The sequence below is a fragment of the Gossypium hirsutum genome, chromosome D09 (assembly GCF_007990345.1).
Source record: "Gossypium hirsutum isolate 1008001.06 chromosome D09, Gossypium_hirsutum_v2.1, whole genome shotgun sequence".
Taxonomy (NCBI): Eukaryota; Viridiplantae; Streptophyta; class Magnoliopsida; order Malvales; family Malvaceae; genus Gossypium; species Gossypium hirsutum.
Window position 1 is genome coordinate 45,007,021 of NC_053445.1, and position 71,035 is coordinate 45,078,055.

Sequence of the window (71,035 nt, forward strand, 5' to 3'; positions counted from 1 at the left end):
GAAGAAGATGATAGAAAAAGATGATATGTCAATGTAATTAATTATCATCTTTTAATTTCCCCAAATTCCAATTTAGTCCTTTTCTTTTTCTCAAATTCCATAGATGATTCATCCATAAAAATTGACCATCTTTTGATTGATAGTCTATTTACCATATAGGGACCTCTAGTTTTGAATTTCATAACTATTTAACCCTTCTAGCTTCTAGAATTCAATTTCTACATTTTATACAAATAGGTCCTTTCCTTAATTAATCACTAAATCGATAAAATTTTCATATCAGTATTTTCATGCAACCTTCCTATCATAATGCAACCCATGTCATAATTTTAAAATAAATTTTTCCTCGTCGGATTTGTGGTCCCGAAACTACTGTTCCGACTAGACCCAAAAATTGGGCTGTTACACAGATGATTTTATGGAGCAAGAAAAGCTACGCATGATGATTCAATTGGATCACTTTCAAATTGATGCTCATCAAAACATAGAGTTGCAGAAAGCTTCTACAATTGCCAAATTGTGTCAAGTGCTAGCTAAGACAATTAAGTCAAGTATTTATCATTTTCTTAATAAAATTATTCGTCTTGTGCTATCTCTTTTCGTGTCTACTACAATAACCGAATGAGTATTTTCAGCCATGATTTTGTGAAGATAAGGCTTCGCAATAGAATGGAGGTTGATTTTCTTTCAACTTACTTAGTGGTATACATCGAAAAAGAGAGAGCTTGAGAATTTTCAACATATGCTATCATTGATGAGTTCGATCTTATGAAAAAACAGATGGTGCAATTTAAAATGCCTGGGATTGAGAAATAGGACTAAGACCAAGATTTTTAAATTTAATTTTTGGAATTATAATGATATTTATGAAATTTTAGTATAGTATTAGTTTTTTTTTGCATATGGGAAAGAAATATTTAATTTTATATAGTGTGATTTTTTTATTTTAATTTTTTTACAATTAAATCGTTCATGCTTTCTAAAAAAACATTAAATTGATTTGTTTGATAAGAAGAAGAAAAAAATATCCAAGAAGAATTGACTCTTTTTTACGTTAAAAAAAGTCATTCGGATTTAGAAGTTTCGCCCCATTTAGAGTAAAATCCTGAACCCGTCCCTGTTTCCAAGTAAATTCAAAACAGCAACACCAAGTAGGACCAAGTCAAAGGCTTTAGGGGTAAAGATAGAGTTTGTTTTCAATCAGCCACTTCTCTTCCTTCTGCCATTTGAAAACAAATCCTTCAGCAAAAAAAATACCATTAATTTTAGTTTGATGTAGAGGTTATTTGCTGATAGAAAACAAACCAATGATAAACAAATCAGAAATGTCAATAAAACTCACTGTACTTTAACTATCCTAACTTATTGTTCTTGGAGAAGTTTCAACATGACATGTAATAGAGAAGTTATTACATAGGCCTTTCTTACCACATAAAATATGATCCCTTCCAATAATATCGTGCCACACAAGCTTCTTCTTCTTTTTTTCACACTACCCCTTCTTGAAAAGCGATCTGCTTGTCAAAACATGCGCCTCTTTTGCCACCATTCCTCTCCTTCCTCCGCTTCTTTTGATTCTGATTTAGATTAGAGGGTTTAATCAAAATGCTGGAACGACACAATACTCAGGTTAATCTTATTGGACTAAAAAGTCTTGATTATACAATTCAAGCACTACACCAAAACAAGCTTTTAGCGGCGTTTTTAGCGGCGCTTAATGGAAAGCGCCGCTGAAAATAAGCATTAGCGGCATTTTCCAGAAAGCGCCGCAAAAAACCTAAGCCCAACGACGCCGTTTTCTGAGCTTTCAGTGATTTAGCGGCGTTTTTAAGAAAGCGCCGCTAATGCTCAGGTCTTTAGCGGCGTTTTTGGGGAAGCGCCGCAAAAAAATCTAGGCCCAACGCCGCCGCTTTCTGAGCTTTCGGGGATTTAGCGGCGTTTTTGGGAAGCGCCGCCAAAAAACCTAAGCCCAACGATGCCGTTTTCTGAGCTTTCGGGGATCTAGCGGCGTTTTTAAGAAAGCGCCGCTAATGTTCAGGTCTTTGGCGGCGTTTTTGGGAAAGCGCCGCAAAAAAACCTAAGCCCAACGACGCCGTTTTTTTAGCTTTCGGTGATTTAGCGGCGTTTTTTAAGAAGCGCCGCAAAAAAACCTAAACCCAACGATGCCGTTTTTGAGCTTTCGGGGATTTAGCGGCGTTTTTAAGAAAGCGCCGCTAATGCTCAGGTCTTTAGCGACGTTTTTGGGAAAGCGCCGCTAATACTCAGGGATTTTAAATAATTTAAAATATTTGTTAAAAATGGAAAAATTAAAATACTATTATTTAAAATAATTTTAAATTTTTTTGGATACATTACTGATTTTTTTAGTTTATATATTAAATAATTTCTTATATAATCGTAAAAAAGATAGTATTTATTTTAAAATATTGAATTAATTATCACTATAGTTTAGGGTATATGGTTTAGAGTTTAAAGTTTAGGTGTTACCATTTTAAGGTTTATGGATTATAGGTTTAGGGGTTATGATTTATGGTTTAAAGGCTGGGGTTTAAGGTTTAAAGGTTATGTGTTAAGGGTTTATGGGTTTAGGTTTTAAGTTCATGGTTTAAGGTTTAGATTAACTACTATTTTCTAATCTATATATTAACTAATTTCTTATATAATTGTAAAAGATATAATATTAATTTGGTTCTTCAAAATCGTGTTAGGGTTTTAGGGATTATGGTTAATATAAGGGTCGGGATTTAAGGTTTAGGGGTTAGTAGTTAGGGGTTAAGGATTAAGAGTTAGTGATTTAGGGGTTAGGATTTAGGGATTCAAGGGTCAAGTTAGGGTTTAGTTTAATTAGTTTTTTAATTTTTATATTAAATATGTTTTTATATAATTGTAAAAGAGATAATAATAATTTTAATATATTAAAATTATGAGTATAGTTTATATTATTTAAGAGATATATAATAGATAGACTTTATGTATATTGAATCGCTAATTTAGGGTTTAAGGTTTATTTAATTTAGATAATTTTAACTTAATAATTAATTACAGTCATTTTATCATTTGTTTTCTTATTAAAATGTTATTTTGTTCAAAATAAAATAATTTTTTGCGGCGTTTTTATAAAAAACGCCACAAAAAATAAATTTACTTTAAAAAATAGCGAGATTTTTAGTATAGCAAAACAGTGTCGTTTTATTCCAAATGAAATAATTTTTTGCGGTGTTTTATATAAAAATGCCTCAAAAGTGAGCAATAGCGGCGTTTTTATAAAAAACGCCACAAAAAAATAATTTTAGTTTAAAAAATTAGCGCCATTTTATATAGGAAAACAGTATCGTTTTATTCCAAATAAAATAATTTTTTGTGGCGTTTTTAACAATTTTACTTTAAAAAATGGTGCCATTTTTAGCAAAGCAAAACGGCGTCGTATTGATCAAAATGAAATAATATTTTGTGGCGTTTTTCAGAAAAACGTCGCAAAAGGTAAGCGGCGCGGTTTTATCCCTAAATTTTCCCCTGAAACCCCTAATTTTTTCCCCTAAAAATATCCCTCCTTCCTTTCTCATTTTCCTCTGATCCAAACAAGAAACAACGAACTCGCCTTCAACCTTCTTCTTCAAACCAGCTCCCCTCTCGTTCAATCCCTTGTCGTAATCTCCTCCTCTCCTCTCCTTACCCTTTCTAAATCAGGGTTTATTAAAACCCCTCAATCAGATCTATAAATAATTGCCAAAACCTAAAACCTTTTACCAACCTTATATTTTTTTTATTTATTCTCCTCGTTAAGGGTTTCCGGCGTTCTCAGTTTCTTTTCAAATGTAATGTAATTTCCTTTTACCAATCTGGACTTTTCTAGACTCAAGCTACTTTCATGTGTAGAATTTTTAGGTTTGAATTTCTTCATCGACATTGGATTTCTGGTTTAGATTATCATATTTTTTTTATTTATTTGAAGTTTTCTGAATTTGGACTTTTCTAAACTCAAGGTGCTTTAACATTTAGAATTTAATCTGGAAATGCGAGATTATAATATTTTTTTTTTCAATTTAATCTATTGAGTTTAGTTGAAAATTTGTGGAATTATGTATTACTTGCTTTATTTTTTTAATAGCTTATCCTGTTAGTGAATTAGATAGATTTACTCCCTGTTATACCTATATCTAAGTTGAAATTATATATGCCTTTGCATTCCAAATATGAAAAATTGGAAATTAGGCATAGCCTATTGAAATTGGTGTTTTGATATGAATGTGTTATGCTTCTATTTGTGCAAATCTGTATCGTACCATGGTAGGATATTCAACATTTGAGTTTGTGTTGAACAAATATGCAATGGAAGTCCTTTGTAGGATTATCAAAGGAATTCTCACCAATAAGGTTTGTTTTACATGATTTTTTTATGTGCAATTGTTTTTACTATCAAATTCATGCTCATATTTTAGTTTAATAGCTTTTCATTTTTGAGATGGTTATAATGGGGGTTTTATTCTACCAATCAGTTGGTGGGTCTTTTTTTTGGTCCTTTTTCATTTTCTGTTTTTTTTTTCTGGTTTTGTAATGGTGAATGCAGTATGAATGATGGTTTTGCAGGGGAAGTTCTATTAATAGGTATTTACAATGGAAGAGTGGTAAGGTTTGGAGCAAGTCATTTTCTGCTGGGGATGATTCTTGTAATTCTTGTTCTAAATTGGAGGTAATTTGCAATAGCTAATTTTATTATGTTCCTTAAAATTTCCAAAATCCAAAGTATTATGAGGGGAAATTGTTAGTTTTACTAAGAGAGCAAGGGTTTTTATTATGAATTTATGATATATTTGTTTAGATTTGTTGAAAAGAGTTTTAGATTCTGAAATCATGTTGTTATACCAGGATGGTAAGTCCCAGGAAAGGAGTGGACAAGAGACAAATCAACAGATGTGTAATTATAAATACCAGCTTGAGCAAGAAGTAAGAGCATTCTAATTCTATTTCATTATTTGTTTTTGCGTATTTGTTCGAAAATCGGTTTCTCTAGAAAAATTTCCCTTTCTTATGTTTTTGTCCCCCCAAAACGATGGAGATTGCAAGAAGTAAGGATTTTTGAACTCGTTTTTAGTCTTCGAATTTACATCACTCTCGCTCCTCGTCTTTATAAATCTTAAGCTTATCGAGGGTTGATTTGATGTATTCTATTAGGAAGCAAAGAAGCATCAGCATAACAATAGACTTTTAAGGGGAGACATATGAAAACATGAAACACATTGTTTACTCGTTAAGAATTAACGGTTTTGCTAATGAATGACATGTTGTTATCATGATATACATGTTTTGATTTTCTTTTTTTTCTTATCGGTAACAGCCAGCTTTGTGCAAGATTTATATCTCATTCTCATGAAACATGCTACCACTTGGGTGATACAGGTTAAAAAGTTGCAGCAGCAGTTGCAGGAAGAGACCGATTTGCACTTAGCTCTAGTAAGTGTTGTTGAACATTTTGGTTCACCTTCTTCTAGTTCTCCAGGCAAGCTTCCAGATAAGGTCAGTCTCCTTCCGTGGGATTTTTGTTCCTTTTTTATGTTCTTTTCTCAATTTCTGAAACTTGGATTTCAGGCCCAGGAGCTTTTATATAGCATAGCTATTCTCGAGATTACCGTAGCAAAGTTAGAGCAGGAATTTTTTTTATAAAATTTCCCCTCAAACATACCTTATTGAGGCACTTAAAATTTTTATAGATTTCTGAAGAAATGTTCCTTATTTTTGGGTTTTTACTTGCTTTTTATTTGTTTACATCAGGCATTACACCAGGGACTGTGTTGATTTTGTTGGCTGGAAGGTTTATGGGGAAGAGAGTTGTTTTCTTGAAGCAACATACTTCTGGGCTCCTTTTGGTCACCAGTGGGCATTACATATTTTACTGCTATCCTTGTCTCGTCATTGATTTGCTTACTGCTTGAAAATATTGGATGTATGATATATGTTATTCAATTGCGAGCTGGATATATGAACATGTTTGTTAAAACCCTTGTTATTGATTTATTTTAATTTTGATTCTAAATTTTTATTTTTACTTTAATATTTACGACAACTTGAGTTTTAACTTTTGGATTTTTATTGTGTTATTAATTTATTATTTTAAATTCTAAAACTAAATTCATTAATTTTTATATTTAGTTTTAAAGTTAAAATTTCCATAGAAAATTTAATTTAAATAATATTTTTATTTATTCTTAAAAGTATATTTAAAGTTTAAATTTAAAAAATAAAACATAATATAATATTTATCATAAAAATAAATATTATTTGATTAAAATATATTTTTTTAAATGTTATGTTTTTAGTGGCGTTTTTGTGAGAAGCGCGCTAAAGGTTTGTTCTATAGCGGTGTTTGTGGAAAAAGCGCCGCTAAAGGTCTTAACTTATAGCGGCGTTTTTGGAAAAAGCGTCGCTAAAGGTCTTGATCTATAGCGGCGTTGACAATAGCGGCATTTTTGGCGGCGCTTTCAAAAACGCCGCAAATACTTTTAGCAGCGCTAAAAAGCGCCGCTAAAAACCTGTTTTGGTGTAGTGAAGATATACAAAATAGAACACGCGAAGAGGAATCATACACCACATAAACTAGACAAAATGGATTTGAAACCAAGTAGGGAGAAGATATGAGTAGAGCATTCTTCTTTTGAATTGAATGAAATTTTAACATCTAGTTGTATTAATTATAATAACTTATTGGTTTGAACTTATTTCAAAAATAAAAATAATTTATTTCTGCTTACTATTAATTTTGAGATTAGTTTTATAGGAAAATATTATTATTAATGAAGTTTTTAAAATTCACAAATAAAATTAAAAAAATGATAAATATGTTATAAAAATATAATAAAATATTTTAAAAAATACACGTGATAATTTTTAAAATTATTTATGAGATAAAAAAACACATTATCAACTTACTAAATATTAGGAGAAGATGAAGTGATGGGATTGCAAAAGTGAAGAAGAATTTGTTTGTACGTTGATTTGATTTTCTTTTAATGCGCAAGAAAGATTGAACTCCTTTTTCCTTCTCTAATCAAATCTAATTATTTTCAGCTTTATTTGATTTTCTTTTATTTTTGTAAATTCAAATTTTTACGACTGCAAAAATGATTAATAAAAGTTCAGATGATGATTGATGCGAAAGGAAGCAGGTTCACGGGTATGTGAAATTTTTAATGAGAATGGCAAAGGTTGTTTAGAATATAAATGAGGAAGTTAATGTGTAAAAAAAAGAAATTTTTTTTATATTAATTAATTTCAACATTCCAATTTAAATATTAATAATCTTAAATTTCAGAAAAGACACTAATAAAATGGAATAGAGAAATAACTGTAACAAACACGTATATCAAATCATATCAGGGTGAGTTTGGATGGGTAGTGCGTTTACCTGCAGTTAGTGTAAAAATAGCGGTGGCGGTGAGATTAGATACTGTAGCGATTACCTGCAGTTAGTGTAAAAATAGCGGTGGCGGTGAGATTAGATACTGTAGCGATACTATAGCGTGAGATAAAAAGTAAGCTAAATGCACCATACCGAATCGCGCATCCAAATCCACCCTCAAATTTCAAATGTAAATAATAATGGCAAAGAGAGCAAATCATATCCATATAAATGTAGATCATGCGTAAAAGGCGTACCTTTAATAACCCCACGTACTTATAAATTTGTAAATTCAATATATAAATTTTTATTTAGTACGATTTAAATTTTGATCCTATTTTAAAAAATAAATAAAAGATATTCATTTATTTTTATATTAGATAAATATAATTATTTATATATAATATATAAATATAAAATAATATTATATTAATAGTTTTATTAATAATTTGTGATAAATGAATTAAATCAAATTTTAATATATAAATTTACATATTAGAATAAAATTTCGTGTATAATTTTAAAATTTATGGCTAATGAGAAGTTGGATATTTTGAGATTTTACCGTGTACTTGTATAGTTATAAGTTATAACATAAAAATTGAAAATGTTGTAAATTCATTGTTAGACTTGCGTCTGCAATTTCCGTGGAAGAAAGGATCAGTTTTTCAGAGGTAAAAGAGTAGAGTCCTCATCAGATCCTGCTAGGTAACCCCCCGCCCCAACAAGCTAAAATTATATTTGGGACAACTAACAATCAGTGTTGTTGGAAAAGATAAAACCTATCACCAACCATTATTCATTTGTTAAACGTCTTTGCATTCCTCTTTTTTCCTTTCAAAACAGTAGTGCCTTTGTTGTTTGTGATTGATTCCCTTCTTTTCTTTTCTTTTTACTTTTTCATTGAGTGATACCCACACGTGCATCTCCACGTGAAAAGTCATGAAAGGAACAACTCATAAACAACATGGTTGAATGCCGCTGTTATGGTGAGCCAGGCAGGCTTTGCCTCTTACCACTGCCACTGCCACTGCCACTGCCACTGCCACTGCCACTGCCACTGCCAGAGATATATTGATTCCATTGAATTCGCTCTAAAGTTGTTGTAAGTAATGGTAAACCCTCCCAAGCCCAATGGGCAAGTAATGAACTCACACATACACACAAAAATAAAGACAAAATTCAACGAAACCATCCTCCCCCTATATTTCAACGTTGTCAGAATGCACGTGTTGGCTCTGCTCATTAATGGGTCCCCTCCCCTTTCTTTTCCACATTTTGGTGCCCCATCCAAATCCCATCTTTAAAAACTTTGGTCCTTTTTTGCTGCAGTTAGCTATATCTCTATGCACAACTTTTGAATGCATCAATTGCTACTTCATGATATTTCCCTTTCCATCTGGATTTTTCTTCTTTGTTTCACATTAATGCGGCGGGCATTGATTGAATCAACACTGCCAGTAATATTCAGTAACATAAACAACACATTGCTTTCATTCATCTATAATACCAAAGAAGCAACAATGAGTGTATTTGAAAACCTTTTGGGAAAGGAGATGAAAACGTTCATATGATTGTGTCCATGAAATTGAGATGCTACTCCTCAATGGTTAGGTGTGTTTCTCACTGCTTTGACAAAGAGTTTGGTAAATAAAAGAAAACAAATGCAACCTAATAGCTATAAGCGGCAGGGTAAGTGGGACCAAAGCCACGTAAAGCAAAGCAATATATATATTCTTGAAGAAAGGAAAACAATAGTTAATGAGGACCGCACGAGATATAATTATTAATATCTTAAATCCAATTATCACTTGAATTTATTTATTTCCTTGCTGTCGGCTGACAAAATCTATTGACCCACCCGTCCCCTTCTGTTGATGTTTCGCCTTTAATTATACTTAGTTGCTAAGACGAAGCTCTGGATGCAACCTAATAGCTCTTAGTAAGCAATAGTCGTACCCAGCAAGAATAATCAATTTGTACCGAAATTGTTCTACCTGCTTACTTCCAAGACAAGGTATATTCTACTAACCCAACGTTTTTCTTTAAGCATGACAACTATAAAACCAATGAAAATAAATAAATAAAATTAACTAGCTTGCTAATAATTAAAATCATACTGAAATCACTTCATTGGTATCAAATCAACTTGATTAGGATAAACTGTGTGTTTGAATTAAAGGAACAATCCACTTGACAAGACTGCATGAACAAGACAATTAGAGAAAAGCATGATTTATCTGTAATACAGGACCCTGTTCTTTCTCCGGAAGCAGTATACCAAACCTATATGTATTGATATTGGATATTGGTGTCCCCATGTGATATTTGCTTGCCGGTCGGTATTCTATTTAAATCATATTCTATAACTTTATTTTGATTTAGTCTAAATACATTTCATTTGGGAAAAGGTTAACTCAGAGTCGGTGAATTTCTTTTTTACTCGCAGACAAATCTTCACCCTTCATTTTTCAAATATTCTTTTGTATAAATATTTTTAAGATATGAGTAAATTATTTAGGGTTTTAAGATTTAAAATTTTAGGAGTAGAATTTAAGATTTTGATTTATAAAAAGTTGAATTACATTTTAAATTTATTTTAATGATAAAATATGTAAATTATAATAATAATAAAAATACCATCATTTTAAATAATAATAATAATAAGAAATATTTATTTATCAGTATAATCACCGCAATTGATATTTTGGATTTTCTCTGGATTAATTTCCGAATATAATTAAGAATAAAGATTTTATGCTGGATATAGTTAAAATTTTACATGCACGCTACGGATTCAAAGCTTTATGTGTGATTTTGATTGAGTTCGGTGAAGATGATGCAGAAGTTTTTTTGGTTTTATTGATTCATTTTTCTTTATTTTCTAAATTGTATATAATAATTCGATTTAATTTATTTTTTAATTTTTATATTAATTTTGGATTTTGAGTTTTTAAATTTATTTTAATAAATGAGTTTTTTTATGATTTTTAAATACTATTTAATAAATTTTCAAAATCTATTTTTATAAATGTTTTTTTAAATTATTCTCAAGTAAATAAAAATATGATCACCAGTGACTTATATGGTATTTCGTTGAAAAATAAATTGTATATAGAAACTTTAGTTATTTTAATTATTTTAAAGATAAAATATTTTTTTTGCATAGTATAATTATAAATTAAATCATATTAAATTAAATTTTAATTCAATTCAATTTATTATGATTATTTAATTTATATTCCAAAAATATTTCAAACACCTTTATCCATATCAATTTTTTTTTCTTTTAACCATGTATAGTTAGGTTAAATGATTCCGACATTAATATTAATAGGAAAAACTACTTTCATTAGATAAAAATAAATTTCAATTAAGTATTAGCTTGATTGATATCGATATTATTACAAGTGCGGGAGGACGTGGGTTTGAGTGCGTTGAAGCGCATTATCCTCCTATTTAAGAGTTAAAAAGGGGATATGAATAGTTCTAATTATTGTATCAAAAGAAGTAGATATGATAAAAACCTATAATGATATTAATATTAAAAAATAAATGGATAAATCTAAAAGAAAAATAAGAGAGAAAAAAGTCATAAATTAATGGGTTAAATCATTATTTGAGGCTTGAACTTAGTGACTTTTTTTTATATTGGGGTCTGAACATTTTTTAATCCAAGTTAAGTCCTAAACTTAGCAATTGTTCCCATATGGAACCTGAACTTGACAACTTTCTCACATCGGGGCCTAAACTTTTTTTTGTCCAAATTAGTGCCTGAACTTGACAATTGTTCCCATATTAAGGCCTGAGTTTTAGGGTTTTCAAGGACTAGCTTTGATAAAAAAAAAGTTGAAGTCCCAACATAGAAATATTTGCCAAATTCAAGGCTTAACTTGGACAAAAAAAAAAGTTTAAGGCTTAATATAAAAATATTTATTAAGTTTAAGACCTAATTTAGACCAAAAAGTAATATAAACCCCAGTATGTGAAAAATTATCAAGTTAAAGTCTGAAAATGAGATTTAACCCTATATTAATTAAAATGTATAAGGTGGTCAAGAATTCATTTATTAGTCAACTTAGCTATTTCCGTGAAATAGAAAACCTTTTCTGAATAGGCTTTGCCTGTTCTATTTGTCACCTTCCTTTAGCGTCTACATGAGAACGAGTGGGTGATGATTACCCATATATATTGCAAATACTTAAATCTCCTTTATTATGTTTTCCAAAAATTCCAAAACTAGAAACAAAAAACACTGTATAATATAGTGCATATATTTTGGCATATTGAAGGCCACTTTGCAACTTGAAATATAAGTTGAATAAAAATATTATTTTGATAATTACATGAAAAATAAATCAATATATCACACTCCTCGTGTCCCTTCATATTTGAAAAAAAAATCTCATAATTTCTTTGAGATCTATTTATTAAGAAAATAAAAAATGACATCATTATTGTTTATCAATTATCTATTTTTATTTATTTTATTTATTTCTCCATTTTAATTACAAGATAATAAAAAATTAGTTGCACATTAAAGCACTATAAAATTAAATATATTCTACATCTTTCACAAAAAAAAAAAAAGAGTATTTGACTTTGCTTGAAAATTGACATTCAGTATATTTATAGGTAATTTAAGTATTGAACTTCACATGAATTCATTAAATTGATGTAAAACTATTTAGTTACTAATATTTATAAGCTTTTAATAAAAAAGAAATTAATTAAAATATAAAAATAAATAAAGAGAAAAAAGTTTATATACATAATTTAAATATTTAACCTGCATTTGTAAAAAAAAAAATTTAAAAGAACAAAAAGTATAAGAGAAGACAAGGACAGAATATATTTATGATGATAATGGGTTTTAAAAGTAAATTTATAGCCGTGAGGTATTAGCTTAATGACAAAATTAAGGCTTTAGAAACTTCGATGTCTTAACTTTGAGTTGTAATTTGTGTAAATAGTGTATAAGTTTCGGTTCATAAATTTATTCTAGTTTAGGTATTACGGTGATTAGTCTTATTATGTTATATAATGACTAATTTTGATTATCGTTACTTAAATGCTTTCTGATTGCAATTACATTATATTTTTAACTTCAAAAGAGTCAATTACATCAAACATCCCCAAATTATGACATTATCTTAAATTAGTCCTCAAACTTTAAAATATTTTTAATTACATCTCTAAACTATCGATATTATATCAATTAGGCCCTTTTGTTATTGAAATTTTTGAATGATACGTCAAATCTTATGTAGCTAAATTTAAAATAAAAATTAAAAACAATAGAAACATTGGCACATAATTTTGTTAAAACTTTAGTAAAAGTTTTGAAAACCTTGAAACTGAAATTCTTAAAATATCCATTTTTACAATATTATTTTTCTTAAAGTTTTTATTTTAAATTATATCACATAAGATCTGATGTTTCATTTAATGGTTAAATTAATGATTTTAGTAACAAAAAGGCCTAAATGATGTAAACTCAATAGTTTAAAGATGTAATTAGAATATTTTGAAGTTTAAAGGTCAATTTAGAATAAAAGTCATCGTTTAGAGATGCATGGTGAATTTAACTAAAAAAATAATCTTAGTGAAAAATACATTCTGTTTTTATAAAATTTTATTATATTTAATTAAAAATGGTTGAATATAAAGATTAGAGATAATAAAAATAAATAGATAAGAAGTAATTAATAAAAAGTAAGCATTTTAATTAATGTATTTCATCAGACGATAAATGAATATTTTTAAATTTTGGGTTAAAATATTTTCCCTAAACATGATTTTTTGATAATTACAAGTAACACTAACAAAGGAAAAGGGAAAGGGAAATGGGTTAGTTTAGTTTAATGATCGATACGATTGACAGTGAAAAAAAAGAGAGCAAGATTCGAAATCCGGGAAAGTAGAATTTAACTGTCCTCTTTATACTTTTCTCTCTAACCAATGATGATTTCAAGTGAGGAAGTGGAGAGAAAAATTATAAGCAAAAACAGAACGAAGACTCTGCATTTCTATATGTATATATATATATATCTAACACCAAGTTTTTACGAAATGAATGAAAACATCAGATCAGCAAAAGTCCATGAACAAGTTTTCTTTTTTGAAAAATATGATTAATCGAGCTTAAATAGAAGATAGAATCTTTTTTATTAAAAATTTCTTTACGAGATTTGAACGCGAAATATTTCTGACCCAAATCCCCGACGCAAGTTTCAGCTAGCTAATCAGCATTTTGAATGCAGAGCCAATATATAAATCAAAGAAATCCTGCTCTAATTCACAAATTTCCTTCTAAGAAAAGAAAAAATGGAAAGCATGAAGAAATTATATAACCGAAAATATCAGTAGGAAACTGCTAATTAAGCAGAAAAGTAAAGAAAAAAACTTCATTCTTCCACCAATGAGAAATGAATATGATATTGCAAAACTGAACTGCCCCCATATATGTCATGTCCAGAGAATTCTGGTGAAAACCCAGATTTTCGGTTGAATATTTTTGGCAGCTAAAGCAAGTTTGTAGCACAGATTACAGGAAAATCAAAAGAATGAATACCCAAAACTCGAAACAGATCCACACATTTATTATGCAGAGCTCTGGATAAAAAAACCTAATGTAACACTATATAAATTTCCTTATCCATGAAAACTGATATGAGCTACAGCTGCACTAAAAATTAATCTAAAAGTACATGTTTCTTTTAATTACACTAGTACTCCTATACAAGTAGCTCCAGACTATGAAATGAAACTGAAACTGAAACCAAGGTGGCCGGTTTTCTTTTTAGGGCTCGCCTCGGTCACGCCAGCACACGAGCATTGCTATGCAACGTCGGAGGATGTAGAATTTGGCTCGCTGCTTCTTAACCAAGTGACTGCATTTTTGACCAAAAGATCTGCATGGTTCGCAGCTAGCGTCCTTGTTTCTAGGAGACCTTGTCTCGTTTTCTTTGCCTGCCATGTGAACAACTAAGCTCTTTCTTTCTCTCTTTTTTACTTTGTTTCTTGCTTGAGATGATGTAGCGTTGTTGTTGATCGGCACTGCTAGTACAAAATAGCAGTAAATATGAAAGGATGAAGGGTTGAATGACCAGTTGGTGTTATTTATATAGAAAAAGGAGAGATTTTTTTGAATCAGATATGTTTTAATTTGGTTCTGGGTTGGGCTCCCCCGCACGGAACCAAACTAAAATAGGATTTATATATATTTTGTTCCCTCACTTTGTTTATTTGTATCTGCTTAGTACATTTTGTTTTCTTTTGGACCACGTCAAGGTACTTGAACTAAAAGTAGGAATAAAATATATTTTTTAAGATTTTTTAAATATATTTTATAATTTTTAGAATTAGAACTAAAATAAAAAATTGTTTGAACTTTTTAGATTTAAGATCTAATTGATAAAATTAATAAGCATCGTTAGACTTCCATTACTAAATTAATTGCAATAGCAACTAAAATATTTAATTTCAATACGTTAATAACTAAACAAAAAATAATAATACTTTTGTAACCAAAATATAACAAATTAGATAATTAAGTGATTATTTTTGTACTTTTTCCCAAAATTTGAAGAGGACAACAAAATTAGAGGGCCAAACCAACCCCCAACTATCAACATAGCTCCGCAAGGAGGATACGACAGAGCAGCATACAAAAGAGAAGAAAAAAACAGGTTATTGTATATGGCGGATTATATTATTGGTATAGATTGTTATTAAGACTTGTTAGTGACCCTTTCTGGGTTGATGTCCTCTGATTCTAATGCTATGGTGGAAACTTATGAATATTCTGAAATTTTATGTGCTAACTCTTGAGTGAGTTTAGGGTTATTTGAATGCTGAAAGATGAATCCACATGATCATGATTCATGAACAATAATAGAAAGCTAAACAGTATAAACAGTAGTGGCGTGGGCGAGGTGCCTTCAGATTCTATTTCAGCTGAGCAATGGGGCATCATTCTCCCTAAGAACCGGGGGAAAGTGGCACAACAAAGTGGTCTTTTCTTTTTGTGGTATAATGCGATGATAACCAAACATGCTTCAATATATAACAGTAGAGAAGATGTCTTCTTCTTGTAATTATTGGTTGTCCTTCAATGGCTGAAATATATCTGAAACCCCATTTATTAGCTTGTCAGCTTAATTTAACTTAGTCATACGGTAAAAAAGGGTTTCTGGTATTAATCCATGTATTCTACAAAAATTATAAATTTAGTCTTTACACTTTTATTTGATCAATTTTAGTCTTTGTATTTTTCAAGTTGGTTAGTTTTAGTTCTTATACTATTTAGATAGTTGTAGATTTAGTCTATTTTCTCCGATTGGGTCATTCTAAGTCCCTATACTTTTTGAATTTTAAAATTTTAGTCTTAATGCAAATGATAGCCATTAATCTATTAACTAGATTTTTAATAAGTAATATGTGAAAATAATCAATTGGCATGACATTACACATATTACACATATGAAAATATGTTTGGTGCATCGGACTTTTGAAATAACACAACTTTACTGAATGAGTTTAACAATTATTGTTCGGTGGAGATTGAAAATTTAAAATTTGCAAATACAGGGATTAAAAATACCAAATAAAAGTATAAGGATTAAATCCATAACATTTTCTAAATACAGGGACTAACAGCAAAATTTAACCTTAAAAAATGATAATGAGGAGAGGCCAAAGGAGCCTTATTGAGGCAACGCAGAAAAGGGGTACCGATCGTGCTGGGTGTTTTGTACAAACGGAAACAAAAAGAAAGTCAAAGAGTAAAAGATCCTGTGTGTATGGGGCCTCCCACCCATGTGCTAACCCAGTTCCATTTCATCTCTTTGGATCTTCAGAGAAAAAAAAAATTCTAATAGATTTCCCACTGAAATGTTATCATCATCATTGCTGTGTTTTCTTTTTATTCTCTTCACCTTTTCTACTACAAGACCATTCAGCTTGTAAAATGAGGGGTACAGTTTCCATTTCCCACAACTCTTTCTTTGGTCTCGAAGTAAGTCCCTGCACTTTCTTTTTTTCTTTTCTTTTCCCATTTAGTCTTTATACATTGCATTTTGTCAATCCAAAATTTATGATAAAAATACATTATCTAACTTTTTCTTAATTTTGATATTGAGTAAATTAATCATTTTTTAAAAAAATTAGAGCAATTTAACTCATAATATTAATATTCTCCTTGAATTGTACATAATTTTAATTGATATACTAATAAATTTAATCATTAATGTTTATATATAATTAACCAATTTACTAAATATGATTTTTGGCATATACACTTAGATTTAGATCACAACACCAAATCAACAAATACAAGTGGATTATGACAAAAAAATGACATTTTTTTTATCCTTTTAATTATTGCTCAATCTCAGTCAGGTGAGAGGACAATAACAATTTTCTTATTAACAGGATGGATTCAGGCCCAATAACAAAGAAGAAGTCCTGCTGCATTTATTTGTTTTTATAGACTTATGTAACAAGCTTCCATTAATATAAAACACTTTGCACCATGAAACTCATAAGCTGGAAATGGATAATATTATAGACAAAGTTCAAGTTTAAACCTTGTAGGTATCAACAAAATGAATATCTATACATCTTCTGTAGTTGAAGTTTGAGGTGTTGCTGCAGAACCAACCCTTTGACCTCTCTCAGACTTGCTATTCTCAGCAAACTTGAGACTTCCATGGTGCAACCCTTTCTCTTTTTCCTCCGCATTCCACTCAGCTCCATAGTAGTACTCTTCACTGCATTTCTCCCCATGCTTTGAAGCAGGGAGCAACATGCTCCCCCATTGTGGAAAATGAACTAGCGTTACAGGCAATGTGCATGCCACAATCATGATCCCCATGTAGAAAATTCCTGTCTCAGTTGAGTAGTTCGAGCTTGTAAAGAACAGCAGTTGAGTTAAACCAGACCCGAAATTCCCACCGGCTCCAGTTAGGCCCGAGATGACACCCAGCGATCTACGAGAAATAAAGGGGATGATCCCGAAGGTAGCTCCGCAAGCGGCTTGTGCGCCGATGGAGAAGAGGATCATAGAGGTGATGGAAAGGTCGAGAGAGTTTGCTCTTCCAAGACAAATGCAAAAGATGCCTCCTAGAGTTTGAAGGATGTACAAGTTCCAGAGCCGGCCGCGCATGCCGAACCGACGTGCAGCTAGATCGGACAAGAACCCTCCCATGGGGCGTGCGAAAATGTTTGCCATGCCAAAAGTGGCAGCTATGGTGCCGGCTGTACGGAGCTTGAGGTTAAACCTATATATATATAGGTCACAAAGACCGATGTTAATTGTCACTTGCTGTTTTTTATTTTGTAAAGTTATAATGAGAAGATTGAACCTGTCAAAGAAATACTCTGCAATGACATTATCAGTGGTTAGTTCAACACCTAAAGACATTCCATAGAGAAGAACGAAGATCCATGTCCTGTAGTTTGTGATGGCATACCAGAGGACCTAATCAAACAGTGGATGGCATAGGTTAATTAATTCCCTAAATTGCAAAGAAAAACAAAAGCATGTAAATGAAAATCATGGCATATGCTTGCCTTAGAGAACTTATCCTTTGGGACATCTCCTTTCTTCTGCAAAGTACTAAGGTTCCCATCAGGCAAATCTTGGCCTAATGTCAACACCAAAATCCCCATAATCACATGTAACCATCCTGGTATGAAAAATGCAATCCTCCAAGCAGTAAATGGAGTTGCACCAGCTTGCTTGATTAACTCAAAAATGAGCGGCATAATAAGCTGAGTGGCTCCACCCCCCATGTTTCCCCAACCGGCTGCCGTCCCATTGACAAGCCCAATGATGTTTCCATTGAACATAGTACTCATCCAATATTGGCATGACACAAATGTTGCAAGGGAGAAACCAATCATGAATCTCACAGCTATATATCCTCCTGCAGATGAAACGAATGACATGCAAAACACTGTTGGGGCTGACAACATAATAAGAAAAGCGCAACCGTAACGGGGTCCTAGTAGGTCACATACTGCTCCCATTACAAGCCTAGAGAAAATGCTACCGGAAACGGAAGCTATACCGGCATTGCCGATATCGCCTTTTTTGAGGTTCAAGTTGTCTCGGATGATGGGGACAAGAGGAGCTGCTGCAAAAGTGGAGATGAAGCAAGTGAAAAAAGAGAGCCAAGAGAGATGAAAGGTGACCATGTGGGGTTTGGCAAATGACAAAAGGTTGAAGACTTTGGCTTTGTGCTCAGAATCTACGGGTAGGGCGAATTTTGCAGTGGGGTCTGTTGGGATTTTTGGGGAAGCGACTGAGAAAGCAAAGGCTCGTTCTTTTGCTGAAACTCCATGCATGGAGCTTCCTGGTTCGTTCTCAGTTTCACCCATAATTAACTTCAATATTCCTTACGGTAATGATTTGATGATTATGCAGGATTAACTCGTAGTGTTTTTGGCTAGCATTGGTGTTTATATAGGAATTGTTGGAGGTTTCAATGGGTGATGTTTGTGGGTCTCTATGCATATACCAAATAAAGCTAGTGTGACAAAGGCATTAGTTTAGCTTTTTTTTATTACAAGAATATGATGAAGTATCAACCATTACATAGGAACAAAAACAATAATCTGGCTTAAACCAATTACAGACTCGAGGGTACTTTTCACACCACGCCCTTTTCTGTCTTATTTACTGATCGCTGCTGCTACCTAGTCAAGACATGCATATATATGTATATAAGATCTCTCTTTCTCTATATGTCTTTGCATGCCTGGCTGACACAGACAAGAACTCATTTTATAAGAATTAAACATGCCCTTTCGCATGATTGAAGAGGTTTCTTCAAAAGGGTTTGTTTACAATTCCTAGCAACTTGGAAGGAAATATCGAGAGAGCAGTATATTGTTTCCCTGTGTTGCGTAAGCCTGATGTTTGTACTCTTTTATCCTTTTTTGTTTTTTCTCTTTGGGATAAACAACGTGTCGCCCCTTCCCCAACACCTTATTCGATCGGCCATTATTGCATCCCAAACTCCAAATGGGACAATTAGAAAGAGATGATGAGACAGATGAGTGACTCGAACTCTCCTTCCATTTGTTCGTTTTATATCCGTATGTCCATTCAAATGATAAGCACCTTTATTAATTAAAAGTTAAAAACCAATCCCTTCAAAACTCCAAATTCGCCCTCTTTTTATCATTACTTACATCCAGTGTTAATATCATTTTCCTCTAAATTATTTGTATTTTATACACTATTTGTACCGTGAATTAAATATATTGAATCTTATTTAAGAACATATAGCTTGTTGTATTAAATTAGACACCATAAATGCTTCAAATAAAACTTGAAACTTTTTTAATGACATAACATCATCTGATTTATCCGAACCAGATAACTATAATAATATTTGATGATACCTCTAAGATTCATACACATCCAATGTTAGAACTGCATGCGTTGCTAGACTTCTTTGGTCCAACTAAAACAATATAAATCAAATTGGGCCAAGAAAAAAAAACCTTTCATTGGGCCACAGTATAGTCCTGGAGTAAAGCTTTCCTTCAATTGAACATTAGCCATTCTGAAGACTGACCTGAGAACATGTAAGTGGCTGGAAGCATAGAAAAGGACTTTTGGTTGAAATGCATGTATGTACACTAAAATTTCCAGGGCAATTTTTCAAAAGACCTATGGAGAGAGTTTAACAATGTCATTTTTAGCAACAAAGCAAATTATAGCAAGTTCATAAGCATGCCTTTTGAAAGCTTAAACATTTCCTGAAGGCTGAAACTGATATATAGAACCTATTCACCAAAGTCTGCATACCAGCCTCAACAAGCTTAGCAGCTTCTTCTATAATGGATCTGCAGTCAGCAGAGCTTGGCCATCATAACAGGTGGCAGTACAAACATATCATAAACAAGGCCTCCACTGCAGTTTTTGAGGAAGATAGCAGGATCTTCAACCCTGGATCGGATATAAGAATCTTAAGCTTCACTGGCTGTAATGAGAGGGTTGAATTGAAGAGGCTATAAAAGGTGCAACCACAAATAGGAATAAATTCATCAACAGTTTTGACTATTGAACCGTCTACACCATAATTAGTAACCAATAAGAGGGTGAATCATGTTTAGGGGTAGGCATATTACGACCTTGAGAGATCCATAATAAAATTTGTAGTTCCTGTTTCCCTCGGATCCTCCACGTCCTCTGAACTAACTTCTTTCAGTATGCAACTACTCTTCTGGAGCAGATTTCACAGATAGAAACATGCCTGCATGGATTTAGAATCCATATAATTCGATTGCCCACCGTTAACATGTCTAACCTTCCCAGATGCAGTACCAACCGTAGATTGATGCAATAAACAAACATCTCAATGAAGCCTGCAGCAAAAACGAACACTCACAACACAAGCCACCCTCTGAACAAGCATTTAACATCAAAATCAGACATTGCATTGTTTTGAAGGAGCCCAAGTTCAGCCACGTTTTCTTTCACAGGCATTTCACCAACAAGAATGTTCTTTGGTTAAAGTTCTATAGCATAAAGTGATGTTCTTTGGTTAAAGTCCTATAGCATAAAGTGATGATATTTGCATCATCCTGAAGATAGGTTGAGGTTTTGTTAGCATCTAGCTGCATATCACGAAGTCTAAACTAAGTACCACAAAAAAGGGAAAGCAAGGTAAAGGACCATCCGACTATTGGCCCTAGGTTGTATGAAGGCTACCGACAAGTGAGCTATAAACTCTTTGATCAGGCACATGGCCCAAACTGATCATTTCCTTGTAAAGTCTAAAAGCTTCATCGGATCTCCCTTTCTTAGACAACCCAGAAATTATAGCCGTATAGGTGACTACATTTGGAACTAGACCCTTTTGACGCATTTCATTAAATAGTTTCATTGCTTCATCTATATTCCCAAAACTACATTCACCATGCACAAGTGATGTGTACGTGTATACATCAGGAATTCTTCCTTTGGCTTCCATCTCATCCCTTAGCTTATATGCGTCTTTCATTTCCCCTTTCTTGCTATATCCATCGATGAGAGCATTATATGTAACAGTATTAGGACTCTCCCCCTTTCCCTGCAATTGTCGAAACAGCCGCTTTGCCTCAACAATGTTTCCTTCTTTGCAGTGAATATCAATCAAAGTAGTGAAGTTGATAGCATTAGGCGTCAATTGGTTTTCTACCATCATGAACAACCATCTCTTCGCTTCCTCATATCGTTTCAATCTACACATCCCGCTAGCCATAATGTTGTAAGTAAATACATCAGGCTTAAAGCCTTTCTTCTCCATAACAGCCACTAACCTCAAAGCATCATCCATCATCCCCTTCCTGCAATACCCATGCAGGAGTGTATTAATTATCACCTGATTTACCACAATTTTTTGACTTTGCATATCTTTTAGCAATAGCTGAGCTGCCTCCATCTGCCCAGTCTTGCAGAGACCGTCAATTAAGGCCCCATAAACACGTGCATTCGGAACAAGGCCTCTCTCAGTCAACTCATCAAACAAAGAAACAGCTTTCTTAATACTCCCTCTTCTACAGTGCCAGTGTATCATCGAAGTATAAAGATGAACATCCATTTCCACCTTTCTCTCACGCATTTCATCAAACAGCTTCTCAACTTCGTCATGCTTGCCAATATTTCCAAAATGCTCAATCAAAACAGTATAAGTAGCAGCATTATACTCCACTTCCTCCCTCTCCATCAACATCAAAACCTCAGAAACAACCCCAAAATCCTTCCTTTTAACGTAAGCGTTTAAAATTGTATTATAAGTAACAACATTAGCTTTAACCCCTTTACTAGCCATTTCATTCATCAATTCTCTACCTTTCTCAACTTCCCCTCTTCTACATAACCCATCAATCACAATTGTCATAGAATAAGCACCAATTTCTACGCCAGACTTAACCATTCTTCTAAAAAACACAAAAAATGAATCTCCTTTATCACTCTTCTTCAATGCAACCAAATACAAAATACAAGACCTTTCATCAATATTAAAACCCATTTTCTTCATATAATCAAAAACCAGATTTGCCTCTTCAAACCTTTTGTTATCTACACAAACTCTAAAAAGCAAGTCGGACAACTTGTTAAGGAAATATGAGTTATCAAACTCAAAATCAAAGAGAGAAAGAATTTCCTCAACTGGGTATCTAAGATTATCGTCGGAGAGAATAAACTTCAATACTTGTTTAATTTCTTCAAAATTTCCAGCTTTGTGCAATCTGCGAATGAAAGATAAATGGGTTTCAAGATTGGGTTTTTGGGGAGTAAGAGAAAGATTCGTTCTTAAAAAGTTGAAGAAGAGGATACAGGAATGAATAGGGAGATTTGGGTTTGAAAGAACGAGGTCGGTTGTGTTTGAGTCGAGATCAGAGATCAAAGACGGATTGGTTTTGAAGGGTTTAAGGCCTGATTTTATGAGGATTTCAGCAATTTCTTCTGCAGTTTTTTTCTTTGCTGGTGAACTGGGGTATCTGGGAAGGGATTTTTCGAATATTTTTACGAGGTTTTTAGTTGACATTGCTGCTATAGTTACTACGATTTAACAGCAAGCTTGCTTTTAAGCCTCATTCCTGGGTGGTTTTTAGTCCTCAAAGCGACATCGTTTTCTCTGCATTGTCCTGTTTCTTTATTCCCTTTTTTTTTTTAATTAATGCTGATTCTGTTTTGTTGAATTGGGTTGATTTTTTTTTTTAGAATTTTCCAACTGTAAAATACATTAATTTAGATTTAGAGGTGTACATGGGTCGGGCCGGGTTTGGGCCGGGTCCAGAAAAAACTTTGGCCCACCTCCTAGGCCCGGGCCCAGCCTGGCTCAAAATATGGGCTTGAGATTTTGTCCAGGTTCATCCCGGGAAAAAATATGGGACCCGAGCTCGACTCGTTTTTAATTAAAATTAAAATTATTTTTTTAATAAAATTAAAACTAATTGTTAGTAAAATTATCAAATTATTAATTGTTAATTGTATTAATTGTTGTAACAAAATCTAACATTTGATTAGTAAAATTATCAAATTATTAATTGTATTAATTGTTAATTGAATTAATTGTATTAATTGTTGTAACAAAATCTAACATTTGATTAGTAAAATAAACTTGATGTTTTATTATTATTTTGTATTAATTGTTGTAACAAAATCTAACATTTGATTAGTAAAATAAACTTGATGTTTTATTATTATTATTTTATTATTATTATTTTGTAACTTGTAACAAAATTGATTGTATTAATTGTTAGTAAGCTGAGTGGGTCTCTTTCTTTTAACCGGAGTTATGTATTATTAAACTCATACAATACATAAATTTATTTATTCCATTTCTATTTCTATTTCTTATTTATACATAAATTAGTTGGACAAATAAAAAAACTTAAAATAAAAAACTATTATAATTTAAAAATAAGGAAATGAAAGTAAATGAAACTTAAAATAAAAAACTATTAGTTGGATAAATTAGTTGGCCAATAAGGAAATGAAAGTAAATGAAACTTAAAAAAAAGCTATTATATTTAAAATATATATTTAATATATTTTCAGGCCGGGCTCGGGCCAAAAAAATTTTGCCCGAGGCCTGGCCCGTTTTCTAAACAGGCCTCAATTTTTGTCCAAGCCCATATTTTGGGCCTATACTTTTACCCGAAGCGGGCCATCGGGCCGGGCCGAGCCGCCCAGCCTATGGACAAGTCTAGTTTAGATGTGTGGTATATTTATATTCAGTGCAGCTAAAATAGTAGTGGCGGTGAGATTAATTGATGTAGTGATGAGATTGGATGCTATAGCAGTGAGATTAAAAGTAATGAGATTGAATGCTATATCGCTGAGATTAAAAATAGCTGAGAGAGTAGAATGTGTTTAAATTCAAATGCAACTGTAACCTTAAAGTGATAATAAAAAATGACATTAAATTAAACATGATATATAATAAAAAATATAAATTATTTAACATTTACAAATAATAAATAACTAAAATTATTACAAGTAAATTTATCTTTGATAATAATTTAATTAAAAAGTAATTAAAATTTAAGAAAGAAATCAAGCATTTATTATTTTATTTAATATTTCAGAGCTAATTATATATTCAATTATAATTGTTCAATTTAGTATTACTTTATTTCTATAGTTATATATTTTATTTTAGGTTTATATTTAACTTACTTATAATTATTTAATTTTATATTATAAATTTTATTATGATTTCTTTATTTTTCTTTAAGCGTTTTATTGGATTCATCAGGATGGACAAAAAGGTTAAATATGCTACAAGCGTAGTTTTAAAATTTTAACCGGGTAAAATAGACCGGTGAGATTTTTAGGGTGTGGTGTGATTACATCTCTTTCACCGCACCGTAGGCTTGTCATTCAAAGGTAATATTGTGCTGCGATTGCATAATTTTCAATATAAGTCTCATTGTCTTGGAGCTAAACGAAGATCCAAAAGAACCCATAGTTTGATTCTCAATTTTCGATTTGATTCTCAGTTTTTCATACAAGGTTTATTTTTTATTTTATTTTTACAAAATTAGTAGATTTTAAATATTATTTAATGATGTTTTAAAATCATTTATATAATTATTTCTAAAAATTAATAATTTTTCAAGTAAATAAAAAATAATTAATAACTCTTAAATAATATATTTTGAAAAATAATTTTTATACAATATTTTAATTTATTTTTACTATTTTAAATATTAAATAATTATTTTTATGTCATAAAATTTTAAGTTGTAAAATTAAATAAATATAAAGTAAAATTTTATTTGATTTAATTCGATTTGATTCGATTTGTAATATGAAAAAAAAATCATCCAAATACCACATTTAAGTCAACTTTTCGTTGGTATTTTTTTTAAAGTAATATGGTTTAGCTTAAAAAAAGAGTAAATTTTAATTTCTATTTAGTGTGTCTTTCATCCTAATAGTTTCAAACTTGCAATGTAATAAGTTAATTTTAATATTTTAATATATATATATGAAAGGAAATGTAACACCCTTAATCCTTCTCTGTTACCAGAATAAGGTTATAGAGTATTACCAAACTTTACGAATTAAATACGGACATTTCCCAACTTTTGTTACACATATTAAGAATCAATCATATAACACTCATATTGTCCCTTAGATGGACCTTCGATGCCTAATATTCACTTTAGAAGTGAATCGGGACTAAACTGGGTACTTAGGAAATTTTTCCCAAAATTTCAAAAATTTTCTTAGAAGCAAGGGACACATGCCCGTGTCTCTGCCCATGTGGACGAAAATAGGTCATTTTAAGGCCACTTTTCTAACCCATTTTGACATTAACCTGCACTCAACATTCACATACACAAATATATCCCAACCAAGCAATCAATACAAGCTAAAACATGTTCTCAACATGACATAACATCACAAATCTTTCATTTACTTATACCTACCTATTTAACTCATTTCATTGATTTATCAAATTCTACTACTAATTACATGCATATAAACATTTAATATTCACAACTACAATTCAAACTATTTCATTGCCAAACCAACCCTATACATGCCATATAAACCAAAATTTACATTGCAAAAACTACCAGAATAAACCGGATAGTGTAGCTTGATGTGTTGATCCGATCTTTCGACTACACGTTAATCTACAAGAACATTAAACAACACGAGTAAGCTTAATAAAGCTTAGTAAGTTCAATAGGTTAAACATTGATTTTACCGAACTTAATATAATATAATAAATTAAATTGTAAATAAATCATATATTTTTCCCTGTCAAATACAACGTATTCAATAAACACGCTTCCTTCATATCAATATCAATAATAATTTATAAATCTTTCAATTCAATCACATAAGTCTCTTACTATTTCTTACTGAATCGAAGAACGGTTTACGGATATGAGTACTTCGTTCTTTTTGTGCCATAGTCCAACTATGGTTTTACACATGCATTGCCATAGCCCTGCCATGGTCTTACATTTGTAGTGCCATAACCCAGTTATGGTCTTATCATCAGAATGACATAGCCCAGCTATGGTCTTACACATGTATCTATACTGCCATAGTCTAACCACGGTCTTACATTCAAGGTGCCATAACCCAGTTACGGTCTTTTCATTAAAATTCCATAACCCAACTATGGTCTTACATTTAAACATTGCCATGGTCCAACCATGATCTTATCTGTCAATTCATTCATTGCCACGGAACGGTCCTACTCAATCCTGCTTTATGCTCGTTTTAAACATTCAATTCAATTTTCATACTTTTACAATAATCTTAATTTCAACAAAAAAATATGAATAAATATATTATATCATTTCTAAATTAACAAATAATCATAAAAGTTTAACCATATGAACTTACCTGGGTTGGATTGTAAAATTGGTAATAGTTTAGAGACTACTCGGCTAATTTCCCTTTTTCTCGTTGATCTACGAGCTCTTGATCTAATATGTAACATTTTTCATTCATTAGCATATATTTCAATTCCATTCCACTTCACAATTAATACCTGTCAAATTTCAAAATTACACAATTACCCTAACTTTTACAGTTTTTATAATTTAGCTCCTCACCAATTAACTCATCAAATAAGATAATTTTTCTCAATTAACACTTTATCTAAATATTATAAGTTATTACACAGCCCTTAATAAACATAATTTAATACCAAAACCTAGGATTTAATCTTTTTCACAATTTGATCCTAAAATCAATTTCTATTGAAATTACTTGATAAAATCTTCATATAATAAAATTAAAACTTCAAATCCATGTTAATTCATCATAAAAATCCAGCACTCATCAATGGTAACTTTCAAAATTACCCATAGAATCAAAAACTAATGAATTAGATAGTTGGACCTAATTGTAAATTAGAAGAAGAATAGCCTAGAAAAGTTTAGAATTCAATTTATTTAAGTTAATTTCACAAAAGTTACAATTTTGTCCTTTAATCACATGATTTGTTTGTCTTCTTTTCTGCTTATGCCGCCTCATGCCTTTATTTTAGGCATAATTTCTCCTTAAGTCCTCTTTTATTTACCATTATTTAATCACTTTAGCAAGTTTTGCACCTTTTTCAATTTAGTTCTTTTTAATTAATTAACTATCGAAACGATAAAATTTTCTAACAAAACTTTAATACTACCTTAATGACACTCCGTAAATATTTATAAAAATATTTACGGCTCGATTTATAAAATTGAAGTCTCGATACCCCGTTTTTAAAACCAATTAACCTAATAATTCCTTCTAAACTCAAATCACTATTTCACAAATGTTTCTAAAATCACATTTAACTCATAAATACTAAATAATAAAATTTACGAGCTTACTGGTCGAAATTAATGACTTCAAATTACCATTTCCGTTACCACTGAAAATTCAGGTTGTTACAGGAAAAATATTCGGCAATGTCTTTGAAATTTTTAGACTTCACAAGCAAGGTTTGCCATTGACAATTGTCCTGTAAAAGTATAATAAAATATTAAAAATTAATATTGAATAAGGGATACATTGTGTGGAATTAAAAAAAAAATTATCAATATATCAAATGCTAATATGAAAATTTTAATTTGATCTCATTTTATTTAATATTATTTTGTGTTTACTCTTTATACATACCAAACACAAAATAATTGAATTTATTTTAAATATATATAATTAATTTAAAATCAAAATTTTATATAATTGAGTAAAAGAAGTCAAAATTCACCAATAACATTTGATAAAAGTATCTATCCCGATTATACAAAAACAAAACGCAAAACAAAAGCATTGTTAGATTACAGTGTTGGAGCAATTCAATCAGGGTCATAGGCTTAGGCCTTGTTCTTTAGCTAACAACAGATTTTTCACTCTTGCCCTCGAATTTACATGTAAAATCTAACGAATATGTCTGTGTCTCTATGCCTAAACAAGCAAATCGGCATATGCACCAAGTCCTTGTTTGACTAGGCATTGCTTTAGCTTGTACAATGCCCGGCTCTCTAGCTGCCTCACCCGTTCCTTAGATAATCCAAATATGTTTCCTATCTCAGACAGAGAATTCTCTTTACTTTCTTCAATACTGAACCGTAGTTTGATTATCTTCCTTTCTTTTGGGCTGAGAACACGTAGAAGGTTGCGCACGTGCTGCCGCATTAGTTGCTTTGCCACACTAACATCAGGGATCTCAATACCAGTGTCTGGTGTTACCTCCTGCAGTTCAAGATAAGAACAAAGAATTAACTTCATATTTTTAGGGAAATTTAAAGAATTTATACATGAGTTGGTGTTGTTCCCTCAAAAACACTTATTTCTGCAACCATTTGCATGAAAATTGGCCTATCTTTTGCCATCCATATCATCAAGAAACTAGATGCTATCCACACAGGGACCAAGCTTAAACCGAGGCATTACCTGAAAGGTGGTATCCTGGTCTGTCCATACAGGTTGTTGCATAGAAAGCGGCGTCCTTGTTGTGAAAAGCAACTTATCCAACTTTTGAACTGTAATTCCAGCACGTGTTGCTAGTTCTTCTTTGGAAGGACAATGATTTCCTTCTTGAATGTATGATCTCTTTGCCTTCACCACTTTGCCCAAGAGGCTGTATGCATTCTCCTGAAAACATTAAGTAGGTTCTTTGCTGGTATGATGCTTCTCAAATATATAAAAAGTTATATGCCTGACTTTAACATATAATAAACTTATAACATCTCCAGCAACTTGAAGAGATATTGTCTCATCCATTATTATTATGTTAGCAAAAAACCATATACTTTCAATATACCTACAGTACCATGTTAAGGTAGCATACATGATATCAAGCATAAACACAAGAAATTGTAATTACCGGCAAACGAATGGTTCTGGAATGTTGCACAATAGACTTTGTAATGGTTTGCCGTATCCACCAGTAAGAATAGGTGGCAAATCGGCATCCAACTTGTGGTTTGAACTTCTCGACGCTTTTAATAAGCCCCATACTTCCCTCCTGCAGTAAATCCTGAAGGTTCATACCACGGCCCTGATATTGTTTAGCAACATGAAACACCATACGGAAGTTTGCATACACCAATTTTTCCCGGCTTCTGTTTCCATTGTGGAGTTCTGCCTGCAAGGCTGAACAACTAAGACCAATGGCTTCAGCCCATTCAACCAAGGTCGGTTCACGCCCAAACTGAGATTGAAGATTACTCTTCAGCTTCTCTAATCTCATCAAATCCTGTACATGTTACATGCATCGTGAATAAGACCTTTCATTAACCAAATATTCTCTATTTTCCATGACTTAAGTGAAAAAAAAGGGCAGGATTGAGAAAGGCACCTGAACTTTAATTATTAATTCGGACTCTTCTTTAGCAGTCAAGAGTTGTGTTGTCTCAGGACCCCTTAAGAACAATCGAAGGGGATCATTGGGATCGTAACTTCCACTAACCTTTTTTCTTACATTTGTCTTTCGTAAACTATAGGTATCAGAAATCATAAATTTAGATGGCATCCTCCTTCGTTTAGACTGTCTCTCTAAACGTCTTGTTGACCTAACTGTAGGTGCTTCCTCCTCCTCAACTGGCAATGTAGATGAATTAGCCGACCCCAAACTGCAATAGCATTAGTTATCAGTCTTTGAAGAGTATAATTAGTCTAGAACACTAGTGCAACCAGGAAGAAAAGATCGAAGCTAACCTATTAGAAAGTGAATCATCAAGGTCTAATTTGAGGTCCTCAGCTAATGCTAAAGCTTGTTTAGAAGCCGACAAAGCATTCTTAGCAAGGGCCAATATAGTACTTGGTTCAACATTCATAATCTCCTCAGTATCAGCTGCAACAGACTGCATATTCAAGGAAGATGATGGATTTTCTCCTAATTCCAAGACTGACAATCTGAATGAAAGAAAAAAAATAAGGCAGTACATGATGATGCAATTCAAGGGAAAGGATTGCCATCGCAACTATTTAATGCAGGAAGCAGTCAATGAGGCTTAGTTCATTTACAATTGCCTTAAATCAGGCCACTGGAGCATCTGCTGTTCAAAGTTGTTGGAGGCCTTTCCTTCATGAAGTGTTGTCCCATTCTCAACCTGCTGTTTGTCTGTTGGCCCCTAAGATTGAACAAGGATTTGCAAATATTTGAGGAAGGATATCAACAAAATGACCAAAAACAAACACTAAAAAGGCAAGTGTGCAAATTACATAATACATATATGTTGTGCATAGATAAACAAGAGTCTCACTGGATATGCTTTATCTTCCTTAAAGTATTGCAAGATAGGCAGAGGTCTGCAGTCATCGCGCTGTTCTTGTGAGAGAACTGATGTAGGAAAATGCCTAGCTACCGAATGAATCGGAATAGATGTTGCAGCAGCAGCAGCCGCTTGCTCGTGAAACATTGAAACTGCATAGTTGTATTGTGCATACATTGTCATTCAGCACTTAGTATTATTAACTCAGGAAATTGAGAGCCAAACACAGGGTCATACATAAACAGATATAGGCACTTCTCCTATCTATCTATCTATCTATCTATCTATCTATCTATCTATCCATCCATCAATATCTCCATATAGATGCACAACTTTCTCAGGAACCTGGAAGTAACAGTAATTTCCCAGTTCTACGACGTGACTATATAACCCATTTCCAAGACCAACTACAACACAAACAAAATTGCTTCAACAAGAAAAGCCCAAGGAAGTTATATATATATATCAAGTACCAGAGGCGCAAAACAAATAGAAAAAAAGAGAAGGGTAATTTACTAGAACTCAGAAACAATAGATATGGATGTTACCTGAAGAAGATGGTGGTGAAGAGACAGAATTCTTAAGTTGGGTTCTCGTAGAAAAAGATGGAGGAAGAGAGAGAAAATTCCTTGCAGCTTCCATTGATGGCAAGTAACTATTGTGTTATCTCTACAATATGCAGCTTCTGTTAATTAATACACGACTTGTTTTCTTGTTCTGGCTGGGGTACTTGTGTTTCTGTATGTTCGAATGCCTTACCGAGTGTTCTTTTTGTAGATAAAGAACAAGAAGCAGAACAGTGAGCCAGCGAAAACATATATACTCTATTTATTTACATTTCCACCCCCTCAAAAGAAATGGATATGGTTGGGCCACCTTTTGCTTGAAAGCGAGACCCCTGGCCCTGGGATATTTTTTTTTATTTTTGTCGGCCTCCAACCTAAGTTTAGGCCCTGCTCCATTTTGTTCAGAAGCCCAATTTTAAGTCATTTGTTATAATAGCTTTGCTCAAACCCAATATCCAACTCTATCGCGCTTAGTATGATTACGAATGGATGAAGCGACAAGACAGAGAGAGGTAAAGGCATGATTATGGCGGAAATGAGTGCTGCAAATACCGAGATTGGTCAAATTTGTGTGGCAGTCTGTCAGACGACTTACACACCTCCGGTATTATTCAAAACTACAAACAACCCAATATGGGATGGGGTCACATTGCCCACTTCTCTCACCTTTCTCTTCCTTACTTTTCCCATTTAACTCTGCCATTTACTTGTGGGGATCTTATTTAAATAATATAAAAATATTAACTACTCAATAGTTCTCAATGTTAAGTCACCCCTCCAAATAACGTAGGTAGTTTTTGGAATGTAATTTTTTAAAAGTATATAAAAATAATAATTTTAAATAATTATTAGAGTAATTATATGTATAATTACACTTAAATTTAATTTTAAAAAATTATTTATATACAAGTTATAAAAGTTATATTATAAGTATAAACACATATAAGTACTTAGGATGGTTATAGCAAAAAAAAATCTTATATTATAAAAATAATTTGTGTATTTTATAAAGTTATAACAAAAATATATCTATAAATTATTATAAAAACAATTTTTTATAATGAATAAAAACACTCCTAGAAACTAGGAATGGGCAAAACCAATGGACTCTTCCTGTCGAGAAATATGAGCATCATCCTCAAGTAATCGTATAACATATCTTGATGGATCTTCAAAGAGAGTTAACTGATTTAACCTTCCTATTGTCACCTTTGCCAAACAATCAGCTATCGTGTTGGTTTTATGCAAGATGTGTCTAAATTTTATCACCATTCATGGATTAACCGGACTTATCTAATATTGCTAATTGATCCAAAACCATTACAGGTAGTATCAATAAGCAGAGCATTATCACAATTAATTTCAACATGTTTGTAACATTTCATCCAAGCCAGTTTCAAGGGGTCTTTTACAAAAATAATACAAAAAAAACCAAAATAATATAATTTTTTTATTTACCAAAATAATACAAAAAAAGCTGAAAGAAGGGCCTGCCACAGTGGCACCTTTGGTGTCTGTGACAGAGGCGGCACCAATTGTTCGTATTTCGGCCATTTGTTCGTATTTTTTCCCGGATTTTATTACTTTTAAAAATATACTATTTTCTAATTTTTTTATTTTACATTATTTTAGTACATTATGTTTGAAATATATTAATTTAGTGTGTTTTTTATTGAAAGTAATAAAATTCGAGAAAAAATACGAACAAAGGGCCAAAATAAGAGTTTTTTTAAAATTTATTTAAAAAACACACTAAATGCATACATTTCAAACATAATGTACTAAAATAATGTAAAATAATAAAATTATAAAATAGTATATTTTTTAAAATAATAAAATATGAAAATAATATATTTTTATTGAAAGTAATAAAATCCGAGAAAAAAATACGAACAAAGGGTCGAAATAAGGAGTTTTTTTAATTTATTTAAAAAACACACTAAATGAATACATTTCAAACATAATGTACTAAAATAATGTAAAATAATAAAATTAGAAAATAGTATATTTTTTTAAAGTAATAAACTCTGGGGGAAAAAATACGAACAAAGGGCCGAAATAAGTTTTTTTTTAAATTTATTTAAAAAACAGTAAATTAATACATTTCAAACATAATGTACTAAAATAATTTAAAATAATAAAATACGAAAATAATATATTTTTATTGAGAGTAATAAAATCTGGGAAAAAAATACGAACAAAGGGCCGAAATAAGGGGTTTTTTTAATTTATTTAAAAAACGCACTAAATTAATATATTTCAAACATAATGTACTAAAATAATGTAAAATAAAAAATTAGAAAATAGTATATTTTTTAAAAGTAATAAAATCCGAGAAAAAAATATGAACAAATGGCCGAAATAAGGGTTTTTTTAAATTTATTTAAAAAACACACTAAACGAATACATTTCAAACATAATGTACTAAAATAATGTAAAATAATAAAATTAGAAAATAGTATAGTTTTTTAAAGTAATAAACTCTGGGGAAAAAATACAAACAAAGGGCCGAAATAAGGTTTTTTTTAATTTTATTTAAAAATACAGTAAATTAATACATTTCAAACATAATGTACTAAAATAATTTAAAATAATAAAATACAAAAATAATATATTTTTATTGAAAGTAATAAAATCCGGGAAAAAATACGAACAAATGGCCGAAATAAGAGTTTTTTTAATTTATTTAAAAAACACACTAAATTAATATATTTCAAACATAATGTACTAAAATAATGTAAAATATAAAAATATGAAATAGTATATTTTTAAAAGTAATAAAATTCGGGAAAAAAATACAAACAAATGGCCAAAATACGAACAATTGGTGTCGCCTCTGCCACAGGCACCAAAGGTGCCGCCTGTGGCAAGCCCTTCTTTCAGCTTTGTTTTTTTTTTAACTATTTTTTTGTATCATTTTGGTAAATAAAAAAAATTATATTATTTTGGTATTTTTTTATTTTTTTGTATTATTTTTGTAAAAGACCCCAGTTTCAACCCTTCCACTGCGGCTCTTGCTTCTACCTGGAAAGCCTCGGTCATCCCTATTACCATGGCAAAACCAGTCAACCATTTCCCATTTGAATCACGCACAATTCCTCCAATTGCTGCCTTGGAGGTAACTGTTGAGACCAATCTATCTACATTAAGCGTTACCCATCCTAGACCGGGTCGCTGCCAACCTTTTGTAGTTTGAGTATAACAAAGCCCAATGATTCAATTTATCCCTAAATTCCCATGCCTTTGTCCAAGCACGACCGAGGCAATGAGCTCACGTCTGCTACTACTAACATTTTGAAAAATGAAAGCATAACGATTTTTCCAAAGAAACCAAGTAACGATTGAGATAAAAGTCGCCACCATCAACACTTAGCATCCCTTCGTTCATGACATTCCAGTGAACTCAATCCCCCAAATTAGAGTTAAAAATTACATTCCAACAATGTCTAGGTAGAAAAGTATTCCAAACAGAATGAGCAAACTCACAGTCCCTCACAGCATGTATAGTGGATTCAACCGATTTACCACATTATTCACAAAAGGGAATGTAACACCCCTAACCCGTATCCGTCGCCGAATTAGGGTTACGAGGCATTACTGAACAAAACACAACCATCTCAAAATCAATACATATACATTATATATATTATTTAAAAATAATAAACTTAGTCTAATATTAAATATGCAAAATGTTAAACTTCTCTTCTAACCATTTTTAATAAACAAAGACATTATAATCCAACTAGTAAAAACATTACAAACTAGCAAATCCATAAGGAAATAACCCATTTTAGTATGGCTATTATATTCATATACAATACAACAAAGTATGACGTTCAAAACATTTATCTAGTTTGTACATGCCATAGTTAGAATTTAAATATTTTAAATACCAAGATAATAGATAGGGTGATGAACTTGCCGACGATCCCTAAGCTTGAAACTTGATTTTTTTATCTATAAAACAGATAGATGTAAACAAACAAAGTAAGCTTACAAAGCTTAGTAAGTCTATAGCATAACTAAAATATATATAAAAGAAGAATCATATAAATTCATAATTAAACTTATTGAAATCGCAAATACCACATATTGTATATTTAAATACTCATCAAAACTTACAACCAAATACTTTTATATATCATTTACATATAAACAAATGCATACATCATTATCAAATGCCTAAAAACGAATGCATATACACTTTATATGTGTGTAACTGAACGCATATTTATATACTTAACAAATTTTATAACCGAATATATATATACACATCAAATGAATATAACTAAATACATTTATTCTTACCAAAATGCATATATAGATTTCTCACATACATCTATCTGAATGCGAATATACCTAACAATTTCATAAAATTGAATATATATATATAAATTCATACTCATCAAATACATATAAACGAATGTTTATATGCTCATTAAACACAATGACCAAATGTATATACATATTCTTTAAATCCATATGACTAAATCATATACATATCCAATACATGTAAACACATAATGTGAACAGATTCACCAGCACAAAACCTGCTAGGCTTAAAGCCTGATTCAATACACTGGCACTTAGCCTGCTAGACTTAAAGTCTGAAATGTTTCACTAGCAATAAACCTGATAGGCACTGAGCCTAAAATCTCAATTCACAGAAGTTATATCTCATATTTGTATATATTATCCACATAAAAATTCAACTCAATAATTTATAAACTATATCTTTAATCCACATAGGTATATAAAGTTCAGGCATCAAATTCAGCTCAATAACTTAATTATACATCCGAACATATATATATATATAACTTAATACATTAAAACCTACTACCTAATATCATGCATTCGAACACCTTATGATATTCCAAACTAATAATTTCATATCTTCAAATCCATTCAAGAATTTTTACATGAATATACATACATAATCGAACCTCCCTTATACATATATAAATTTCATACTTAAACTCATTACAGAACACACACACACACATATATATATGCATATTTGCATAATTGAACCTCATATAAACTTGTATAAATGGCATACCTAAATTCAATACAATGACATATACATGTATATTTGCATATTATAGATCCAATACAAAGTTTTATACCAATATAAACATATGTTTATTTCCGAATCTTAAGTACACACACACATATATATATACCTTTTATTAAACCAATACTTTATACTTGTATATACATGTATAAATTCAAAACTTGTACATATAAAAATATAAAATTTTTATACTCCAACTAAATTTGATAACATTTATAATTGTATATCCTTATACACCTTCATACTTTAACTAAATTCAAATGACCATATAAGTATATACCTATGATTCGAACATGTAACAATAATGCATATAATTCACTCATCCTTTTAATTATTTCAACCAACATATTTTAAATTATAATTCATCAAAATACAGCACATATACATACCTATATACTGATTTTATGACATTAAATAGCTAATAGACTTACCTGGGACGGTGAAAAGTCGAAACCAGACGATTAATCGACAACTTTAGTTTTTCCCCGATCCAACTCCTATTTCTTCGGTTCTTGATCTAATTATATTCAAAATAAGCTAGTTTAAATATAATTACATTCAATTTAATCCAAAAACAAATAAATGGGTAAATTATCATTTTGCCCCTAATATTTACACTTTTTACAATTTAGTCCTTATTGGATAAAACACAAAATACACAAAATTTGTTCACACCATACAAGGGCCGAATGTACCTATTGTTCATACAAGTGCTCACATTTCATTTATTTCACATTTTAGTCCCTCAAAAATTTAATTTCACAATTTAACTCTAATTACTCAATTTCACCAAAATTTCCAATACAAAACATATTAATCTAAAATATATCTTTCATTATTCATCATCAAACATCACATAACACAAATGTTCATCAATGGCACAACTCAAAATATTCATCGAAATTAAAAATTCAAACATGGGTCGGATAGTATTCGAAGCAACGATCTTAAAAACGTAAAAATTATCAAAAACCAAACAAAGAACTAACCTTAATCAACAATAGAAATGCCGAATCCTAGAAAGCCATGAATGAATTCTCTAAATTCCTTATTCGGCCAAAGAGATGAAATGTTTTATGTTTTCTTTACTTATTTTAATTATAAGATATAATTTAATAATATACTAAATTAACCTTATTATAATAAATATTTATAACATATATATTAAGGACAATGTTGTCATATACCACCCACTAACTAAATCTTGGTCTAATTACATCTTTAGACCTCCCACTTAAAAAGACAACAACAAATAGGTGCTTTTAATATTTAACCTCTAAATTTTATTTTACGCGATTAAACTTTTTTCATCGAATTGAACCTTCAAACGATTAAATTTCCACACGAAATTTTCACACCTATAACTTAACATATAATAGACACTAAAAATAATATTAAAATATTTTTCTGACTCAAATTCGTGGTCTCGAAATCACTATGTCCGATTAGGATCAAAATTGGGCTGTTACAGGAAAAGGGTAACATACCTCTTCGTGCTCGTTCCGTATTAGTCAAAATCTTATTACGAACCAACATCCACAAGAAAGTCCAGACTCGCTGGGTGGCTTTCAACTTCCAAATGACTTTATCACCATTGAGTTGAGAAGGAGTTGTATTTACAAAGTGTTTATAAGACTCCCGCATAGAAAACTTCCCAGCAACCATCCATTTCCACGATAATTGATCTGCCCCCAATTCCCTTAAGAGGAGGGTTGCAAGCCCGTATACGATCAACCATTCCTCTAGGGAGAATCGTTAAAAGCCAATCAAAGTTCCAACTTCCATTCGCATTAACCACATCACATACACAAATAGATTCATCAAGACAACCATTACCATTAAAATGAAATTTTAAGGCACCCAACTCGCTCACCCAAATTAACCAATTGGTCATCTCAAATGCTCCAAGCAAGTCCCTTCTTCACCTCATTCCAAACATCCGTAACATATTTCCAAACATAGGAACAATTACTACGATGCAAAACCTTAGGGATAAAACCATTGATATTGTATTATTCCTAAGGATCCTAACCCACAGTGCGATGATATATTTATTTTAAAAAATTTATAATCAAATATGAACACAATTTATTTATGTATCCATGTTATATATTATAAAAATAATATATTTTTTCATAAAAAATGTATGATTTGGAAATTCTACCTCTTGTGCAAGTAATCTCACAAATGTCAGGTCACGAGTTAATAATATTTACATATATGTCCATCTTGTATATGCATTTATAAAAAAATTAAATTAAATGGTCCATATTATAGGTGAATAAGTCTAAAAATGTAAGCGACTCTGACCCAATCTTAACTAGTGACGTTCTAATAATCCATTTTCCTTGAGAACAATAAGCAAATGAGAAACCCTTGAAGTTTTTCAATAGATGATCGTGTGAATTCTCAATTATTTTTCGCATCATAGATGAATCAGGACGACCCAATCAACTATGTCTAATAGTAAATGTATTTCAATCGATAAACTTCTAGTTTACTATAATACGTGTTTCAATTGCACTAATAATTGTATTGTATAAGCCTAGAGACAAGATAAATAATTTCTCCAAGACATAATTCTTTTCATATATAACTAATATGATTTGAAGATATTCAATAATTTACTCTTTTTTCGTCTCAATATAATTCTTTTTTGAGTAAATATCTTTGAAGCTTAATAAAAATTTTCGAGATTTTAATGAAAGTAATGCATCACTTACAATAATTTATCCCTTCGATTAATTTTGCACTGCCTGATATGTTATTAGCATTTACATTGTTTGTTAGTAAATGAGAAAAATATTTTTTCTCTTTAAGTATAATATATGTTATATCACAATTTACAAGATATACACCTTTACTATTGATTTTGGATCCAACCAAAAAACCAAAGTAATTTATAATCTTCAACTAAATAAAATACACCATAAAAGATGTTAATATATTAAAAACATATAACATTAGAAAAATATAAATATATATATTAAAAAAATATTCAAATACTCTTATCATTTTCATTAATCTTCCATTTTTGGTAGAATTACGATGTTAATATTAAATTATGACAATTGCTCATTCTATTATCATCATTTTCATTTTGTATATAGTTATAAGTGCTATTATGATATTTATTTTTAAAAATGTTTAACTCAGGTCCATAAGGCCATTTACTAAAAAAAATAATTTTCAGAAAATATTCATTTTATGAAATATACAGATAATTATAAATACAAAGCACTAATTATAAGTAAAATATTAATGAATTGAAAATATCATAATAAATAAAACAGTAATAAAAAAACTAATAGATAAATTATGTGAAATTTATTTCAAATAAATAAATATGAATAACTGGCATGTCAAAACAAAAATTATTTTTTATTTTTTGGGGAATTTGTCTACCAATATTTAATTGGTATTTTATTTCTTTATACTTAGCCACAGTCATATAATCTTTTATCATATAGATAAGTAAAATATTTTAAGTTTCAAATGTATCATAAATTAGAAATATCATAATAAATATTTAGGAAATATACAAAAACTTATATAATTTATTAGGCTTAATGGTGCAACAGCCTTTCAATTTTTTTTAAAAAAAGGCGATTAAACCCCTACTTAATTTTTTTACTCATTTGAGTACTTGAACTTTAAAATGTATCCAAAAGACTCTCAAACCTTTTAAAAAAAGCAATTAAGCTCCTACTTTTTTTTTGCACTCAATTGAGTACTTAAACTTTCAAAATGCATCAAAAAGGCCCACAAACTTTTTCAGAAAAAGCAATTAAGCCCCTGCTTTTATTAAAAATTATAAAAAATCAAAATCAATAAAAGCTATAAATATTATTAAATTTTAATAAAAAATTTTCAAATATTAAAATTATAAAAATTATAAAAAATGTAAAATTTTATAAAAATCGTAAAAAAATTATAAAATATATAGAAATATAAAAAATTACAAAATTTTAAAAAGTTGTAAGAAAATTATACAAAATGTAAAGAAATATAAATTTCGTAAATTTTTTTATAAAAATTATCGTACCAAAAGAAGCATTTTATAATTTTTCTATAACTTTTATTGATTTTTATTTTATTTTTATCATTTTCGCCACATGTCACGCTGTGTTGCGACACGTGATGACTTTAATTGAAAAAACTAGGGGTCATTAAATTTTTTATGATTTTTATAAATTTTTTATTTTTATGATTTTTATAAAAAATTCTAATTTTAATAAATTTTAATTTTTTATATTGTTATTAAAATTTAATAATTTATAATTTATAATTTTTTTCTAATTTTTAATAATAGCAGGGCTTAATTGCTTTTTTGAAAAGTTTTGAGGGTCTTTTTGATGATTTTGAAAGTTCAAGTACCCAATTTTGTAAAAAAAAAAGCAGGGACTTAGTTACTTTTTTTGAAGAAGTTTGAGGGACTTTTTGATGCATTTTAAAAGTTTAAGTGCTCAATTGGGTGAAAAAAAGAAGAAGAAGAATTTAATTGTTTTTTTTTTAAAATTTAAAGACTTTTTACTTCCTAAGCCAATTTATTACATTTTTTTATATGTGTCTAATATTTTTAAAATAAAATCATATGAATCTCATCTAAAGCATAAACAATTTAAATAGAGAATTTTTTATATTTTAAGTAATTGAATTGAGTTTTATGTGCACATGTATAAGATAAAAAAGATAATTTAATGGTACAAATAATTTTTATTTTAATATTATGAAAAAAAATGTAACTGCAAAATAACATATTTTCTAATGAGAAACATAGTGTACCCTATATTAAAACTCATTAATGTTATTTTCACTATTTTATTTTTATTGTTGTAAAAAAATAAAATCTTAATCAGGCTTCAAATCTATTTTTTATTTTCTTCTAACTTCTCTTTCTTGCACAATTTTTGAACAATAAAATCATCCTTGTTTGCTAATTGGCTTTAATATCATTGTCACAAAAGTCATTGTTCTGTTTCCTTTTTAATTGAAGTTTGTGTGAAATTACGTTTGAGTATCACATGAAAAAATTCTGTAAGGGTCAAATAAAATCAGATATTATTTCAATAAAAATTTCCTATAACCGAAGAAAATTATTACCTTCATGTTTTCACATGACACTTTCCTTGTTTTTCTTTAAAAAGTGACAGGAAATGCTACGAAAAAGACATATTTCGCCAGGTAAAATATCTCAAATTGCTTATTGAAGAATGAAAATTGATATCTATATTAATATTTAAAGTTAATTAGATTTTAATTCAGTTGTTATTAAAAAATATTATTTTATTAAATAATTATTGTTGAATGTGCAAGATTATCATTTTATTTAAAATACCGAATAAAAATCAAGCAATTATTGTAGAGTTGTAACCGAGGCAAAAATTTGGGCAAAGATACTATCAACCCAAATAGAAGTGCCGAAAGGGGGATCCACCACAACATCTAATAAGTGGGCCCCACAATAGGACCCGACCCAAGTACCACTTCAGGAAGATCAACGAAACCCTAGAACGACACGTCAGCTAGAGTCGTAACGTGAAGACAAATCCCACCCCTCCCCTCTTTTAATCAATCTCACATCTCACCTTTAAAAAGAGACTCTCCTTTACCCCTTGTGGGGTCGCCTCAATCCCACGCCGCTCCTCTACCCTCTCTTTTTTATATGCTTTTTTAATAAAAAACCTAAACCTTTTTTTAAGCTTTGCTATGAGCTCTGAAATGGCGTTCCACAAATTTTCCGCCACCTCCAACCGCACTAACTCCAACCTTAACTCTTCACTCGCCGGCGAGTCTACTCCCAAGACCCAACTCCGGAAACCCATTCCTTTGACTTCTAAAGATCGTCACACCAAAGTGAATGGCCGTGGCCGTCGTGTTCGGATGCCGGCTCTTTGTGCAGCTCGGATCTTTCAACTCACTCGAGAACTCGGTCATCGCTCCGATGGTGAGACCATTGAATGGCTGCTCCGTCAAGCTGAGCCTTCGATCATTGCTGCCACTGGGTCCGGCACCACCCCCGCCGCCCATGAAATCTCTTGTGCCTCTGGGCTCACTACAACTTCTTCGCCTACGGAATCGTGTCAGCTGCACTCGGTAGGGATTGGTAGCGGCGTCGTGGCGGGGATGTATACCATGACAACGCCGCCACCGAGTTGCCGGCTGGACTTGTGCCAGCCAATGGGGTTTCAGTATTCAACTGTAGGGAGAAATGGGTATCAACATATGCCGTTTACAGCGTTGCTTTTGCAGCCGACGGCGGCAGCGGAGGAGGAAGAGCAGCAGGTGGGAAAGGAAGAGGAGGAAGAGAAAAGGCATCAAGAGTAGAGATCTCAAAGTACAGCCATCAGCCACATATATAAAATAATATATTTATTGTCGAGTAGTATTTGCATATTTAGTTTAGATTTTTAGAATTTGATGAGATGATAGATGCTAGACCTTTGAGAAATTGGAAATGCTTTCTTTGTTTCGTCGTTGTAAATTACTGAGGAGTGCATTGGAAATGAAGTATTGCCAGGTTTTTTTAAGGTTTACTGTTATTCTTATTCTGTTTGGTTTGCCAGAAAGTGCGACTGTGAATTGAAAAAAAAGTCCATTGATTAAATTCATGAGATGTAAGATGAAGATTCAAACAAGAACAATTATTTTTATTGAACTTAGAAGCCGAGGGCTTTTTTCCTTTTTATTTTGTTAAACTTGATTTCTTTACATTTAAATCAGTTTTTCTTATTAAAAGCCGTATTCATTTTTATAATATTAAAAGCCGATCTTTTTAGCCATCATTATATCATCTTTTATGTTATTTTCCTTTACATAACAACTTTTTACTAATTTAGTTATTTTATTTTTTTAAAACTTTCAAACAAACATTTCGATCAAAAAATTATATTTTTAAAACAAATTATTTTTTAAAATTTTTTATTGACGTAACACTGTAACAGTAGTAACTGTGTTTCATATAAAATGCCATCTTATTGTTATAATCTATTTAATTAAATTTATTAATTTTGAGGTACAAGTAAAAAGTTTGATTGGTTTTTTCAAAAATTCATAATAAAATTTCGAATAAAAGTTAACTGACTACCACTTTATTGAGAGTAGAAAGCATCAAAACACTATTGGGCATATTTCACCAATCTCCTTGTCTTGGGAACGAAAACGATTTAGAAAGAATTAAAAACTCAGTAAAAGCCTTCAAGAAAACTTCTACTTCCTTCTGTCATGAATACCCATAAACCAAACTAACGAATTCACGATTTCTTATAATCTTTCAACAGAAAGCTTCTGAGTGTAATATCATTTAGTTTTTGTTATACTCATAATCTCTTCCAAATCCATAAAAAAAAAAAAAACACACTCAACCTCCAACACCAACTAAACTAAGAGTTAATTACCAAAAACTAATATCAAATTAAAACTTAAATTTTAAATTACATGTACAAGAATAGAGACAATAATAGATTGGAGTTATGCTCTTTACAGATTAATTCTCTATTACCTCTTATATCAGATTTTAATAAAATTATTTCTACTCCCTAATGAAATAAATTAAAATTTTATTTCAATAAAATATTTATATTTTATATATAAAGTGTATTAACTATATTTTATTGAATGAAAATAATTTTTAATAAAATGAATTATATTTTTAATTTTTATTAAATATATGATCTAAATTTCATTAATTAATATTATTAATATATTATAACTTTTTAATTTGAAAATTAAAAAAAAATTAAATATGATATGAATCATTATGGAGATGGTATAACGAGAGAGGGTTGACTGTTTGTATCTATTTTTATTTTGGAAAACATATTCTTTTGGTATTTGTTAATTTTTTCTAAATTTTTTTTTTGAAAGTTTATTTTGATGAAATGAAACGCATTATGAATTATATATTTAAATTTGCCAAAAAAAATATTATTGAAGCATTACCCTTTATTTTATATTCTCTAGTGGAAGTTAAACTGTTTGGACTTTAACTTCAATTATTTTAAATATTATAATTAAATAAATTTTATAAATAAAATATTCCAAAACTACTTAATTCAGAGTTTTTATAATTTTTTTTTTCAAATTTGCTGGTATTTTTCTTTTTCATTGATAAGCTATTTTTTACAAAACAAATACCAAAAAGTGAACTGTCGGTAAAACAAACCCACTCTTAATGAATCAATAAAGAACAAAGTATGAATAACAAATTTCTTTCAATTTATTTCATGCATGAAAGAATTAAGCTGTGAATATTTCATAAAATTCAAAGGGAATTAAAAAATATATCATACTGTTTCTCCTTACAATACAACTATCAAGTATGATTACATTTTATGGCAAGTCAGAGGGAGGAAATTAATGGAAGCCTGGCTCATCTTTGCTGTGTTAGTTCCCAAAATTCCACCATCTTTTCTTCCTTGGAACCTCGGATGAAGGAGGATCTAGAACCACGCACAACCCAAGATTTAGCAATATTTGAAGAATGATACTAAAACTAGGAACATGCAAATCCCTTTTTAAGTTCAATACAACATAAGATTCCCAAATTGTCCTATCAAGATTCTTGTTATAGGCATTCCATAAGAAACTAAGCTAAGCATTCCCCTGTATTTGAAACAGTATGCATATAAAGAGTCATACACTGATATGTCAGTTTTTTCATGCAGGCCACATTGTTGGAATGTTAACACACTAGTAATGAAGGATCGGGGCAACATGTATTTGAATAAAAAAGAACTTTGTGTGGATGCTAAAGCAAAGAGGAAAATGTAATATAAATCACCTCCTTGGCAGTAGATTGAGTTGTAGTGAACTTCGGCCCAAAAACTCAAGAAAATAACTGCATCAGTACACATAAGAAATCGCAAGTGTTAGAATATACCAGCATAAAATACGGGGTCTTCATCATCGATGTCGTTATTTCTACAAGTGACTTTTTGTTTAACATATATGCAAAAGTAATAATACCTCCAATTGGATGACAAAAGTGAATTAGAATTAGACGATTCTAAAATTCAACAAGAGAAAAAGGAAAAAACTAAGAGGTAGGCTTGCAAGAGAAGTAAGGGCTGAAAATCTTACCGCTTTTCATCTTTTGGAAGTTAGGAAGAATCTCAATGTAACAAGTGTCCTTAAAAGATGTAATGACAAAAATTCTAACGCCATACTGCAAAAAAAAGGTAAAAAAAGTTTGATGGTATTAGACATTGAAAAATGCATGGATACTTGAAGGAAAGCAAATAGAAAGAAAATGAATTATTAAGGGTTGCTCCAGATCAAGGAATTGGGAGGGGGGGGGAACAGAGGAGAATATCCATTGCAACAGTTATTTGTAAATAAATATATGGTTAATTGGTAGTCGCAACACAATCTTCTTTCAAAGGAATCTGTTTGCTACTTTTATAACGCATACCCTGTCCGCAGCAGCCTGCAATGTAACATGATCACCCCACTCGCCACTCCTGGAATCATTCATAATTAGTATTAATATAGCTATTCTCTGCCCAAAAGCTTGAAACATCAATAACAAGAAAGATTACTTAGACATCTTCTTCAAATAGTCTGTATAATCCATGGGGACATATCCTTCATATGCTTCAGGGTTAGATTTAAGCTGTGGCAAAACATGAAACTATTAGTTAGCTACAGCAGGACCGATATGTACTATATACCTTAATAAACAAATTTATTGTTGAGTGTTAGCCAGTAATTTATTCTGGGACAACGAACCTGATTCACAATTTGTCGTCTCACAATTTTGTGATTATCAGGTGTATGAAATAACTGATGTGACAGTGCACGGAACTGGAAAAGCAAAATAATTGACCATAAATTTTATAGCTGAATGCACAGTTCAAACTAAAACATAACAAGAGAACACACCTGACAGTTGCCATCTCCCTGAACCTTGAGCTCCATGAAACCATATACCTGCAATCTGGATGGACAAAGAAATATATCTAGCATTAACCTTAAGTAGCTGATAAAACCAAATTACCAAGTCAGCCAACAACACCTTTCATGAAAAGAAAAAATGATGCATTTCTTATTCACGTTGCTCAAAGCATCAAACTCAACATGCTAAGATATGAAAAATGAAAAAGAGAACAGTATAAATAATACCTGCTTAACAACCTCTCATGATCAGACATTGCTTCATCAATTGATGGTATTTCGCCATTGATTCGAGGGACATGCTGCAACAAACAAATTTAAACACTATGAAGAAAATGGCAGAGATGCAGGATCATATGCATCAATAGAAATTAAATTCTTTTAACAATTTTAACTCAAAATCAGAACATTACATGTATGGACATGAAAGTAAAAAAATTAGAGAATTATGACACTTTTAAGGTAAACTTACAGGAATAGGAACCATTTGATTCAACCTCTTGCCTACTTCATCATCAAGTAAATAACCCTCAGTCAGCTCCAAAGAGCCAGAAAAATCCTCTGAATCACTGGGGCTAGAACTAGAGCATGAACTATGTGGCACCAAATCATCGGATTCATCCCGGCCATATTCATAGCCTGCACATTGTGGCAAAATACGTTCTGAACAATGATAAGCAGATAAATACCATATAAGAAATAAATAAGCAGGAAAACTTTCCAGCCACCTGAATAACAGTAGTCTGTTGTTGAAGGAGTAAGCCAATCATGAGGTTCACAGGATGCTTGCGACTGCTCTTCCCCAGCATGAGAAAATTCGGAAGCTTCTGCCACAGCAAGATGCGAGAATTCTTCCTGAAGGGTACGAGCAATGACCTCATCATTCTCTATCTGGCTGCTTTGTGTATCAGTATGACTATGACCTCTAAAATAGTGTGTATGATGATAGATGTCACCAGCATCTTGCTGCACCATATCATTATTATATACATAATTGTAAAAAGGGTCGCCACCCAGAACCCAATGCACAAAATCTGAATCTTGCTGATACATAGTCATCAACTTCAAGTGAATTTTCCACCTAAAAAGATTACTTGATCACCACCTGAACAAAAAATTCTCAGTTAGACTTTTGTTCACAATGAAAAACCAATTGGATATCCATCTTACATACTCCATGCATGAAGAAACAACTCATAAAAATGGAATTACCCTGAAAAAATCGAAGGCTCTGCTTCAAGAATCAAAATAAGATGCTCCAGAAATATACTCATTATGGCAGGTTAGATTACAATCCTAGGAAACAATGACAAAAGCAACTTATTCTTCACTGAAATTGAGCAAATGATCAAGTTGATATATATATATTATTTGAGGTTTTTATAACTATTTCAATATCAGTAATTTATACAGCACCAAGTTCTTCACAGAACTATTGTTATTAGTGCTACTTTGTGGAAGTTTATCAAAATAAAACCTTAGAAAAAATAAATATAGTAACAACTGATTAAATTTAGTAGGCAAAGAAATTAAAAATCTCTAAATAATGAGTTTATCAGTTTGTTTTCTTCAATCTAAGGATACTTGTTCCTGTATATACCATTACAAAAGTTAGCACCATTCCTTATGACTTAAGAATCCAGGTAATCTTGACTAAAAAGAAGCCCAAAAAGAAAAATAAAAAAGATAGTACTATCTTTTCAGGCTAAACCCTAAATTGGAATCAACTTTATCAAAAGCCAAAACCAATATTAGATTAAAAAAAGGGTTTGTTTTAATGGATTTCCATCATACCATACAATAAGATCGCGTTAGCCGTCTAAATTTACTTCAGGAATCAATTTTAATATATCCTAAAAGTTCAAAAAAGAACAAAAAAACCCTTCATTGGAAACAGTCAAATTAGATAAAATCGAGTTCTTTATTTACCCTTTTGATCTAGATTCTCATTCTATTGTAATATACTTTTCCACATAGAAATTTCATTCCCAATAAAATAATGAAAATCTAATGGCTAAAAGATTTACTAATTCTAAAAAATCTCTCTTGTCCATGCCTAGACATAACTTGCATTTCTCCAACATTATTTTCTTAGCAATAAAAAAAAAATACATAACCATGGAATCAGAAATCAGGAAAAAAAAATACAACACATCAATTCAAAAAAAAAACTTATATGTCGAATCAACCATAGAAACGCATACGAAGATTCCATCAAAATCCAAGCTTTAACGTTAAGCAATCTCAGAAATGAAAAAAGAAAAAAGAACACCCAGAATTCAGAAACACTAAAAAACAGTACCAATGAAAACCCAGAAACATATGATCATTCCCAAGTCCCAGTTCAATCAAAAGAAGAGCCACAGAAATGGAATCTATAAGCACTCACCAAACCCAGAAAGCTTGAAACCTTGGTTTAAAGAGAAAAAAACAAGGAAGAAAAAGAAAACAATGAACTGTTGTTGTATTAATGGAGTACACAAGTGACAAAAAAGATAACGATCAAAACGTTTGCAATTTTTTTGAAAACCTCAGGAAAAAAAGATGAATTAAACCAAATATGGCAATCTTATTTCACGTACTTGTAAATAAACTGTTTCCCGCGGATGTTAATTAAAACGACAAGCACGCGTCAATCCGACCCGATTGCATACGGACGGCCTTTTTTACCAATTAGTAATTTTTATTTTAAAAATTTTAAGTATGCAAAATCTAGTGTTTGAGATGGGAGATGTTACCTGATCCACGGCTGCGATTGTGTGATTTTAGTCCTGATTAAGGTGCTCCAAAAATGACACTTCTGACCTTTTATTTGAATTCAATTTAACGTCCAAAATGGTCCCAAAAAAATCCCACAACCGCCTTACCATTTGATTAATGGATAATTTAATTTAATTATTTTAACAGTTGCATTTTTATATATATTTAGAATTTCCTGTAGAATTTATTTATTTTTCATATTTTAAAATATAAGTTTAATTAATAACACCATTAAAATTATTCTTGCTAAATTCAAATTCATTGCACAATTTTTTCTATTTTATTACATTTGTTATTTTAAAATATTACACAAATTAAAAAAAACTATTGAATTTGAATTTTAAAAATTGAAAAATAAAAAAAATTAAGTTTTTAGAAAATAGAGTCAAATATGCAAAGGAGGAAAAAGTTAAACATATTTATATTTTAAATTAAAAGAATAAAATTAAATATTGCCGCCACTAAAGCTATATATAATATAATTAATAATTTAAATTTCTACTAAAATATTTAATTTGGTGTTGAAGTTGATGGTTGGCCTAGGGCAGGACAACAAGTGGCGGTTGATATTTATTGACACTCCAAATTTTTGTTATTTTTCAAAACTTCTATATTACTTTTAATTAATATCAAATTATGTTTCATTATTTGTGGTCAGACGATGATGTCGTCTGTCTCATTATCATTTTTAACATGAATTAAAGGACAAAAAGATTAATCTAGTTTTTTAAAGGATGATATGAGAGCCTTCAACATGTTATGAAAGGGCACAACTGAATCCTGTCAAGTGTCAACAAAGTAGGAAAAAAAACCAAAAATCCATTTTTTTTTATTCATATATATAAACTATGAAGCATATGTTAATTTTTAGTAAGCTTGCATTGGATGGTGATCAACTTTTCAAAATATTACAAGATAAAATATGAAACACCCATTTCTTGAAAAAGATATAATGCTGTTAACAAATACAAGACTGGTAGTGATGTGAACAAATTACAAGGCTTCTTGTTACACGCTATTAAGGTTTCCAAGCAAAAAAATAAAAGGTTTTCTCTCATGTGCTCATATGAATTCAGACCCAACACCCAAATTCTGATCTTTCTTTTTGGTACAAAACAGACCTCAGTGCGAGAATCGGAGAATGGATTGCAGATGTTGAGATTAGAACTAACAAAGCTAAATTCTGGGTTCAAATTCTACTTCTTTAAGCACCATTACCAGCCACTTAAACCAAAACGAGAATGTTCAATGGGTTCCTATAAGAAGTTGCAAAGAAGCTTTTTCACATCTATATTCTGAGAGCACTTACATACATATGAACAAAGAAGAGAATATTGCTTATGCATATGTATATTTGTACATGAAGTTTGATTGCATTGCGCAGTAAAGTTCTATATCTAACCAACTGAAAATGCTCTAGGTCTGGTTTGCTTAAAACCTTGAAATTACCTGTTGTTAGCATGTTCTTATGAGCTTTGGAGTCCATGACCAAACAAACTTTTCACCGCTTCTAAAATCTATAATCCTTCTTTTACGTTCCCTAGCAGTTTCCAGAGAGACATCATTCAATGGTGGTTCAGGAGTTCTGGGTCCTGCTGATGATGCTTCCACAATCCGATTCACCATTTCTAAGACCTCACTCATCTTAGGGCGCGACTTTGGGTTTCTGACTAAGCATCGGTTGGCCACAACCGCAAGCCTTTGAGCAGACTTGAGTTGGTATTTCCCTTTCAGTCTAGGGTCCAATATCAACTGGAATTTCCTATCAGATAGGTACGGCTTCACCCATTCCAATAGCCTTTGCTCATTCTTGGGACGGTTTTTGTCTAAGGGGCGCCTGCCAGTAATGAGTTCATAGAGGAAGACCCCATAGCTCCACACATCAATCTTGGATGTTAAACGTCCTGTCTGGATGTATTCAGGAGCCGCATATCCCATTGTTCCAACAACCTGCCAAAGATCATCAGTTTGATTCGTGGAAGGATTAATGAATAGTTATTGAAATATTACCATCATTCTACCAAGCAATTTTGACTGCATAAACTGAACATTTAACACCTAACCAAAAACAAAAACCAATTTTTTCCTCACGTAATTAGAGATTAACCTGGTTGTGTTTTCATTATCGAAGGGCACCTTTCTTTTATCTTAAAAAGAATGAAACCATCCATTTGTTGCAGATATGCTCTTAAGGCAAATACAACATCATCTAAACTTATTAAAGAAAATTTTCTTCATGAAAATTAGAAACTTTTGGAGGTTTACACCATTAAGACACCTACTAGAGATGATAAGAAAATTTGAGTACTCAAAATGAACAGAGACTGAAGGGATACACTTCAAGTAGGTCAATTTGCTTGAACATACCGCCGTTGAGATATGAGTTAATCCTTCAGAAGGGCCCAACCTGGCTAATCCAAAGTCAGAGAGCTTTGCATTCCATTGCTCATCTAGAAGGATATTAGATGATTTAAAATCCCTGAAGATGATCTGTAGTGAAATTTGATAAAGAAAAGCTATATTAGTATCATATGATATAGTCCAGAGACTATTTTCAATGCAATAGGTACAACGCAATACCAGTAATATCTATACTGGAAACTTAAAAACATTATACCTGGAAGTCCATTCCTTCATGTAGGTATGCTAACCCACGAGCAGCATCTTGGGCTATTTTCAATCTCATTGCCCAGGAAAGAGTTGTTTCTGACCGCACAGATAAATGGTTTTCCACACTTCTATTAGGCATATATTCATATATCAAAAGCCGTTGGATTCCTCTTTCATCGTCTTCAGCACAGTAACCAACTAGCTTCACAAGATTCGGATGCTCAACCACACCAAGGACATTTACTTCGGTCACCCACTCCTTGTGGCCCTGCCAATTAAAACATGGGATTGTTAAGTTTATAAAAGTTATTAACTCTCAGCTCAAAATCACAAGAGGCAATTTATTTTTACAGTCAGTATCTTGCATGCATCATGCAGTAGCACCAATGCATCGATATTTTCTGGAAAAATGTACACTTTTCCTCATCTCTGAGTACAATTTGTGAGGCACCGTACTAAGGCATCAATTTTGACTAGTAGATAGTCAAATTCATTCAGTGGTTGAAAAATCCAGCTCTACCTTTTATTTATTATAGGATTTATTTTGGCTAAGTTATTACTGGTCACATAATTATGTTCCAGGCCATCAAATTGAGTTCAAAGGGGTCTAGACAAACCAGGCAGACTCTTTTCAACAAGGAAGGTCACTCAGAATACAAAGAAAAACCAGGATGGAACCTGTTTTCGATAGAACTGAGATACAATATGCATATGACATCAAAACTCTCCACTATAACGACTCAAAATATCAACAATTGTACCTATGGAATTTCAAAAGATAAATACTAGAAGGCAAATTAATCCAGAAGAGAAACTTTCAATATGTTGTAAGTCAAGAAGCCTTGCCTGCAAACCCCTTTTACCAAGCTGTTTCACTGCTACTTCGATCTTTTCAGACGGATCTTCAGGACTCTTGAGAGAACCCTTGTAAACACAGCCAAATCCACCCTCTCCGAGCATGAAAGAGCGGCTAAAGTTCTTGGTTGCAGATTTAAGCTCAGAAACTGTGAACACTCTGAGATTGCTAGGTCTTTGAGACATGCTAGGAAAATAGGACCGCCCCATTGACTCACTGCTCACGCCTGAGACATTCTGAGAGTTCAATTCAGATCCAGACCTCGCTATTTCGCGATCAGTGCACATGGAGTTCAGAGACCGGTTTGAAAGTGATCTGGGGGTCTTTGGTTCATCTTTTTTATACCAATTGGGGAATGTAAAACACTTCATAGCTCTCAAATGATTAAACACAACAATTTCCACAGTGGGAACCCGGATGCAGGAAAGAGATAGATATGATCAAGCAAATCAAAGATTACAAACAAAACCTGCAAAGTCAAGAGCTAATCATAAGAAGAAAGTTTTTTGTCTACAGACGAAAAACTATACCCAAAGTTAATGGCTTGGCATGCCAATAAAATGAAGAACACACCATGAATAACAAATTCCAAGGAAAACTCAAATTCACATTTTCAGTCAAAGATCCATGGCAAACTGCTAAAAAACGCACGAGCTTATAGCTAACTAGATTAAGCATATTCACATAATACATATTGAAAAGGCAAGTAAAAGCACGAAAGTTTCTAAATTTTATAAACGAAAAGACAAGGTATAAATTGTAATGATTCCAAGGAATCCCACCTCCTAAGCCTTAGAGATATCATCACATGAGCTGCCAAAACTACCTTTATGGGTCATAATCAACAGTCAAGAAAAATAAAAGCCAAAAGAAAAAAAAAATCGGAAATTATGCTTCTTAATTTCGGAACAGATCTTTATTAAGACTACATAATTAATAAGACAAAAATTGATGAAATTAAACTGTAATCTCACCTTCAATTATCTTGTTTGGAAAGACAGAAAATTGGCTATTGAACTTGAACAAGCATCGAAATTTAAGGATTTGAAGAAAAACCCATTGTTTGATTCCAACGCCCCCAAAAAGACCTGGAAAATGCTTGAAATTTATGAAGAACGGTGTCGAATTCTATAAAAGAAGTCCGAACACGGCAGCTCAGGCAACAAGTCATATGACCAACCAAAATTTATAAAAAAGAAAATCACGAAAAAAAGAGAAAATAACCCAATTATTTGAAGAGAAACAAGTAGTAAAGTGTGAACGAGTAGCTTGAAAATGAGGGGCCTAAAAATAAGAGGGCTGGTTTTATTTTAGCGTTTAAAAAGGATGGAGCCAAGAAAATTCTTGCTTCCGTGATGCTTACGATGGTCATCCAAGTCAACGTGGTCTTTAAATTACCAACTTTTGTAATCATTTCATTGAATACATGCAAACATGATACATACCTATATCCCGTCGAACTCCATTGCCATTGACGTGAGGTAAACCTTTAAAATTTCTTTCCCACCCTTGATTTAAATCTCAAAAACATATCCTAAAATCAAATTTCCAGCATCTCTTTTATCATTTGTTTCTATTTTTAACCAATTATATTATACGTCAACTCTTCAAAAAACATACTTTAATAGTCGTCTCTTGTATTGACTACCGATGCTTTGGAGTGTAGGGGAAGAAGTGAACAAAAATGCTAATCAATCTGAATTTTACATATTATCTCTCTCTACCGACATTTCGTTATCTTACCGCTAAAATATTTTTTCTATGTCACATTTATTGAAAATATTTTATAAGAGCTGTTTTAAATTAAATAAATATATATTTGAGAATTTATTATTTTTTATTATTTAATTGAGTTTATTTTTTATATTAATAAATTTATATTTAAAATTATTTTTATATATTACAATAATTTATTTATAAATAAATAAATTAAATTAAATATATAATAATACTCAATTATTAAGTTAGAATATTAACCGTCATAAATTGAAAACAATCAAAGTAAATAAATTATTTTTAATTGTGTTATAAAAAATAAAAAAACAAAAATTGAATAATTATAAATTAGCTTCCAAACCACAATTAATACTAGAAATTAATAATATTATCCAAATGCATAATTAGCACACCACATAATAACAACAACATTGTCCAAGTGCATAACTATTATTACACCACATTAAAGTATCAATATCTTCAACCTTAAGAAAATTTTTGAAGCCAAATTTTTCTATGCTTCTTGCTTTTAACTAAAAAAGTTTTAACATCGGATTCATGACCCACAAGATAGTCAAACACATTACAAAGGAAGTTATCATCAAATCCTTCTACCTCCATCAACATCACTTCTTCATAAGATGTGGTGTCTTATCCGCAGTAAATTTTTCCAAAGCATTAGCAATTTTGTCAAGTTGTTCACCCACAAATTTAATTTGTTCATCAACAACACTTTCTTAAACATTTTTTCTTTTACGTTTAGATGTGCTAGATGGAGATACTTTTGTTCTTACCTCCCCAATCTCTTTATTGTCGCAGCCTATAGGCACTGAATCTTGGTTATCATCATCCAAATCTGTCAGCAAATGTTTTGGCAAAACTCCCAGTTGCCATATCTTTGCCAACAACCAAAGTCATTTCATCATAATGATCAATGCTTTTATTCAAAAATGGCTCATACTTCTTGTGTGTCTGTTGGATATTATACACAATTAGAATAACAAGTAAAAAACAATTGAAATATACTTAACATATATATACATACATTACCATCACTGCTGCTGTAACAACCCGGTTTTGACCCTAATCGGAACAGTGGTTTCGGGACCACATATCCAAATTAGAAAAATATTATTAATATTATTTTGCGTGTTTATTTTGTGTGCATTTGATTGTGTGAAATTTTCGTGTTTTAATTTCGTCGTTTAAGTGTCTGATTTAATAAAGGGCTTAATCGCGTAAAATAAAAATTTAGGGGTTAATTATAAAAGCACTTAATTGTTGTTGTCTTTATAACTTAGAGGTTTTATTATGCAAATAATCCACTATGTAAGTTAGTGGGTGGCAAAGGACTAATGTAACCTTATTATATATGTTATATATATATGTAAAGGTTAATATCGTAAATTAAAAATAAAGCTAATATATGTTTAATATAACAAATTAAAAGGGCCATGTTCTTCATCTTGGCCGAATATAGAAAAGAAAAAGAAAGGAAAATAGAACAAAAAAGTTCGGCTATCTTTAGGTCTAATTAAGGTATGTTTTTGCTTCGGTTTTTGATGATTTTTACGTTTTTGATATCGTTGCTTTGAATACTACCCGACCCATGCTTGAATTTCTGATTTTAATGAATATTTTGAGTTATGCCATTGATGAATATTTGTGTTTTGTGATGTTTGATGATGAATAATGGAAGATATGTCTTAGATTAACATGTTTTGTCTTGGGATTTTTGATGAATTTGAGTATTTAGGGCTAAATTGTGAAAATAAATTTTTGAGGGACTAAAATGTGAAATAAATGCAATGTGTGGACTTGTATGAGAACCATGAATATTCAGCCCTTGTGTAGTATGGGCAAATTTTGTGTATTTTGTGTTTTGTGCAAAAAGGGCTAAATTGCAAAAAGTGCAAAATGTTAGGGGCAAAATGGTAATTTTCCCATTTATGTATTTTTGGACTTAATTGAATGTTTTTATGAATAAAAGGTTAAATTTGATTATGTTTAGATCAAGAAATGAAGAAAACGAATTTGGATTGGGGAAAAACGAAAGTAATCGAATAGTCGATCGTGTCTGCTGATATCCGAGGTAAGTCTATTAGGAACTAAAAATTATTAAGCTAATATTTATACATGTATACTAATTGTATTTTATGTTAAGTTATAATTGAAAGTATATTAGTTGAATAAATTTTGAAGTGTAGATTTTATATATATATAATATTCGAATATACAAGTATGATCTTGTATAAATTCATGGTTTGAAATGAAGATATGAAATGTAATCAAGAATAGGTGATGTTCGAATAAGCATGAATATATATATATGTATATACAAGTATAAACTCTTGGATTGGATTAAAAATATGTAACTTATAATTGTATATGTATAGTTTCGAATAGGTATATACATATATATAAGTTATAATTTATTTGTATATGATGTACTCGAATGAGCATGTTTACATATATATATATATATATGTGTCCTTTTATTGAATTTAGGTAGGACATTTATATAAGCTTATATGAAGTTTGATTATACAAGAGTATGTGTATATGTTATTGTAATGAAATTAAGTATGAAATTTATAAATGTATGTGAAAGTTTCGATTATGTATGTATGTTCATGTAAAAAAATTTTAAATGGAAGTGAAGATATGAATTTATTAATTTGGATCATTATAAAGTGATCGAATATAATACAGACTTTACGTCTAGCAGACTTGATGCCGGTGAAATAATTCAGACTTTACGTCTAGCAGGCTTAATGCCGGTGATACATTTCGGACTATAGGTCTAGCAGGCTAAAAGCCGGTGTACTGAATCAGGTTTTAAAACCTAGCAGGCTAAGTGCCGGTGAATCTATTTAAATTATGTGAAAATATGCAATTGTTATATCTATGATTTTGGTTATATGAAATCGATGAATACATAAACATTAGGTTTTTATATGCTTGGTGAGTATACATCTACATTTCGGTTTTTGCTTTGGTTAAACATAATTGTATGCATTTGGTGTATACAAATAATAAAGGCATATGTACATTAGGTATATGCGGTTGTTAAATACATATAAGTTGAGCCTATGTGTTTGATAATTACTTATGTATGCAATTGGGATATATATATAAATGTACTCATTTAAATGTATATGATGAATATGTATATATATATTCGAACGTATGTATTAGCTATGTATTCAAGTATAAATTCAAATGAGTCTATATATATACAAACGAATATAATAGGTGATTGGTATATATGAGTATGATCAATTTTATGCACATGATAAGTACATATGTGAATTCGAAAGTGTGCAAGTAATAAAGTGTATATACATTCGGTTTTAATTGTTGATAATTATGTATGCATTTGTCTATAAGTAATTGTTAATATATATATATATTTTGTTGTTATGCTATAGACTTACTAAGCTATAAAAGCTTACTTTGTTTGTTTTCGTCCATTTGATTTTATAGATTTTGGAGACGCGTTACGAGCTCGGGGATCATCAGCATAGTCCATCACACTATCGACTTCTTTTGGTATTTTGTTAAATATTTGAACTTAATCTTATGGCATGTATAGGTTTGAGTACGATGTTAATTACGTTTTGATTGTAAATTATAATAGCTATGCGAAAGTAATTAAATTTTCATGATGTGATCAATTTGGTTGAAAAAAAAATGGTTGTGTTTGTTCGGTAATACCTCGTAACCCTAATTCGGCGACAGAGACGGGTTAGGGGTGTTACATTTTATTGGTATCAGAGCTACGGTTTAGTCGATTATTGGACTAACGTAGCATGAATGAGTCTAGCTATACATGCCATATTTTTTATATCGAGATAGTGTGATGACTGCTAATGTCTAAAAGTGTGTTTTCGTATAGTAATCGATCCCGATCGAGCCATAGCCGATGATGTTGAGAGTATAGTGCCTGCTCCCGCACAAGGGACAGAGCCGGTAGATTCTCGACCGACCTCGAGTAACCAGGAGGGAGAGGCTAAACAAGCCTTCTACCAAATGATGAATGACTGGTTTACTCAATATGTCCGAACTAATTCGGTTGCACAACAACCTCCACCCCCGACTAATCCACCTTCGATTCCTGTTATACCCCAAGTAAGTGATCCGATGAGATTACTTAAGCCTCCGGTTGACAAAATTCGAAAACACGGGGCCGAAGAGTTCAGAGCTACTGATGATGATGATGCTGAGCGAGCTGAATTCTGGCTTGATAATACTATTCGAGTGTTTGATGAGTTATCTTGCACCCCTGATGAGTGCTTGAAATGTGCCATATCTTTGCTACGGGACACTGCATATCACTGGTGGAATACACTAGTATCGGTGGTTCTGAAAGAGCGAGTGACCTGGGAATTCTTTCAGATTGAGTTCCGTAAGAAATACATTAGCCAGAGATTCATTGATCAGAAGCGTAAGGAATTTCTTGAATTGAAACAGGGTCGTATGACATTGACAGAATATGAACGGAAATTTGTGAGACTAAGTAGATATGCTTGAGAATGTATTTCGACTGAAGCTATCATGTGTAAAAGATTTGAAGATGGGCTGAATGAAGATATTAAACTGTTAGTTGGTATACTTGAGATAAAAGAGTTCGTGGTACTTATTGAATGAGCTTGTAAAGCTGAGGAGCTCGGGAAAGAGAAGAAGAAAGCTGACTATGAAGCTCGAGATTCTCGTAAAAGATCATTCAGTAAATCGTTCCAGTCGATCTCAAGGAAATCCTAAGAGGATCATAGCCGATCTAAAGCTACTGCAGGGTTTCCTAAGTATGATCGAGATCGACCCCCTGTGAGTTCACGAGCTACTTTAGTTGCTAGTGTTGGTAGTGTTCGACAAAATAGATCAGAGTGCAATCATTGTGGGAAATGACATCCTGGAGATTGCAGATTACATGATCGGTCTTACTTTAAGTGCGATTCAAAGGATCATTTCATTCAAGAGTGTCCAATGGTAGCTGAGCAAAACACTGTACAGAATACCAGACCGAGTAATGTGCCAGTACGAGGTATATCGCCGAGGCATTTGAGTAATGTAAGTGGCAGTCAGAGAGGAACAAAGGACACGGCAGATCAATCTGAGGCTCGTGCACCTGCCAGAGCATATGCCATCCGTGCTCGGGAGGAGGCTTCTTCTCCAAATGTTATTACTGGTACTTTCACTCTTTATGATACTAATGTTATTGCATTGATTGATCCTGGTTCGACTCATTCTTATGTGTGTGAGACTTTAGTATTCAGTAAGACTTTGCCTGTTGAGTCTACTGAGTTTGTAATTAAAGTATCGAACCCCCTGGGCCGGTGTGTTTTGGTTGACAAAGTGTGCAAGAATTGTCCGTTGATGATTCGAGATTTATGTTTTCTGGCTGATTTGATGTTGTTACCATTCGACGAGTTTGATATAATTCTGGGTATGGATTGGTTAACTCTGCATGATGCTATAGTAAACTGTAAACGGAAAACTATTGATCTACGGTGTCAGAATAATGAGATTATTCGGATTGAATCTAATGATCTGAATGGTTTACCAGCAATAATATCATTGATGTCGGCTCAGAAGTATGTAAGAAAAGGTTGTGAAGCTTACCTTGCATTTGTTCTTGATAGTAAAGTGACCGAAAAGAAGATTGAATCTGTGCCAGTAGTGTGTGAGTATTCAGACGTGTTTCCCGAAGAATTACCGGGTTTGCCACCTATTCGAGAGGTAGAGTTTGGTATTGAGTTAGTACCAGGGACGACTCCAATCTCGATAGCTCCGTACCGTATGGCACCTACCGAATTAAAAGAATTGAAAGTACAGTTGCAAGAGTTGACTGATAAAGGTTTTGCACGACCGAGTTTCTCTCCTTGGGGTGCACCAGTTCTATTTGTGAGAAAGAAAGACGGAACGATTAGAATGTGCATTGATTACCAACAACTCAATAAGGTGACTATAAAGAATAAGTATCCGTTACCACGGATTGATGATTTGTTCGATCAGTTGAAAGGGGCTACTGTGTTTTCGAAGATAGATCTGAGATCAGGCTACTATCAGTTGCGTGTTAAAGACTCTGATGTGCCAAAGACTGCTTTCCGAACAAGGTACGGACATTATGAGTTTCTTGTTATGCCTTTCGGACTTACTAATGCACCTGCTATTTTCATGGATTTGATGAATCAGATCTTTAGGAAGTATCTGGATCGATTTGTGGTAGTATTTATTGATGACATTTTGATCTACTCTCGTGACGAAAATGAGCATGCCGAACATCTGAGATTTGTGTTACAAACTTTGCGAGATAAGCAGTTGTATGTAAAGTTTAGTAAATGTGAGTTCTGGTTACGTGAAGTCAGTTTTCTGGGCCATGTTGTATCAGCATCGGGTATTCGGGTTGATCCGAGTAAAATTTCAGCTATACTTGATTGGAAACCTCCGAGGAATATTTCAGAAGTTCGAAGCTTTCTGGGGCTTGCTGACTATTATAGACGTTTTGTGAAAGGGTTCTCTATGATTGCGACCCCGATGACAAAGCTACTACAAAAAGACGTTAAGTTTGAGTGGTCAGAAAAGTGTCAGAAAAACTTTGATCAGTTGAAAGTTCTTTTGACCAAAGCTCCAGTCCTAGTTCAACCCGAATCGGGTAAAGAGTTTGTTATCTATAGTGATGCATCTTTAAATGGTTTGGGCTGTGTTTTGATGCAGGAAGGCAAAGTTGTAGCTTATGCCTCGAGACAGTTAAAGCCGCCAGAAAAGAACTATCCGACGCATGATCTGGAATTGGCTGCTATTGTATTTGCGTTAAAAATATGGCGTCACTATCTGTATGGCGAAAGATGTCATGTTTATTCAGATCACAAAAGCTTGAAATATTTGATGACTCAGAAAGATCTGAATTTGAGACAGCGTCGATGGTTAGAATTGCTGAAAGATTATGAGCTTGTGATTGACTATCATCCGGGAAAGGCTAATGTTGTTGCTGATGCCCTAAGTCGAAAATCACTGTTTGCTTTGAGTGCTATGAATGCACATATGGTTATGTCTGATAATGGTGCGATAGTAGCTGAGTTGAAAGCAAAACCATTATTTGTTCAAAAAATTTGTGAAGCCCAGAAGGTCGATAATGATTTACTTGCAAAACGAGCTCAGTGTGACTTAAATGTTGATTCAGAATTTCTAGTTGATGCTGAGGATTGTTTGAGATTCAGAAATCGATTATGTGTTCCGAGAAATTCAAAGTTAATACAGATGATTTTGAATGAAGCTCATAATAGCCGATTTTCTGTTTATTCGGGAAGTACAAAAATGTATAACGATCTGAAACAGCACTATTGGTGGCATGGTATGAAACGAGACATTTCTGACTTTGTTTCGAAATGTTTAATTTGTCAGCAAGTTAAAGCCGAGCATCAGGTACCATCTGGGTTGCTTCAACCGATCATGATACCTGAATGGAAATGGGACAGAGTTACGATGGATTTTGTATCCGGTTTACCGTTAACACCCAACAAGAAAGATGCAATTTGGGTTGTTGTTGATAGATTGACAAAATCGGCTCACTTTGTTCCGGTTCGTATTGATTATTCACTTGATAAACTTGCTGAATTGTACATTTCTCAGATTGTGAGATTGCACGGAGTGCCTATTTCTATTATTTCGGACAAAGACCTGAGATTTACATCGCGGTTTTGGAAGAAATTACAAGATGCTTTAGGTACGAAACTACATTTTAGCACAGCTTTTCATCCGCAAACAGATGGTCAATCTGAACGAATCATTCAGATACTTGAGGACATGTTGAGATGTTGCATTCTCGAGTTTGAAGGTACGTGGGAACGATACTTACCTTTGATTGAATTTGCTTATAATAATAGCTTTCAATCTAGTATCAAAATGGCACCTTACGAAGCTTTGTACGGTCATAAATGTCGTACACCATTGTATTGGACCGAGCTCAGTGAAAATAAGATACACGGGGTTGATTTGATTAAAGAGACCGAACAGAAAGTGAAAGTGATTCGGGATAGTCTGAAATCAGCATCGGACCGTCAGAAATCTTATGCGGATTTGAAAAGAAAGAATATAGAATTTTAGATCAGGACAAAGTGTAACACCCCTAACCCGTCTCCGTCGCCGAATCAGGGTTACGAGGCATTACGAAACCAAGCTCACATAAACATAACTTTAATATCTAATTCCAAATGCAAGTCCAATTCATGAACATATATAATCAAATTCAAGCATAGAAGTTAAACTCTTTTCGCATTGCTATTTACACAATAGGATTCAAAATTATCCAAAACATTATCAAGCCTATACATGCCATAAGATCGAGTTCAAATATTTAACAAAATACCAAAAGAAGTCGATAGTGTGATGGGCGGTGCTGATGATCCCCGAGCTCGTAACGCGTCTCCAAAAAAAAAATCTATAAAAATGAATGAACGAAAGCAAACAAAGTAAGCTTTTATAGCTTAGTAAGTCTACAGCATATCTATAATACATATAAAAGAATCATATAATTCTTTAAGTAAATTTATTGAAATTACAATCATCAAATATGATTACTAATCAAACACTACTTTATTGAGTCATTTTGTTTAAGTCTAAAAGGATGTATATTTATCTAATACACATAAACGGACAAATGTATATACATTATATGCATATAATCAAGTTACTAGCATAATCCTTAACAGCATATACTGATTTCTAGAGTACTTATTGTTCGCACTTCATCGAATCCATTTAAATACAACTATTCAACTACATATATCAAAAGCCAAATTTTTATGCTTATCATCCATAAATGCCGAATGCACATATGCACCTATACCCATCTATGCCGAATGCATAGATACATACACTTATTTTCACCTATGCCGAATGCATACACATAAATATATCCACCTATGCCGAATGCAACATATATATATATATATACATATCTATCAATTGCTTAGACCAAATATATGTATATATATATGCTCATCAAGTTAATATGACTAAAATCATGTGATTGAACATTTATGTATACATCGATTTCATATAATCAAAATCATAGAGGTATCAATTGTATATTATCACATGCTTTAAACGGATTCACCGGCATTTAGCCTGCTAGGTTTTAAAACCTGATTCAATACACCGGCTCTTAGCCTGCTAGACTTATAGTCCGAAATGTGTCACCGGCATTAAGCCTGCTAGACTTATAGTCTGAAATGTGTCACCGGCATTAAGCCTGCTAGACTTATAGTCTGAAATGTGTCACCGGCATTAAGCCTGCTAGACTTATAGTCTGAATAATTTCACCGGCATTAAGCCTGCTAGACGTAAAGTCTGAATTATGTCACTAACGATAAACCGAATGATACTGAGCTTTAACAAAAGAATCTCAATTCATAGGAGTTGTATATCATAATGGTATATAGAATTCACATAAAAATTCAGCTCAATAATTTATAAACTATATCCTTAACCCACATCAGTATAAAAAGTTCAGTCATCAAATTCAACTCAATATCTAAATTATACATCCGAATATATATATATAATTTAACACATTGAAGCATACTATTAATATCGTACTTTCGAACACATTAAGATAATCCAAGCTAATAATTTCATCTCTTCAACCCCGTTCAAGAACCTTTACAAGAACATACATACCTAATCGAATCTCCCTTTTTCATATATAAGTTTCATACTTAAATTTATCACAAGAACATATACATGCATAGTTGCATAGTCGAACCCCTTATAAACTTGTATAAATGGCATACCTAAGTTCAATACGAGAACATATAGATGTAGATTTGCATAATATATATATATATAATTCACTCATACTTTTAATTATTTCAACTATCATATTTTTTTAATTATAATTCATCCAAAAACAGCTCATATACTTATTATATACTGATTTTATGACATTAAATAGCTAATAGACTTACCTCGGATATCAGCAAACACGATCGACTATTCGATTATCTTCGACTTCCCCCGATCCAAATTCGTTTTCTTCGTTCCTTGATCTAAACATAGTCAAATTTAACCTTTTTATTCATCAAAACATTCATTTGAGTCTAACAATACATAAATGGGAAAATTACCATTTTGCCCCTAACATTTTACACTTTTTGCAATTTAGTCCTTTTTGCACAAAACACAAAATACACAAAATTTGCCCATAACACACAAGGGCCGAATATTCATGGTTCTCATACAAGTCCACACATTGCATTTATTTCACATTTTAGTCCCTCAAAAATTTATTTTCACAATTTAGCCCTAAATACTCAAATTCATCAAAAATACCAATACAAAACATGTTAATCTAAGATATATCTTCCATTATTCATCATCAAACATCCCAAAACACAAGTATTCATCAATGGCATAATTCAAAATATTCATCAATTCACAAAATTAAGACATGGTTTTGAAGTATTCAAAGCAACGATCTCAAAAACGTAAAAATCATCAAAAACCGAACAAAAACTAACCTTGAATTAAGCTTCAAAAGATGGCCGAACCTAGCTTAGGTTTCTTTCTTTTTCTTTTCTCTAGTTTCGGTCAAAATAAGATGAAAAATGTGGCTTTTAATTTGTTTGTCTTTTAATATATTAACATTATAATATAATATATTATTATAACCTTTATACATAATATAAAAACTATAATTTATAAGCATAATGCGATCCACTATCTTGAATAACGGCCTAATTTCCTATTAAGGACTTCACATTATAAAGACATTAGCAAGTTAGCACTTTACACATTAATTAGTCAATTTTACATTTTATGCGATTAAGTCCTTTTATTAAATTAAGCACACAAACAATAAAATTAATTCACGAAATTTTCACACATGTAAACTAACATATAATAAACACATGAAATAATATTAAAATATTTTTTTTAACTCGGACTTGTGGTCCCGAAACCACTATGTCCAATTAGAGTCAAAATCGGGCTGTTACACAAAGTGTTTTTGAAAGTATCACCGTGGAAGAAAATACTCAGATTCGGTCGTAAAGGCAAATTGAGTGCAAGATTCATTGGACCGTATGAGATTATAGAGCGTGTCGGACCGGTTGCTTATAGATTGATGTTACCACCTGAATTAGAAAAGATTCACAATGTATTTCATGTTTCGATGCTCAGGAGATACCGATCTGACCCTTCACATGTAATTAGTCCGACAGAGATTGAAATTAACTCTGATATGTCATATGAAGAAGAACCGATTAGCATTATGGCTCGTGAGATCAAAGAATTACGGAATAAGAAAATTTCGTTAGTTAAAGTATTGTGACATAAACACGGAGTTGAAAAAGCAACTTGGGAGTCAGAAGATACGATGAAAGAGCGTTATCCAAACCTGTTCACCGGTAAGAATTTTCGGGGACGAAAATCCCTAAAGGGGAGAGTTGTAACAACTCGGTTTTGACCCTAATCGGAACAGTGGTTTCGGGACCACAAATCTGAATTAGAAAAATATTATTAATATTATTTTACGTGTTTATTTTGTGTGCATTTGATTGTGTGAAATTTTCGTGTTTTAATTTCGTCGTTTAAGTGTCCGATTTAATAAAAGGGCTTAATCGCGTAAAATAAAAATTTAGGGGTTAATTATAAAAGTACTTAATTGTTGTTGTCTTTATAACTTAGAGGTTTTATTATGCAAATAATCCACTATGTAAGTTAGTGGGTGGCAAAGGACTAATGTAACCTTATTATATATGTTATATATATATATGTAAAGGTTAATATAGTAAATTAAAAATAAAGCTAATATATGTTTAATATAACAAATTAAAAGGGCCATGTTCTTCATCTTGGCCGAATATAGAAAAGAAAAAGAAAGGAAAATAGAACAACAAAGTTCGGCTATCTTTAGGTCTAATTAAGGTATGTTTTTGCTTCGGTTTTTGATGATTTTTACGTTTTGATATCGTTGCTTTGAATACTACCCGACCCATGCTTGAATTTCTGATTTTAATGAATATTTTGAGTTATGCCATTGATGAATATTTGTGTTTTGTGATGTTTGATGATGAATAATGGAAGATATGTCTTAGATTAACATGTTTTGTCTTGGGATTTTTGATGAATTTGAGTATTTAGGGCTAAATTGTGAAAATAAATTTTTGAGGGACTAAAATGTGAAATAAATGCAATGTGTGGACTTGTATGAGAACCATGAATATTCGACCCTTGTGTAGTATGAGCAAATTTTGTGTATTTTGTGTTTTGTGCAAAAAGGGCTAAATTGCAAAAAGTGCAAAATGTTAGGGGCAAAATGGTAATTTTCCCATTTATGTATTTTTGGACTTAATTGAATGTTTTTATGAATAAAAAGGTTAAATTTGATTATGTTTAGATCAATTAATGAAGAAAACGAATTTGGATCGGGGAAAAACGAAAGTAATCGAATAGTCGATCGTGTCTGCTGATATCCGAGGTAAGTCTATTAGGAACTAAAAATTATTAAGCTAATATTTATACATGCATACTAATTGTATTTTATGTTAAGTTATAATTGAAAGTATATTAGTTGAATAAATTTTGAAGTGTAGATTTTATATATATATAATATTCGAATATACAAGTATGATCTTGTATAAATTCATGGTTTGAAATGAAGATATGAACTGTAATCAAGAATAGGTGATGTTCGAATAAGCATGAATATATATATACGTATATACAAGTATAAACTCTTGGATTGGATTAAAAATATGTAACTTATAATTGTATATGTATAGTTTTGAATAGGTATATACATATATATATAAGTTATAATTTATTTGTATATGCTGTACTCGAATGAGCATGTTTACATATATATATGTCCTTTTATTGAATTTAGGTAGGACATTTATATAAGCTTATATGAAGTTTGATTATACAAGAGTATGTGTATATGTTATTGTAATGAAATTAAGTATGAAATTTATAAATGTATGTGGAAGTTTCGATTATGTATGTATGTTCATGTAAAAAGTTTTTAAATGGAAGTGAAGATATGAATTTATTAATTTGGATCATTATAAAGTGATCGAATGTAATACAGACTTTACGTCTAGCAGGCTTGATGCCGGTGAAATAATTCAGACTTTACGTCTAGCAGGCTTAATGCCGGTGATACATTTCGGACTATAGGTCTAGCAGGCTAAAAGCCGGTGTACTGAATCAGGTTTTAAAACCTAGCAGGCTAAGTGCCGGTGAATCTATTTAAATTATGTGAAAATATGCAATTGTTATATCTATGATTTTGGTTATATGAAATCGATGAATACATAAACATTAGGTTTTTATATGCTTGGTGAGTATACATCTACATTCCGGTTTTTGCTTTGGTTAAACATAATTGTATGCATTTGGTGTATACAAATAATAAAGGCATATGTACATTAGGTATATGCGGTTGTTAAATACATATAAGTTGAGCCTATGTGTTTGATAATTACTTATGTATGCAATTGGGATATATATATAAATGTACTCATTTAAATGTATATGATGAATATGTATATATATATTCGAATGTATGTATTAGCTATGTATTCAGGTATAAATTCAAATGAGTCTATATATATACAAACGAATATAATAGGTGATTGGTATATATGAGTATGATCAATTTTATGCACATGATAAGTACATATGTGAATTCGAAGTGTGCAAGTAATAAAGTGTATATACATTCAGTTTTAATTGTTGATAATTATGTATGCATTTGTCTATAAGTAATTGTTAATATATATATTTGTTGTTATGCTATAGACTTACTAAGCTATAAAAGCTTACTTTGTTTGTTTTCGTCCATTTGATTTTATAGATTTTGGAGACGCGTTACGAGCTCGGGGATCATCAACATAGTCCATCACACTATCGACTTCTTTTGGTATTTGTTAAATATTTGAACTTAATCTTATGGCATGTATAGGTTTGAGTATGATGTTAATTACATTTTGATTGTAAATTATAATAGCTATGCGAAAGTAATTAAATTTTCATGATGTGATCAGTTTGGTTGAAAAAAAAATGGTTGTGTTTGTTCGGTAATGCCTCGTAACCCTAATTCGGCGACGGAGACGGGTTAGGGGTGTTACAGCTGCATCATATGTCGCTCTATCACATGTGATCATTTTAATGTTATCATCCCATCCAAAACCACTTTCAACCCCAATTGTGTATATAATCTGCCACTGATTTTTTATAGTCCTCAAATGATTTTCCACATGCTTTGCATCGCATTGGACTTGAAATCTTTTAGAAATAGCTAAGGCAACTCGATTAATAGAAACTGCTTTAAAAGTGTTAGAAAGCTTATTTCCTTTCTGGGCCTCCTCTGCTAGAATTTCAATAAAAAAATGTCTCTTCTTTGTTGTCCTTACCCATTCTACATTAATAATTGTCATTGTCAATCATTTCAATATCCAACAAGCTTAAAACATAATAAATTCAATATCTAACAAATTTAAGACATAATAATTTCAAAACCAACAAACTAATTTTTCAATATCATTATCCAACCAACATTAAAAATAATAATTTTAATACTAAACCATACATAATATAGAAACAATAACCCTAAGCCCTAAACATACCTAATATTTCTAGCCATATAATCAATCCACATAGTTTATGCAATTTCCTCTCTCTTAACAGACCATTCTCTTGCTTCTTCTCTTTCTTCTCGCCCCATAAGAGTTGGTATTATCAAATTATACTCAGGTTCCTCGTATAATCCTTGATTAAGTAAATCACTAGGATCAGCTCCCATTATATGATTATGAATGATACAACAAGTCAAAACTATATCTACTTGAGTTTGAAAATTCCAAAACGATTCAGCATCTAATACACAAAACTGTTTCTTCAAAATCCCAAAAACATGTTCAATAGTGATTCGCAATGATGAATGACGAAGATTAAAGAGTTCATTTGCATTTTCTGGCCCCTGAGCACTAAACTCTTTTAAATGATATCGGACACCAAGATATGGGGTAATATATCCATTTCGGATGTCATATCTAACATCAGCAAGATAATATTTACCTACAATTTTACAAAACATAATTATTACTAATAAATTATGAGCTTACTTGAACTGTTTGGTATTTAATGTTCATTCTTACCTTCCAGAATTCTTAATCCCCTTGGGCGTAAAAGTGCATCACTTAAAATACGAGAATCATGTGCACTACCTTTCCAACCAGCTAGAACATAGGAAAATTTCAAATCAAATGTAATGGCAGCCAATACATTTTGTGTCGTCCCCTTTTTACGGCTATGAAATCTTCCTTGAATGCTAAGTGGAACGTATGCACGAACATGAGTTCCATCTAATTCTCCAATACAATCTTTAAAATAAGGATAAAACCTTGGATTGTTTCTGATTTCACTAGGAGTTGACTCATCAGGTAATCTAATAACTAGTTTATACAATTTCAAAATAACTCTCAATACAACCCTAATAACGGTGAATTGTCTCAATTGATCTATAATATCTAGATCCAATCACTCAAAACCTTCCATTCCCTAATATTCACCAATTTAGTTTATTGTAACAAATTATTCCTACTAAGAATATCACACAAATTAAAAAAGGTAATTAGTCTCATCCTTATCACATCAATACAATGCTAGTCACCACTGTATAAAATACTATTAATATAATTTTCTCCTTCATAATCTCGATTCACACGAGGGTGAGAAGCAATTTCCTTCGTGTATCAGATGTAATATCACTTATTGGGAATAGGTCATTGATCCGGTTAAAGGGTGTTACAATTATTTTGTGGTAAAGTTGGTCACATCGTACCTCAAAGTTTTAAGCTCCTTAATCATTTAAGATGGCAACAAAATACAATTGTTGCATGCAAAGTTCCCACAAGACAAGCAACAACTAGATCTTATAAGAAAGTATGGTTGAGAAAAATACAACCTTAAGTTAGTTATGAAGATCAATAGGAGATTGATGTTTGAGTTAAACATGAAGTTGATTTTGTATATCAGCTAAGGATGTTGCACGTTTTTGAAGAGTTAAAGATCGAAAATCATTCTTCACTATCTTAAAAGAAGCAATTCGACAGGCTTAAAAAAGTTTTGGTCCAAGGAGTCTTGAAGATTGGCTTTAAGCTATCTTGGTGATAGAGTTTTGATATATGATGTTAACATCTTATTTAATCAACTTATCCCATGATAAAAGGAGATTAAACTGAGTAAGAGAAGCCAATGTTCAGAGCCTATACATGGCAGTTTATTTCACAAGATTGAGAAAGATTGTAATAATATAATTTTTGTCCATTAGGGAGTGTTTTGAGTGATTTATTTTTTACTTTCAATATAAAGGGTTGTTTTTATTAGAGAGAGTTAATACTACATGTACTTAAGACCTAGATGAGACAACAATTGCTTAGGGGTTAAGAGAGATTGAGTTTAAATTATTACTTATATCTTGAGATTTGGTAGTGAAATTTCTCCAGGCAAAACTCGCAAATGCATGTTAAGTTTGAGCTTGTTGACATCATGTATCTCCACTTCACTTGCCACCTCTACTAGGCTTTATATATATATTTCATATAGTAAACCCCATCAATGAAGTGCACACTTGATAAATTCTACGGCAATGAAAAAATTTCAGTGAACCATTATTGCTAAAATTTTAGTGAACCCAATATCAAGCGAAAATCAATCAAACAAACAAAAGAAAACATAGCAAATCCTTGACTGTCCTTTAAATATATAGAAGCCTCATATTAAACCTCCAATGAAGTGCACACATAACAATTTCTATCACAACGAAACAAATTTTAATGAACCCACTATTGCAAAAATTTTAGCAAAACCATCATCTCCAAAAACCTTCAATTTTTTTTTCTTGAAAAACA

General features: G+C 31.5%; 7 protein-coding genes across 15 annotated transcripts; 2 read left to right on the forward strand and 5 right to left on the reverse strand.

Moving 5' to 3' along the window:
* Nucleotides 1-3,517: 3,517 nt before the first annotated feature.
* LOC107891142 (uncharacterized) lies at nucleotides 3,518-6,043 on the forward strand. Of its 3 annotated transcripts, none has more exons than XM_016815824.2 (5): nucleotides 3,518-3,885; nucleotides 4,588-4,690; nucleotides 4,867-4,944; nucleotides 5,398-5,514; nucleotides 5,770-6,043. In XM_016815824.2, exons 1-5 carry the CDS (start codon nucleotides 3,869-3,871, stop codon nucleotides 5,791-5,793), a joined length of 339 nt encoding a protein of 112 aa, XP_016671313.1. In that variant the 5' UTR covers nucleotides 3,518-3,868; the 3' UTR covers nucleotides 5,794-6,043. The 3 variants fall into 3 exon arrangements, with proteins under 3 accessions (XP_016671313.1, XP_016671315.1, XP_016671314.1); XM_016815826.2 differs by having other exon boundaries at nucleotides 3,519-3,820; XM_016815825.2 differs by having other exon boundaries at nucleotides 3,519-3,815.
* A 10,810-nt stretch (nucleotides 6,044-16,853) lies between these two features.
* Nucleotides 16,854-19,774, reverse strand: LOC107892871 (high affinity nitrate transporter 2.4). Its single transcript, XM_016817902.2, has 3 exons — nucleotides 17,969-19,774; nucleotides 17,761-17,876; nucleotides 16,854-17,676 (listed from the first exon to the last, which is right to left on the reverse strand). Exons 1-3 carry the CDS (start codon nucleotides 18,776-18,778, stop codon nucleotides 17,010-17,012), a joined length of 1,593 nt encoding a protein of 530 aa, XP_016673391.1. The 5' UTR covers nucleotides 18,779-19,774; the 3' UTR covers nucleotides 16,854-17,009.
* A 646-nt stretch (nucleotides 19,775-20,420) lies between these two features.
* LOC107892510 (pentatricopeptide repeat-containing protein At2g32630) lies at nucleotides 20,421-22,948 on the reverse strand. Its single transcript, XM_016817584.2, has one exon. It carries the CDS (start codon nucleotides 22,942-22,944, stop codon nucleotides 21,103-21,105), a length of 1,842 nt encoding a protein of 613 aa, XP_016673073.2. The 5' UTR covers nucleotides 22,945-22,948; the 3' UTR covers nucleotides 20,421-21,102.
* A 5,188-nt stretch (nucleotides 22,949-28,136) lies between these two features.
* On the reverse strand, nucleotides 28,137-31,433 carry LOC107935100 (RNA polymerase sigma factor sigF, chloroplastic). 2 transcript variants are annotated; one of them, XM_041100849.1, is made up of 8 exons: nucleotides 31,186-31,433; nucleotides 30,629-30,789; nucleotides 30,390-30,496; nucleotides 30,081-30,278; nucleotides 29,722-29,995; nucleotides 29,248-29,619; nucleotides 28,815-29,015; nucleotides 28,137-28,613 (listed from the first exon to the last, which is right to left on the reverse strand). In XM_041100849.1, exons 1-8 carry the CDS (start codon nucleotides 31,277-31,279, stop codon nucleotides 28,326-28,328), a joined length of 1,695 nt encoding a protein of 564 aa, XP_040956783.1. In that variant the 5' UTR covers nucleotides 31,280-31,433; the 3' UTR covers nucleotides 28,137-28,325. The 2 variants fall into 2 exon arrangements, with proteins under 2 accessions (XP_040956783.1, XP_040956784.1); XM_041100850.1 differs by lacking the exon at nucleotides 31,186-31,433 and having other exon boundaries at nucleotides 30,588-30,729.
* A 10,449-nt stretch (nucleotides 31,434-41,882) lies between these two features.
* On the forward strand, nucleotides 41,883-42,810 carry LOC121220937 (transcription factor TCP11). Its single transcript, XM_041100851.1, has one exon. The coding sequence runs from the start codon at nucleotides 41,990-41,992 to the stop codon at nucleotides 42,605-42,607; it is 618 nt and encodes a 205-aa protein (XP_040956785.1). The 5' UTR covers nucleotides 41,883-41,989; the 3' UTR covers nucleotides 42,608-42,810.
* A 1,666-nt stretch (nucleotides 42,811-44,476) lies between these two features.
* Nucleotides 44,477-48,760, reverse strand: LOC121220938 (OVARIAN TUMOR DOMAIN-containing deubiquitinating enzyme 12). Of its 5 annotated transcripts, XM_041100853.1 has the most exons (12): nucleotides 48,564-48,755; nucleotides 47,387-47,470; nucleotides 46,903-47,279; nucleotides 46,647-46,813; nucleotides 46,403-46,476; nucleotides 46,163-46,217; nucleotides 46,010-46,084; nucleotides 45,820-45,893; nucleotides 45,693-45,741; nucleotides 45,362-45,446; nucleotides 45,063-45,119; nucleotides 44,477-44,721 (listed from the first exon to the last, which is right to left on the reverse strand). In XM_041100853.1, exons 3-12 carry the CDS (start codon nucleotides 47,231-47,233, stop codon nucleotides 44,666-44,668), a joined length of 1,023 nt encoding a protein of 340 aa, XP_040956787.1. In that variant the 5' UTR covers nucleotides 47,234-47,279; nucleotides 47,387-47,470; nucleotides 48,564-48,755; the 3' UTR covers nucleotides 44,477-44,665. The 5 variants fall into 5 exon arrangements, with proteins under 5 accessions (XP_040956787.1, XP_040956786.1, XP_040956788.1 ...); XM_041100852.1 differs by lacking the exon at nucleotides 47,387-47,470 and having other exon boundaries at nucleotides 48,564-48,760; XM_041100854.1 differs by lacking the exon at nucleotides 47,387-47,470 and having other exon boundaries at nucleotides 48,477-48,760.
* Nucleotides 48,761-49,855: 1,095 nt separating this feature from the next.
* LOC121220939 (serine/threonine-protein kinase PCRK1) lies at nucleotides 49,856-53,929 on the reverse strand. Of its 2 annotated transcripts, XM_041100858.1 has the most exons (6): nucleotides 53,375-53,929; nucleotides 52,391-52,869; nucleotides 51,552-51,812; nucleotides 51,302-51,424; nucleotides 50,384-50,884; nucleotides 49,856-50,190 (listed from the first exon to the last, which is right to left on the reverse strand). In XM_041100858.1, exons 2-5 carry the CDS (start codon nucleotides 52,769-52,771, stop codon nucleotides 50,390-50,392), a joined length of 1,260 nt encoding a protein of 419 aa, XP_040956792.1. In that variant the 5' UTR covers nucleotides 52,772-52,869; nucleotides 53,375-53,929; the 3' UTR covers nucleotides 49,856-50,190; nucleotides 50,384-50,389. The 2 variants fall into 2 exon arrangements, with proteins under 2 accessions (XP_040956792.1, XP_040956791.1); XM_041100857.1 differs by lacking the exon at nucleotides 49,856-50,190 and having other exon boundaries at nucleotides 50,201-50,884.
* Between the last annotated feature and the right edge of the window lie 17,106 nt (nucleotides 53,930-71,035).

Bases quoted from the DNA above. Each gene is read 5' to 3' on its own strand.
- LOC107891142 (XM_016815824.2), top strand. The intron at 4,691-4,866 runs GTAATTTGCAAT...TTGTTATACCAG, and splicing joins ATTCTTGTTCTAAATTGGAG to GATGGTAAGTCCCAGGAAAG. The intron at 5,515-5,769 runs GTCAGTCTCCTT...TGTTTACATCAG, and splicing joins CAGGCAAGCTTCCAGATAAG to GCATTACACCAGGGACTGTG.
- LOC107892871 (XM_016817902.2), bottom strand. From the start codon at position 18,778: ATGGGTGAAACTGAGAACGAACCAGGAAGCTCCATGCATGGAGTTTCA. The intron at 17,877-17,968 runs GCAAGCATATGC...CTGTTTGATTAG, and splicing joins CAAAGGATAAGTTCTCTAAG to GTCCTCTGGTATGCCATCAC. The intron at 17,677-17,760 runs GTTCAATCTTCT...ATATATATATAG, and splicing joins GCAGAGTATTTCTTTGACAG to GTTTAACCTCAAGCTCCGTA.
- LOC107892510 (XM_016817584.2), bottom strand. From the start codon at position 22,944: ATGTCAACTAAAAACCTCGTAAAAATATTCGAAAAATCCCTTCCCAGA.
- LOC107935100 (XM_041100849.1), bottom strand. From the start codon at position 31,279: ATGGAAGCTGCAAGGAATTTTCTCTCTCTTCCTCCATCTTTTTCTACG. The intron at 30,497-30,628 runs GTGAGACTCTTG...GTTCAATCTTAG, and splicing joins AGGAAGATAAAGCATATCCA to GGGCCAACAGACAAACAGCA. The intron at 30,279-30,389 runs GTAAATGAACTA...TCTTTCATTCAG, and splicing joins TGGCCTGATTTAAGGCAATT to ATTGTCAGTCTTGGAATTAG.
- LOC121220937 (XM_041100851.1), top strand. From the start codon at position 41,990: ATGAGCTCTGAAATGGCGTTCCACAAATTTTCCGCCACCTCCAACCGC.
- LOC121220938 (XM_041100852.1), bottom strand. From the start codon at position 47,233: ATGACTATGTATCAGCAAGATTCAGATTTTGTGCATTGGGTTCTGGGT. The intron at 46,814-46,902 runs GTGGCTGGAAAG...CACAATGTGCAG, and splicing joins AACAGACTACTGTTATTCAG to GCTATGAATATGGCCGGGAT. The intron at 44,722-45,062 runs GTGATTTATATT...GCGTGGTTCTAG, and splicing joins CTCAATCTACTGCCAAGGAG to ATCCTCCTTCATCCGAGGTT.
- LOC121220939 (XM_041100858.1), bottom strand. From the start codon at position 52,771: ATGAAGTGTTTTACATTCCCCAATTGGTATAAAAAAGATGAACCAAAG. The intron at 51,425-51,551 runs GTATAATGTTTT...ATTTCACTACAG, and splicing joins ATGAAGGAATGGACTTCCAG to ATCATCTTCAGGGATTTTAA. The intron at 50,885-51,301 runs GTATGTTCAAGC...GATCTTTGGCAG, and splicing joins TAACTCATATCTCAACGGCG to GTTGTTGGAACAATGGGATA.